The 72089-nt window shown below is 34.8% G+C and overlaps 1 protein-coding gene and 2 long non-coding RNA genes across 3 annotated transcripts in view; 1 reads left to right on the top strand and 2 right to left on the bottom strand.

The window, feature by feature from the left end:
- The window catches only part of LOC145271219 (uncharacterized), a 6036-nt gene extending 970 nt beyond the window's left edge, over positions 1–5066 (bottom strand). The window contains exon 1 of the long non-coding RNA XR_013865758.1: positions 1928–5066. This is a non-coding gene — a long non-coding RNA (uncharacterized LOC145271219). The remainder of the gene's footprint in view (positions 1–1927) is intronic.
- Positions 5067–34285: 29219 nt separating this feature from the next.
- On the top strand, positions 34286–50346 carry LOC145271080 (uncharacterized). The gene is made up of 2 exons (XM_080126624.1): positions 34286–35040; positions 49306–50346. The coding sequence occupies exon 2, from the start codon at positions 49488–49490 to the stop codon at positions 50289–50291; it is 804 nt and encodes a 267-aa protein (XP_079982750.1). The 5' UTR covers positions 34286–35040; positions 49306–49487; the 3' UTR covers positions 50292–50346.
- A 6043-nt stretch (positions 50347–56389) lies between these two features.
- Positions 56390–62425, bottom strand: LOC145271221 (uncharacterized). The gene is made up of 2 exons (XR_013865760.1): positions 59287–62425; positions 56390–56658 (listed from the first exon to the last, which is right to left on the bottom strand). It is a non-coding gene; the product is annotated as an uncharacterized LOC145271221 (long non-coding RNA).
- Positions 62426–72089: the final 9664 nt, after the last annotated feature.

Here is a 72089-nt window from a genome sequence, read left to right as displayed (position 1 = left end):
AGTTTATTTTTAGAACAGCTTATCACTTATTCTCTGGTATATTTTTGGTTTTAAAGTATTATTTTAGTATTAGTGTTTAATCTTTCAGTATTTATACAATTTAACATTTTGATATTTACATTTATGTCGAGGTTTAGTGTTTATTATTTGATCGGTTATAACTTAATTTAGCGCTAATTTATAAGTTATGTTTTAGTATCTAATCATGATTTTTTTGTTTTTAATTATTAGTTTTAGTTTTTATAGTTATTTAATATATTATAATTTATTAGAATATATTAACAGTAGTAAAATTATATTACTGATCCATAATGAAAATGATAATTATAGCTGGAACAATTACATCGAGAGCATTGCCAGGGCTGCTGCGAGGAAGGTGGGCTCTCTCTACCGTGCTAGAAAACTTCTAACACCCCAAAGTATCCTGTACCTCTCTAACAAGGCCACTATTCGCCCATGTATGGAGTATTGCTGTCATATTTGGGCTGGTGCATCGGCTACTAGTCTCTCGCTCCTTGACAGGGTTCAAAAAGAAAGTCGCAAATCTGATAGGCCCTAAACTGGCATCTAAGCTTCAGCCTCTGTCCCATCGTCGAAACGTTGCATCCCTCTGCCTGTTCTACAACTATTATAATGGTGAATGCTCTGATGAACTGCAAGCATTTGTGCCCCCACAACGTAAACACCCTCGACAGACCCGACAAGCTGCAAAATCCCACCCCCCACACTGTAGAGATCCCTACATTTAAAAGATCTTTCTACTCCAGTAGTTTCTTCCCCAGAACTGCTAGAATTTGGAATTCCATTCCAGGTCACTGCTTCCCCAACTGTACTGACATGCATAAGTTCAAGTGCAACGTGAACCAACACCTCCCTGCCCAAATCCCTACATAGTACCCCAGTACCCCAGTAGATGTTTCCCCCTGATAGTGGCAAAGTGCCTTGTTTGAGGTAAAAATGTAATAAAAAAAACAAACAATAGTAATGTAAATATTTGTATATAATTACAAAGCATATTGTTCATGCATTTACATACTTTACTTTAGGCAAATCCACATGAACAAGGAAACCTATCTCTCTCGGCAAAAATGAGTTCAAACTGAAGAAATGTTATATATAATTGTTTTCGGCTAACTTTACCAAATCTGTGCGTATGCTAAACATAAGTAAAAAAAACAAGTAATGTTCAACGCTGCAAGAGAACTAGAAAGAGAATAAAAGTTAATAGACAGGATAAAGTCTGGAACAAAAAGAGAAAAAATTAATTAGCAAAATTTATCAGGTGCGAAAAAAGTGAGTAATGTTCAACGGTACTGGAGAACAAGAACAGAAAGGGCCAATTAGAAGCTGGAATCATCAAAAGTCATTAGACAAAAAAGAAATCAAGTAAATAGGATGCCATTTATCAGGTGCTGTAAAGAAATGCTCTTTTAGAATCTTCAAGTCTCAACACTCACTAGTAAAAATAAGTCAAAAACAAGTAATGTTCAACGCTGCAAGAGAACTAGAAAGAGAATAAAAGTTAATAGACAGGATAAAGTCTGGAACAAAAAGAGAAAAAATTAATTAGCAAAATTTATCAGGTGCGAAAAAAAGCGAGTAATGTTCAACGGTACTGGAGAACAAGAAAAGAAAGGGCCAATTAGAAGCTGGAATCATCAAAAGTCATTAGACAAAAAAGAAATCAAGTAAATTAAGAAATTAACTGAAACCCATCTAAAACAAAGCAAATTCAGCAGCTGGTACAAAACAAGTGCTGAAAAGGTGGTTTAGAGTCCTGAAGTCTCAACAATCACTAGAAAATTAGAAATAAATCAAGGTAGTTGTTGCAGCACCACCAAGACACATTGATACAATAAATGAAACCTTTATGAATTCGATGGGAAGTTGGAGTTGCTTATAAAAAAAAAAATATATTATTACTTACTTTAGGAATTTCTGGAACTGCTTCCAAGATGGGGATGAGAGGGGTCATGGGTGTTGCTGCTGCTGGTGCTGAAAACTTGAATAACTTTTTCTTTTTTTTTTAATTGTTTTTTTCTTTTTTTGGTTTGTTTGTTTTATTTATTTTCCTTTATTTCATAGCATTTTATTTTTATGAAATTATTTTTTTGGAAATTATAATTAGGAAATAACAATACTTACTTTATGACTTTCTGGAACTGCATCCAAGATCGGGATGAGAGCGTAACGGCTACTGCTGAAACCTGTAATAACTAGTTGTATTTCACATTATTAGTTTTACATTTTTTTTTTTTTTCAGTATATTTTCCTTTAGATCACAGTATTTTAATTTTTGTGAAATTTTCTTTTTTTAAAAAAATATAATTAGAAGAAGATATCAATACTTACTTTATGACTTTCTGGAACTGCATCCAATATTGGGATGACAGGGTCATGGCTGTTGCTGTTGAAACCTGTAATAACTAGTTGTATTTTGCATTATTATTTTTACATTTTTTTTTTTTCGGTTTATTTTCCTTTAGATCACAGTATTTTATTTTTTGTGAAATTTTCTTTTTTTAAAAAATTATAATTAGAAGAAGATATCAATACTTACTTTATGAGTTTCTGGAACTGCATCCAATATTGGGATGACAGGGTCATGGCTGTTGCTGTTGAAACCTGTAATAACTACTTGTATTTTGCATTATTATTTTTACATTTTGTTTTTGTTTTATTTATGTTACTTTAGTACATTGCATTTTACTGAGTGTATGTTAATTATTTTGTTAATTTTTATTAAAATAAAATACCTGTAACAGAAAAATAATTTTGGTTATGATCATGCATGGGTGAATATTTTCGGTTAGACTTGCTAAAGTTGGTTAAAGGAAATATAAGCAGAAAGGAATTCGTTTTAATCACTAGCAACACAACGAAAGAAATACTTACCTGAGGATTGTGCTGATTCTAACTAGAAGCTGCAGTAATGGAAAAGAGGAAAATTAAACTTGTCAATTACAAAAACTGAAATCGAAAAGAAGAAACGCTTGATGCTTTACTCACCTCTGGCTAGTCGTGGTCGCCATCAAACTGAAAAAGGAGGGAAAGGGTGGAATCCACTCGTTACCAGGTACCGTACAGGAAAGGACAGTCTGGGCAGGTAGGTGATGATCTCCCCAAAGTGGAGCGCTACATAAAACATGCATTGCTACGAACATCCTCCGAAAAAGGCGGTTTCTACTCGGAATAAAAGGCGGAGCAGAAAACGGAAGTGTTCTCTCTACTCAACACGATTCCTAGAGAGATACCACAAGATTGTGCGTGAATGTGGAAGAGCCTATGAAAACTCACAAAACTGCCATTCCTACTATCGTATCGGATATTATTAATCGGAGGTCCATCATTGCATTACCGCCCCAGCTCGTAGTTGATAGATAGTAGGAATAATATTACCAGCGCCCTTCAGGCAGCTTGTGAGAACACACAAACTAATGGTAGTATTACTCTAGTCGTTCCTGGTCGAATGGAGCCATGCATGCATTATGTAGTAACACGAGCACGTGTCGCCTGATAAGAAAGAGCGTAGGCTCACCCACTTGGGGAGATTTCCTATCCAGACTTGCACCTATTTGTACACCTGGAACTGGACTCAGAACCTCGACAATGAGAAGAGTCAAGGAGAGCAAGGTGTTGAACTACCTAAAGAGGTCACCATATAAAACAAGCGTTGCTGTGAACAACCTTCCAAAACGAGGGAAGGGACTTTTTGTTCTCTCTACCCAACAGGATTCCTAGAGAGATACCACTAGATTGTGCGTGAATGTGGAAGAGCCTATGAAAGCTCACAAAACTGCCATTCCTACTATCGTATCGGATATTATTAATCGGAGGTCCATCATTGCATTACCGCCCCAGCTCGTAGTTGATAGATAGTAGGAATAATATTACCAGCGCCCTTCAAGCAGCTTGTGAGCACACGCAAACTAATAGCAGTATTACTCTAGTCGTCCGTAGTCGAGTGGAGGCACGCGTGCATTACATAGTAGAAACACGAGCACGTGTCGCTCCCTCTTCGGGGGAATTCGGAAAAGTGCACCTTGCGCTGCAGGTATTTGTTGAGCTGGGAGTTGACTCAACACCTCGACACTGAGAAAAGAGCTTTAGAAAAGCTCCAGATTAGTTACCTGCAAAGTCGAAGAAAGTTGGAGGACCAGGCCTGCGAAGGAGAACACACACAATTTGGGCCTTGATGGAAGCACACGGGAGAGAGGGAGGCCCATTTTTCTCTTTCGGGGGAGTGTTCTCCTTCCAGCCTGCTCGAGCACGTATTTTCTGCTTGCCACATGCAAGCATATAAAAAGACGACCAGATGATGGACGCAACAAACTCATGCGGTCATTAACTGGATTTTGATCGGGTTCCGTACAACAAGGTGTTGAACTCCCTAAAGAGGGCACCATATAAAACAAGCGTTGCTGCGAACAACCTTCCAAAACGAGGGAAGGGACTTTTTGTTCTCTCTACCCAACAGGATTCCTAGAGAGATACCACAAGATTGTGCGTGAATGTGGAAGAGCCTATGAAAGCTCACAAAACTGCCATTCCTACTATCGTATCGGATATTACTAATCGGAGGTCCATCATTGCATTACCGCCCCAGCTCGTAGTTGATAGATAGTAGGAATAATATTACCAGCGCCCTTCAAGCAGCTTGTGAGCACACGCACACTAATTGTAGTATTACTCTAGTCGTTCCTGGTCGAATGGAGCCATGCATGCATTATGTAGTAATAAAATAAAATACCTGTAACAGAAAAATAATTCTGGCTATGATCAAGCATGGGTGATTATTTTTGGTTAGACTTGCAAAAGTTGGTTAAAGGAAATATAAGCAGAAAGGAATTCGTTTTAATCACTAGCAACACAACGAAAGAAATACTTACCTGAGGACTTGTGCTGATTCTAACTAGAAGCTGCAGTAATGGAAAAGAGGAAAATTAAACTTGTCAATTACAAAAACTGAAATCGAAAAGAAGAAACGCTTGATGCTTTACTCACCTCTGGCTAGTCGTGGTCGCCATCAAACTGAAAAAGGAGGGAAAGGGTGGAATCCACTCGTTACCAGGTTTCGTACAGGAAAGGACAGTCTGGCCAGGTAGGTGATGATCTCCCCAAAGTGGAGCGCTACATAAAACATGCATTGCTACGAACATCCTCCGAAAAAGGCGGTTTCTACTCGGAATAAAAGGCGGAGCAGAAAACGGAAGTGTTCTCTCTACTCAACACGATTCCTAGAGAGATACCACAAGATTGTGCGTGAATGTGGAAGAGCCTATGAAAACTCACAAAACTGCCATTCCTACTATCGTATCGGATATTATTAATCGGAGGTCCATCATTGCATTACCGCCCCAGCTCGTAGTTGATAGATAGTAGGAATAATATTACCAGCGCCCTTCAAGCAGCTTGTGAGCACACGCAAACTAATGGTAGTATTACTCTAGTCGTTCCTGGTCGAATGGAGCCATGCATGCATTATGTAGTAATAAAATAAAATACCTGTAACAGAAAAATAATTCTGGTTATGATCAAGCATGGGTGAATATTTTTGGTTAGACTTGCAAAAGTTGGTTAAAGGAAATATAAGCAGAAAGGCATTCGTTTTAATCACTAGCAACACAACGAAAGAAATACTTAACTGAGGACTTATGCTGATTCTAACTAGAAGCTGCAGTAATACAAAAGAGGAAAATTAAACTTGTCAATTACAAAAACTGAAACCGAAAAGAAGAAACGCTTGATGCTTTACTCACCTCTGGCTGGTCGTGGTCGCCATCAAACTGAAAAAGGAGGGAAAGGGTGGAATCCACTAGTTACCAGGTACCGTACAGGAAAGGACAGTCTGGCCAGGTAGGTGATGATCTCCCCAAAGTGGAGCGCTACATAAAACATGCATTGCTACGAACATCCTCCGAAAAAGGCGGTTTCTACTCGGAATAAAAGGCGGAGCAGAAAACGGAAGTGTTCTCTCTACTCAACACGATTCCTAGAGAGATACCACAAGATTGTGCGTGAATGTGGAAGAGCCTATGAAAACTCACAAAACTGCCATTCCTACTATCGTATCGGATATTATTAATCGGAGGTCCATCATTGCATTACCGCCCCAGCTCGTAGTTGATAGATAGTAGGAATAATATTACCAGCGCCCTTCAAGCAGCTTGTGAGCACACGCAAACTAATGGTAGTATTACTCTAGTCGTTCCTGGTCGAATGGAGCCATGCATGCATTATGTAGTAATAAAATAAAATACCTGTAACAGAAAAATAATTCTGGTTATGATCAAGCATGGGTGAATATTTTTGGTTAGACTTGCAAAAGTTGGTTAAAGGAAATATAAGCAGAAAGGCATTCGTTTTAATCACTAGCAACACAACGAAAGAAATACTTAACTGAGGACTTATGCTGATTCTAACTAGAAGCTGCAGTAATACAAAAGAGGAAAATTAAACTTGTCAATTACAAAAACTGAAACCGAAAAGAAGAAACGCTTGATGCTTTACTCACCTCTGGCTGGTCGTGGTCGCCATCAAACTGAAAAAGGAGGGAAAGGGTGGAATCCACTAGTTACCAGGTACCGTACAGGAAAGGACAGTCTGGCCAGGTAGGTGATGATCTCCCCAAAGTGGAGCGCTACATAAAACATGCATTGCTACGAACATCCTCCGAAAAAGGCGGTTTCTACTCGGAATAAAAGGCGGAGCAGAAAACGGAAGTGTTCTCTCTACTCAACACGATTCCTAGAGAGATACCACAAGATTGTGCGTGAATGTGGAAGAGCCTATGAAAACTCACAAAACTGCCATTCCTACTATCGTATCGGATATTATTAATCGGAGGTCCATCATTGCATTACCGCCCCAGCTCGTAGTTGATAGATAGTAGGAATAATATTACCAGCGCCCTTCAGGCAGCTTGTGAGAACACACAAACTAATGGTAGTATTACTCTAGTCGTTCCTGGTCGAATGGAGCCATGCATGCATTATGTAGTAACACGAGCACGTGTCGCCTGATAAGAAAGAGCGTAGGCTCACCCACTTGGGGAGATTCCCTATCCAGACTTGCACCTATTTGTACACCTGGAACCGGACTCAGAACCTCGACAATGAGAAGAGTCAAGGAGAGCAAGGTGTTGAACTACCTAAAGAGGTCACCATATAAAACAAGCGTTGCTGTGAACAACCTTCCAAAACGAGGGAAGGGACTTTTTGTTCTCTCTACCCAACAGGATTCCTAGAGAGATACCACTAGATTGTGCGTGAATGTGGAAGAGCCTATGAAAGCTCACAAAACTGCCATTCCTACTATCGTATCGGATATTATTAATCGGAGGTCCATCATTGCATTACCGCCCCAGCTCGTAGTTGATAGATAGTAGGAATAATATTACCAGCGCCCTTCAAGCAGCTTGTGAGCACACGCAAACTAATAGCAGTATTACTCTAGTCGTCCGTAGTCGAGTGGAGGCACGCGTGAATTACATAGTAGAAACACGAGCACGTGTCGCTCCCTCTTCGGGGGAATTCGGAAAAGCGCACCTTGCGCTGCAGGTATTTGTTGAGCTGGGAGTTGACTCAACACCTCGACACTGAGAAAAGAGCTTTAGAAAAGCTCCAGATTAGTTACCTGCAAAGTCGAGGAAAGTTGGAGGACCAGGCCTGCGAAGGAGAACACACACAATTTGGGCCTTGATGGAAGCACACGGGAGAGAGGGAGGCCCATTTTTCTCTTTCGGGGGAGTGTTCTCCTTCCAGCCTGCTCGAGCACGTCTTTTCTGCTCGCCACATGCAAGCGTATAAAAAGACGACCAGATGACGGACGCAACAAACTCATGCCATCATTAACTGGATTTTGATCGGGTTCCGTACAACAAGGTGTTGAACTCCCTAAAGAGGGCACCATATAAAACAAGCGTTGCTGCGAACAACCTTCCAAAACAAGGGAAGGGACTTCTTGTTCTCTCTACCCAACAGGATTCCTAGAGAGATACCACAAGATTGTGCGTGAATGTGGAAGAGCCTATGAAAGCTCACAAAACTGCCATTCCTACTATCGTATCGGATATTATTAATCGGAGGTCCATCATTGCATTACCGCCCCAGCTCGTAGTTGATAGATAGTAGGAATAATATTACCAGCGCCCTTCAAGCAGCTTGTGAGCACACACAAACTATTTTAGTATTACTCTAGTCATCCGTAGTCAAGTGGAGGCACGCATGCATTACACAGTAGAAACACGAGCACGTGTCGCTCCCTCTTCGGGGAAATTCGGAGAAGCGCACCTTGCACTGCAGGTATTTGTTGAGCTGGAAGTGTGGACTCAACACCCCGACACTGATAAAAGAGCTTTAGAAAGCCTCCAAACCAGTTACCTGCAAAGTCGGGGAAATTTGGAGAAGCAGGCCTGCGGAGGAGAACACGCTTAAATGGGGCCTTGGAAGCAAACGGGAGGGGTTAGGGTTAGGATAAGGGAAAGGGATAGGGTAAGGCCCATTTTTCTTTTTTTGTTCGGGGAATGTTCTCCTTTCAGCCTGCTCCTTCCTTAACACGTCTTCTTTGCTCGCCACATGCAAGCGTATAAAAAGACGACCAGATGACGGACGTCATTTCCTGGATTTTGTTTTGCCAGAGCCCATTTAGCCGTGTAGTTGTTGTTCAACTACAACGTTACACCCCCCTACCACGGTGAGGATAGGGTTGGACTTTAGGGGGGAAAATACACATCCACATTTACTAATCTTACTCTTGCAATGTTGTTGTAATAAACAAAAAATTAGGAAATTCTTTAATGATTGCATTTTCGTAATTTTGGGATATGTTACGATTGTCGACTACAACTCAGTAGCTAGGATTCTTTTTTTTTTTTTTTTTTTTTAAATATCAATTCGAAATGGCGACCGATTCTCTCTTTAACACGGTAAGTTCGGGAAAAGGTGTTATAAATAATAAACTAGACCAAATACTATTAAAAAACCACCGAATATATGTCAAGTTATGTCACGGTAACATATATTGAGCGAATTTATAAAAGTATTTTGTCTAGTTTATTATTTATTACATCTTTTTCCGAACTTACCGTGTTAAAGATAGAGTCGGTCGCCATTTTGAATTTTCCAATATATCGGTAAACACTGTTTTTTCGAGCTGAATAAACATGTTTAATTTAATAAAAACACGAAAATTATATACAGTTTGGTAAAAAAGTAATTTATCTTGCCTTTGATAACATTTATTTGTTATATATTTGTTTTTTGACAACTGTTTCGAATCTATGTGTCCAGTACTAATACACACCCGGTTATTCTATATTAAATAAATACTGAAATCAAATTATGAATAAAAAAAAATATAAAAAAACTGAACTAATTTGGTGGGCTGAAATAAGGAACCAAGCAGAGAGCCGATGCGAGGTTAAAGAGACAGACAGACAGAGGATGTAGTTGGAGAGATACAGTACAGCTAGATAGATAGATAGACAGACAGACAGAGAAATATTTTTAATTTAAATCTAAATTAACGTCTTCTTATTTAATTTGTTAGGTGAAAGTCTACATATAATATTATTTAAACAAATAAAATGAGTAAACGGTCGGTAATTTCCGTAACGCCGACCACAACACTCGTGAAATTCCGTGGAGACAAGTTCTTCAAGGGAGACAATCAAGATTTCCGATTATCTGCCCTTGATTTATTAGTCTGGCTTTTGCTTATACGCCATATCAACCCTTTTCCAGGTTATTTAATGGCGATTTCAGTATTTTGGAATGAAAATGCTTTTTATAGAATAATTTTTTTTTTTTTTTTTTTATTTATGATTAAATAAGCGACGTGGTTATTCTATATTAAATAAATGCTGAAATAAAATTATAAATAAATAAAAAAATACAATATAAAACCATCGATAATTTAACACATTCTCAAACAGAAGATTAATACTCGATTTAAAGTTTGCAGCAAACTATTAAAAATACAACAAATTATAAATAAATATACATTTTATTTGACAATGATATCTGTAAAAAAAGGAAACGTGTAGTATCTGTTCTTTTTTTTTTTTTCGTTTAATGACATGAAATAATTATAGGGTTTGTATTACTGTACACATAGATTCGAAAAAGTTGTCAATAAACAAATATATAACAAATAAATGTTATCAAAGGCAAGATAAATTACTTTTCTACCAAACTGGATATAATTTTCGTGTTTTTATTCAATTTAACATGTTTATTCAGCTCGAAAAGCATACAGTGTTTACCGATGTATTGGAAAATTCTAAATGGCGACCGACTGTCTCTTTAACACGGTAAGTTCGGGAAAAGGTGTTATAAATAATAAACTAGACAAAATACTATTAAAAAACCACCCAATATATGTCAAGTTATGTCACGTTAACATATATTGAGCGAATTTCTAACAGTATTTTGTCTGGTTTATTATTTATTACATCTTTTTCCGAACTTACCGTGTTAAAGATAGAGTCGGTCGCCATTTTGAATTTTCCAATATATCGGTAAACACTGTTTTTTCGAGCTGAATAAACATGTTTAATTTAATAAAAACACGAAAATTATATACAGTTTGGTAAAAAAGTAATTTATCTTGCCTTTGATAACATTTATTTGTTATATATTTGTTTTTTGACAACTGTTTCGAATCTATGTGTCCAGTACTAATACACACCCGGTTATTCTATATTAAATAAATACTGAAATCAAATTATGAATAAAAAAAAATATAAAAAAACTGAACTAATTTGGTGGGCTGAAATAAGGAACCAAGCAGAGAGCCGATGCGAGGTTAAAGAGACAGACAGACAGAGGATGTAGTTGGAGAGATACAGTACAGCTAGATAGATAGATAGATAGATAGACAGACAGACAGAGAAATATTTTTAATTTAAATCTAAATTAACGTCTTCTTATTTAATTTGTTAGGTGAAAGTCTACATATAATATTATTTAAACAAATAAAATGAGTAAACGGTCGGTAATTTCCGTAACGCCGACCACAACACTCGTGAAATTCCGTGGAGACAAGTTCTTCAAGGGAGACAATCAAGATTTCCGATTATCTGCCCTTGATTTCTTAGTCTGGCTTTTGCTTATACGCCATATCAACCCTTTTCCAGGTTATTTAATGGCGATTTCAGTATTTTGGAATGAAAATGCTTTTTATAGAATAATTTTTTTTTTTTTTTTATTTATGATTAAATAAGCGACGTGGTTATTCTATATTAAATAAATGCTGAAATAAAATTATAAATAAATAAAAAAATACAATATAAAACCATCGATAATTTAACACATATTCTCAAACAGAAGATTAATACTCGATTTAAAGTTTGCAGCAAACTATTAAAAATACAACAAATTATAAATAAATATACATTTTATTTGACAATGATATCTGTAAAAAAAGGAAACGTGTAGTATCTGTTCTTTTTTTTTTTTTCGTTTAATGACATGAAATAATTATAGGGTTTGTATTACTGTACACATAGATTCGAAAAAGTTGTCAATAAACAAATATATAACAAATAAATGTTATCAAAGGCAAGATAAATTACTTTTCTACCAAACTGGATATAATTTTCGTGTTTTTATTCAATTTAACATGTTTATTCAGCTCGAAAAGCATACAGTGTTTACCGATGTATTGGAAAATTCTAAATGGCGACCGACTGTCTCTTTAACACGGTAAGTTCGGGAAAAGGTGTTATAAATAATAAACTAGACAAAATACTATTAAAAAACCACCCAATATATGTCAAGTTATGTCACGTTAACATATATTGAGCGAATTTCTAACAGTATTTTGTCTGGTTTATTATTTATTACATCTTTTTCCGAACTTACCGTGTTAAAGATAGAGTCGGTCGCCATTTTGAATTTTCCAATATATCGGTAAACACTGTTTTTTCGAGCTGAATAAACATGTTTAATTTAATAAAAACACGGAAATTATATCCAGTTTGGTGGGCTGAAATAAGGAACCAAGCAGAGAGCCGATGCGAGGTTAAAGAGACAGACAGACAGAGGATGTAGTTGGAGAGATACAGTACAGCTAGATAGATAGACAGACAGACAGACAAATATTTTTAATTTAAATCTAAATTAACGTCTTCTAATTTTTTAATTTGTTAGGTGAAAGTCTACATATAATATTATTTAAACAAATAAAATGAGTAAACGTTTTTCGTAATTTTTGGATATCTTACTATTGGCGACTTTACAAGTGAGTGTGTAAATCAATTTTAACGTCATTCGACTGTTAGGTGGAAAGCACACATAAATACGACGTTAATATTTCACACCGGTGGTCAATAAACTGCACGAGTACTCAAACATCTCTCAACCAAACAAAGGTGAAAAAAAACTAAACAAATAAAATCAGTAAACGGTCGGTAATTTCCGTAACGCCGACCACAACACTCGTGAAATTCCGTGGAGACAAGTTCGTCAAGGGAGACAATCAAGATTTCCGATTATCTGCCCTTGATTTCTTAGTCTGGCTTTTGCTTATACGCCATATCAACCCTTTTCCAGGTTATTTAATGGCGATTTCAGTATTTTGGAATGAAAATGCTTTTTATAGAATAATTTTTTTTTTTTTTTTTTTTATTTATGATTAAATAAGCGACGTGGTTATTCTATATTAAATAAATGCTGAAATAAAATTATAAATAAATAAAAAAATACAATATAAAACCATCGATAATTTAACACATTCTCAAACAGAAGATTAATACTCGATTTAAAGTTTGCAGCAAACTATTAAAAATACAACAAATTATAAATAAATATACATTTTATTTGACAATGATATCTGTAAAAAAAGGAAACGTGTAGTATCTGTTCTTTTTTTTTTTTTCGTTTAATGACATGAAATAATTATAGGGTTTGTATTACTGTACACATAGATTCGAAAAAGTTGTCAATAAACAAATATATAACAAATAAATGTTATCAAAGGCAAGATAAATTACTTTTCTACCAAACTGGATATAATTTTCGTGTTTTTATTCAGTTTAACATGTTTATTCAGCTCGAAAAGAATACAGTGTTTACCGATGTATTGGAAAATTCTAAATGGCGACCGACTGTCTCTTTAACACGGTAAGTTCGGGAAAAGGTGTTATAAATAATAAACTAGACAAAATACTATTAAAAAACCACCGAATATATGTCAAGTTATGTCACGTTAACATATATTGAGCGAATTTCTCAAAGTATTTTGTCTAGTTTATTATTTATTAATAAATCTTGCGCATTTGGGGTAACGTACCCCTCCTGCCTGGCATCGTGGCGGTTGCACTGGCCGCTGACGCAGACCAAAGTGTAGTGGGGGAAAAGAAAACCCAGGGGAATGGAGGGGGAGGAGCGGACTTTGAAGAAATTAGAGTTTTTGACTTCCCCTCACGGGGATGTCGGGTTAGCAGCTCAGATCCCCCCGCGAGGGGGGGAGAGCAGAGAAGAAAGACGCAGTGGGTGCTAGCGGGCCAGAGTGCCGCGTCGCAATTAAGAGAGAGAGGGGATAGGAATCCCTGCCCACAGAGGGGAGCAGAAACGAAGCACCCGCCCTACCCCACGTCACCCTACCCACTAACTTACCCCAACGGAAGCGAGAAAGAGAGCCCTGTCTGCTCGATCCACTGGGAGAGCAGCGAAGATAGATAAAGTTTGGGCCTGGCAGGTCAGTGCTGCTCAGGCAATTAAGTGTGGAGAAATTAGACCATCCCCTGTCTCTAGAGGGAAGAGACCGGAACGAAGAAAAAACGCATGCAAAAAACCAGCAAAAGCAGGTCTCAATTACCAGCTAGTGGTGTTGGTCCCGAGATTCCAGTCTCCCAAAAAAGGGGATCGGTTTCGGGTCCAAGCTCCCAACTACCCACTAACTTACCCCAACGGAAGCGAGAAAGAGAGCCCTGTCTGCTCGATCCACTGGGAGAGCAGCGAAGATAGACAAAGTTTGGGCCTGGCAGGTCAGTGCTGCTCAGGCAATTAAGTGTGGAGAAATTAGACCATCCCCTGTCTCTAGAGGGAAGAGACCGGAACGAAGAAAAAACGCATGCAAAAAAACAACAAAAGCAGGTCTCAACTACCAGCTAGTGGTGTTGGTCCCGAGATTCCAGTCTCCCAAAAAAGGGGATCGGTTTCGGGTCCAAGCTCCCAACTACCCACTAACTTACCCCAACGGAAGCGAGAAAGAGAGCCCTGTCTGCTCGATCCACTGGGAGAGCAGCGAAGATAGACAAAGTTTGGGCCTGGCAGGTCAGTGCTGCTCAGGCAATTAAGTGTGGAGAAATTAGACCATCCCCTGTCTCTAGAGGGAAGAGACCGGAACGAAGAAAAAACGCATGCAAAAAAACAACAAAAGCAGGTCTCAACTACCAGCTAGTGGTGTTGGTCCCGAGATTCCAGTCTCCCAAAAAAGGGGATCGGTTTCCGGGTCCAAGCTCCCACAAATGTGGAGTCGGTCCTTGCTAACGAAGATTAGTATGAAAACACCTTAACCTATCCAGAAAGCCCGGTGGCGGACAGTTTCGTAACTGAGAGAACAGATACTACACTTTGATCTTGTCACGAGGGCCGAGAAAGTCGTGTAAAATTCAATACATAAAATCAACAGCTTTAATTTCTATGAATCGTCATTCGCGTATCGGTGCGAAGTCAAGTGTCGGCGTTAGAAAGCCGTTCTTAACATGGAGAGATTGGGATACGGCCATTCCGAAAGTCGTTCTTAAAATGGAGAGAGGAGGAGGGCGTTTTGTAACCATTCCGTACAAGCATCTAACAATTTAATAACAACCATCAAATGTTAAATAAAAATAAGATCAATAAAAAAATAAATAAAAATAAAAAAACATCAAATCAAATAAAAACAACGATCAATGTGTCATATCTGTTAACGAAAATATTTTTTTTAATTATTAGCAAATAATTCAAAGTGTAGTATCTGTTTTATTATTATTAATGACAGTTTAAAGGCTCCAAAATCACTTTCGAATTCAACATCAACTGTCGCATTAACTCGCATCCCTACAATTCTGAAATCTCGTCCCAATAGTGTAGAAGCGCCCATTTCAACCTAATAACATGGATTTCAATATCTAATAAAAAACATGTACTAATTTTTATACAAATACAGAAAAAAGAAACGGTTACTACGTTTAGCCAGAAAGACATAATTAGTAATTATGCATTTATGTTACCGTGTTTTTGTATTTCCTTTTTTGTTTTGTTTTTTTCGTTTTTTCATTTGAAATTCAAGTTTCACGACAACTTGATTACAATGTTAGAATACAAAGAATAGATTTCTAAATAATACCGTTTTTATTTCGGCACGGTAGCATAACTGCATATACTTTTGCAGGTTTTTGTTTTTTTCCTATCATAATCATACGTATATTTTGTGTCTATGACGTAACTGTTCCTTAGTTCGTCTTTATCAATGTTACAGCATATTCCAAATATCACATCCATCTGTAGAGTGGTTTATTTAAGTGATATTCATTAACAAATATAGGGTTTGTATTACTGTACACATAGATATAAATTATACTGAAAATTATATATAAAGAACGAAATGTGTAGTGTCTGTTCATTTTTTTTTTCGTTTAATAACACGAGGTAATTATAATAACTTAAATAAAATATCATTTTTTTTTTATTATTCACTTTAAACATTAAAAAAAAAACAAGATTATTATTTTACATAAAAGAAATGCTGAAATAAAATCACAAATTATACCAAAAATTACTTACTTTTCTTCTAGTGAAAACTCCCAGTAAAAATACATGTGTCTCTAACCACGACGTTTCGTGAAATGGCAAATTCCACCCAAACATATTTCTTCCCGCGTTTATTTCATGTGAGCACGAGAGAGAGAGAGAGAGAGAGAGAGAGAGAGGGGGAGAGAGAGAGAGACAGAAAGAGAGAGAGGGGGGAGAGAAAGACGGAAAATAATGAAATTATGAAAGTAATAAAACAATAAAACTTCCATCCACACACCCACACACTCCGCACGTGCACTCTTGCCCGGGGTCAAACGGAAGTCAAATGAAATAGATTACATCTCGTCAAAGTTTTGTTTCTGTCATGACGTGGCGAAGGGTGGGGGTATCAAGCGAATTTGAAATTCAACGAATTTTATTTCAACGCGCCAATTCCTCCCCCTCCCACCGCCTCCCTCTTTCGAATCGTAAAAATAACTGGTTTTTTTTTGTTATTAAATTGTATTTTTTTAAGAAATCGTTACCTTAAAAGTTCAGAAAGCCATTCTTAATGTAGAGAGGATCATGTTAACTATTCTGTCCAATAATTTAATAAGCAGAAGATCTGATAAAAATTCAATTTAACTTGTATTAACACTTTCAATCTCTCCATGATAAGAACGGCTTTCTGAAAAAAAAACACCTCACAATCTGGAAAGCCGTTCTTACCATGGAGAGATTGGGCTCCCCCCAATTCCGAAAGTCGTTCTTAAAATGGGGAGAGGAAGGCGTTTTGTAACTATTCCGTACAGTCACCTAACTATTTAATAAAAAAAAACATCGGGTTTGTATTACTGTACACATAGATTCGAAAAAGTTGTCAAAAAACAAATATATAACAAATAAATGTTATCAAAAGGCAAGATAAGTTACTTTTCTACCAAACTGGATATAATTTTTGTGTTTTTATTCAAGGTAACATGTTTATTCAGCTCGAAAAACATAGTGTTTACCGATGTATTGGAACATTCAAAATGGCGTCTGATTCTCTCTTTAACACGGTAAGTTTGGGAAAAGGTGTTATAAATAAAAAACTATACACAATACTACTAAAAACCCGCCGAATATATGTCCACCTATGTCACGGTAACATATATTGATCGAGTTTGTACAGTATTTTATCTGGGTTTTTATTTATAACACCTTTTCCCAAACTTACGGCTGAATAAACATGTTATATTGAATAAAAACACGAAAAATATATCCAGTTGGGTAGAAAAGTAACTTATCTTGCCTTTGATAACATTTATTTGTTATATATTTGTTTTTATTACAACTTTTTCGAATCTATGTGTACAGTAATACAACACCAAAACATTAAATGTTAAATGAAAATAAGATCAATAAAAAATAAATAAATATAAAATACATCAAATCAAATAAAATAAACGATCAATGTGTAGTATCTGTTAACGAAAATATTTTTTTATATACACGTTGACTTGCCTTGGTCTATAGAATCTAACTCTCATTCAGGTATGCTGAAAACGAATATCGCAAGGAAAAGTAGCTAAGACAAATAGTTTTAGAGCAAGTTTTATTAATGCGTGTATTGTGAAATGTAAATCACTGGCGACCATGTTTGAACAGTTTGAACAGGCGGCGTATGAAAGGGGCCAACTCTCAGTTTGTTCAGGTATGCTGAAAACGAATATCGCAGCAGAACTTAAAACACTTGTTCAAGTACGTAGAAGAGTAACTTATCTTGCCTTTGGTAACATTTATATATTATATATTTGTTTTGTATATCAACTTTTACGCTTGGTTGTCTTAACTCCGAAGGATTAACCTTAGAATTTCCACAGGTCTCATTAGTTAAAACGAATTATTTCGCGGTCCAAATTGGCGTGAAATAAACAAATCTGACTGACACAGGGTTTGCCATTTCCGGTTGTCGCCGCCGACAACGCTCTTATATTTACAATCGAAAGCGTCGCCAAGTCCGTTCGTCGCTGTGTCTGTGTGTGTACCTATTTACTATGCCTCCCCACGGGACAGAGTTAGACACCAGGGTCGTTTTTTTAACGTGGAGAAAAGGTACAAAAATAAAAACTGTCTCAGTCGTGAAGGATTTATCCTCCACCGAAAGAGAACAAGAAATAGAAGTGCAGCATCTGAAGAACAGATGGTATTTATTTGCTCCCCCACCACCGAGCAAATTAGGCACAAGGCCGATTTTTAATGTGAGGACTGAGGGGGAAATGGGGAACAACTCCCCGGGGAGTAGGGGAGCGGGATGGTGACAATTGGTATGAAGGGTTACCCCTACATTGACCAAGGTCTTATATGTGGGGTCAGCCCCATATACGGTCTTTGCTGGCAGTATCTGCCGGAACAGATGGTATTTATTTGCTCCCCCACCAAGCAAATTAGGCACAAGGCCGATTTTTAATGTGAGGAGTGAAGGGAGGGGGAAGGGAAAAAGGGGACCAGCTCCCGAGAGGTGGGAAATGGGAGCTGGTTAATGGTCAGGCATGTGGGGTTGCCCCCACATCTGGTCTTTGCTAGTCATAGCTAGTCATAGCCTGCAGTATCTGCCGGAACATCTTGTCACGAGGGCCGGCAAAGTCGTAAAATTCAATACATAAAATCAACAGCTTTCATTTCTATGTATCGTCATTCGCGTATCGGTGCGAAGTCGAGTGTCGGCGTTCTTGTCTCATTGAAGGGGAAGTAAGTTTTTTAACACAGTTGCGTTGGAAATGCATTTCTGCACGTGCATGGCTGGACGATAAGAATAACATTACAAATAAAAACAATAATTATTATCTTCAAGTCTCTTCTTAAAGGGGCTTTTCGGCTGGCTACGAAGTTACAACTAGCTAATCGACACTCGACACTGTCAATGAGTTATGCGAAACAGACGGACTGTTCCGCTGTATCACAGTTATTAAGTGTGGTTAGACTGAAACTCATTAAAGCCAGTAATCTAAGTTTCAACTAGCTAATAGACATTCGGCACTTTCAATGAGTTATGCGATCACCGCCACTTGTCCAAAAACGGACTGTTCCGCTGTATCACAGTTATTAAGGGTGGTTAGAGTGTAACTCATCAGAGCCAGTAACCTAACTTACAACTAGCTAGTTGACATTCGACACTGTCATTGAGTTATGCGATACACTGCTAATTGTCCAGAGACGGACTGTTCTACTGTATCACAGTTGTAAAGGGTGGTTAGACTAAAACTCATAAGAGCCAGTAATCTAATTTACAACTAGCTTATCGACAGTAGAGATTTTCACTGAGTTTACGTGTGTGTGTGTGTGTGTGTGTGTGTGTGCTTCGTTAACATTCGGACTGTCATTTTAAAATCGTTCGGGTATGCTGAAAACGAATATCGCAAGGAAAATTAGCACAGACACGTAGTTTTCGATTTATTAATGCGTGTATTTTGAAATGTAAATCACTGGCGACCATGTTTGAACAGGCGGCATATGAAAGGGGCCAACCGTCAGTTTGTTCAGGTATGCTGAAAACGAATATCGCAAGGAAAATTAGCAGAGACAAATAGTTTTGGAGCTAGTTTTATTAATGCGTGTATTTTGAAATGTAAATCACGGCGACCATGTTTGAACAGGCAGCATATGAAAGGGGCCAACCCTCAGTTTGTTCAGGTATGCTGAAAACGAATATCGCAAGGAAAATTAGCACAGACAGACGAATAGTTTTCGAGATAGTAATGCGTGTATTTTGAAATGTAAATCACTGGCGACCATGTTTGAACAGGCGGCATATGAAAGCGGCCAACCATCAAGTTGTTCAGGTATGCTGAAAACGAATATCGCAAGGAAAATTAGCAGAGAATGACCGACTACTAGTTTTGGAGCTTGTTTTATTAATGCGTGTATTTTGAAATGTAAATCGCTGGCGACCATGTGTGAACAGTTTTAACAGGCGGCATATGAAAGGGGCCAACCCTCAGTTTGTTCAGGTATGCTGAAAACGAATATCGCAAGGAAAACCAGCACAGACTGACTATAGACTCACCATCAAAGTATTGAAATATTTTTTATTTTATAAAGGAATCATTACTTATCAAGCCCCAGAGGCCACTCGAGGATAAGGGTTAAAGTGTGTACATACAGTAGTCAATGGACAATATCATAGTAATCGTTAGAAGTGTAAATTTGGTAAATTGGATTATTTAAGAGGAACGGCTCATCAAGAACTTGTTTACATTGGACTTGAAGACGACGAAATAAAAATATAAAGTTGAAAGAACTAGCAAAAAATATCATTTTAACGATGCATTTCAAATCGTAAACTGCCTGTTTACATTCTTTTTTACATTTTTCGAAGATAATAAAAAGTGTAAAAAAAAGCAAACCTTTAGAATCCTAAAAAGATCTCCCGGGAGCATTTTTGCAAGATGAAAAATATACAAACCAAAATAAAGAGAGGAGGCAACCCTGCTCAAAAATATGGCTTATTACATCGCCTAAAAAAAGAAGAAGAATCGGTGGCTCCGTGGGGAAGTAAATTGTATTCTTTTTTCTAACTTGGTTTACCAAAAGTTTTTATTGCTAACATTTATTTTCATGAACTCTATCTAACCACACCTCACAACCCTAATCTGGCCGGTCGGGGAAAAACGTTTTTATTTTTTTAAATTTTCGTGAATACGACAACACACATACGCACGCATGTACACACATACACACACACACACGCACGCACACATAAGCATATCGCTTGTCACCAAGCTAAAGAAGAGAGAGAGAGAGTGGGGGAAGGAGAGAAAGGGTCGTACGTGCCGGGGTCAAACAGAAGTTAAATGAAATCGATTATAAATCGCTCGACAAAGTTGTGTCAGAACTTTTTATTCTATGAAACTTTGAACAAATAAATATATAAGAAAATGAATGTTACCAAAGGCAAGGTAAGTTACTCTTCTACCTAGATCACATTTTTGTTGTTTTAACTTATTTTAAAACGTTTATTTAACACAAACAAAAGTAGCGCACGGTTTTAAGTTAGAACAATAAAGAAGTGTCTGACATTTTACAGACATCTTGTGAGACTCGATAATCGCTCCAAACTCGAAAATTAAGCAAAATACTGGTAGGAACACATCCAATAAATGTCAGCAAACGTTCGAACATGTTTTCTTTTTCACATTAGCGAAACACTTATCAGAGAAAAAGCGAAAATGAGAAGCAAACACAAATGAAGAAGTCGGTTTTTATCGTTGAGCACAAAAACAACAAAAAAAAGAGTATCTAATCTAATAGGCCCCGTGCGTGCTATAGGTCAATCTCCAACGTCTGTCCCATCGCCTCCTCGGTGTTGCATCCCTGTTTACAAGTACTTTAATGGGATGTGCTCTGATGAACCCATAGCACTTATACCAGTGCCCGGAAAACTTGTCCAGAGAAAACTCGTCTCCGGAAAAACCGTACCCGGAAAACTCGAACCGTCAGTTTTTTCAGGTATGCTGAAAACGAATATCGCAAGGAAAATTAGCAGAGAAAAATAGTCTTGGAGCTAGTTTTATTAATGCGTGTATTTTGAAATGTAAATCACTGGCGACCATATATATATATATATATATATATATATTATATTTTTAACTTTTTATAACTTTTTAAATTACCGGGTGCTAACCTCTCTCTCTCTCTCTCTCTCTCTCTCTCTCTCTCTCTCTCTCTCTCTCTCTCTCTCAACGACGCACACACCCACATACACACACACTTGCATAAACACACACACACACGCCCACGTTCACTCTTCAAACTAAACAAATTTAACTCAGCACACACACACACACATACACACACTCGCATAAAGACACCAACACACACAAACACAAAGTATTACTCTGTGTGTGCGTGCGTGCGTGCGTGCGCGCATATCACGCCACATTCACTCTTCAACTAAACAAGTTTAAATCAACCAATGAAAAAGCAGCTAGGTAACACAAACTCCATAAAAGGTAAAAAGGTTGCGACATCGACTGCGAACTGTTCGGTTTTTCCCGGAAAAAGTTAACGGTTTTCACGGCGATGGTGAAATATAAAAAGAGGCCTAAAACGGGCTGTAAATTCAGTTTGGACCCTGGCAGCGAGATGAGTTCCGGAAGAATAGATGACCAGCCAGTCGACCCAGCTAAGCCGCCGCCCTGCCGCTCCTCTGTCTACTTCTCTGATGTCAAAAAAAAAAGGTATTTCTTGTCGTTTCAAAGTAGATGACGCATTTATTTCAGTTGTGTAAACTGCACAAGTGTTCAAATGAACGTTGTTAGTATGAGCACAGTTCATAAACACGTCGAATTTCTTTTCAAATTTCGACACTTGTGTAGTTTACACGATTTTAACGTTTAACGTCTTTTTATATTTTATTATACTGTTAGAAAGCCAGCCAACAAATATTACCGTGACAATTGTGCAGTTTATAGACCATGCTGTTCTTGGTTAAAATATTTAAATTTAAATCTAAATTAACGTCTTTTTTTTTTAATTTGTTAGATGAAAGCATACATATAATATTATTTAAGGGTGGTCAATAAACTATAGAATTACCGTGACAATTGTGCAATTTATAAACCGTGCTGTTCTGGGAAAAAAATATTAAAATTTAATCTTAATTAACGTCTTTTTTTTTTAATTTGTTAGATGAAAGCATACATATAATATTATTTAAGGGTGGTCAATAAACTATAGAATTACCGTGACAATTGTGCAATTTATAAACCGTGCTGTTCTGGGAAAAAATATTAAAATTTAAATCTAAATTAACGTCTTTTTTTTTAAATTTGTTAGGTGAAAGCATACATATAATATTATTTAAGGGTGGTCGATAAACTATAGAATTACCGTGACAATTGTGCAGTTTATAATCCGTGCTGTTCTGGGGAAAAAATATTAAAATTTAAATCTAAATTAACGCCTTTTTTTTAAATTTGTTAGATGAAAGCATGTATATAATATTATTTAAGGGCGGTCCATAAACTGTAGAATTACCGTGACAATTGTGCAGTTTATAAACCGTTCTTTTATTGGATAAAATACTGGATGTGTATTTTCCCCCCTAAAGTCCAACCCTATCCTCACCGTGGTAGGGGGGTGTAACGTTGTAGTTTAATAGCTACACGGCTAAATGGGCTCTGGCAAAAAAAAAAAAAAATCCAGAAAATGTCGGCATTAGTTTGTTGCGTCCGTCATCTGGTCGTCTTTTTATACGCTTGCATGTGGCGAGCAAAAAGGCGTGATGGGGGCAGGCTGAAAGGAGAACAATACCCGAAAGATGTAAACCGAACGAAAGAGAAAAATGGGCCTCCCTGCAAGGCCCCGTGTTCTCCCCAGCCTGCTCCCAGTTTCCCCGACTTTGCATGCAACTGGTTTTGAGCTTTTGGAAAGCTCTTTTCTCAGTGTCGGGGTGTTGACTCCACTTCCAAGTTAACAAATAGCTGCAAGTCTGGGTACGGTCCGATTGGTTCCGAAGCTCTTCCGCTGTGAGGTGCGCTTTCGAATCTCCCGAAGGGGGCTACCCTCTAAGCAGGCGACACGTGCTCGTGTTACTATATAATGCAGGCTTGCCTCGACTCGACTAAGGACGACTAGAGTTCGACTAGATTGTGTGCTCACAAGCCGCTTTAAGGCCGCTTTTATTATTCCTACTGTCTAGGAACTCCGAAACGGTATGGTAGTGCAATTATATATGACCGTCCTCCAATACGAAATGGTAGTGCAATTATATATGACGGTCCTCCGACATGACAGTAGGAATGCCAGTTTTGTGAGCGATCACCGCCGTCTTATGAACACAAACTATTGGTATCTTTACGAATCCTGTTGGGTAGAGAGAACACCTCTGTTTTCTGCTCCGCCTGTTATTCTGAGTAGAAACCGCTTTTTAGGAGATGTTCGCAGCAAAGCTTGTTTTTATATAGTGCCCCTCCTTTCGGGAGTTCATCACCTCGCTGCCCAGACACGAGCTTTCCCCGGTGGAACCTCTCTTTTTTTCTTTTTTTATTTATTTTACTTTCCAGTTTCATGGCGAACGAACAGTCACGAGCAAGTGGTCTGCACCAACAGGAAGATGAGTATAGTATCACCCTTTCTTCTTTCTATTTCGATTTCAGTCTTTGTGATTTGATAATTTAATTTAACTGTTTCCATTGTTCCAGCTTTCACACAGCAGTAGATTATAAACACTATAAACATCATCTCTTTTTTATAGATTGGAACAAGCAATGAAACCTAGCAGCATCACCGTTCCTGTCTGCCACATGTCTTGTGCAGTTTGAATCAAGTATTTCTTTCTTTGCGTTCAAGCACATCTGGGTACACTTAAACTGCGTATGATGTATGTCTATCTGTTTCTTCCTACATTAGCATCTTGAAGTCTTCGCAGCAATCATTGTCATAGAAGTAGAGTAAGTATTCTTTTTCTTTCCTTCTGTGTGTATATTTCTGTAATTTCAGGTACTCCCCTTGATCATGGTGGAATTCTACTATAAGCTATTGTGAGAATTATGTGGATTGGAAAAAACAACTGAATCCAGCAGCATCACCTATCCTATCTGCCACATGTTTCCTGTAGTTACAGAAGTCCTCAAGTAAGTGTTTCTTTCTTTGTGTACATGCACATCTGGGTAAAATCAAATTCTAAACTATTAGCTTTATTTAAATGAATGCAGTTCTGCTTGTATTTCTTCTCATCAGCTAACTTATGCAACTACAAAAAAAAAAAAAAAAATAAATAAAGTAGTACATTTGATCATAACCAGAAAGTTGAATATATCATTTAAAAAAAATCCATTAGTTATGTTGTCTCTCTTTATTATATAAATCAAAAAAAAGTTTTTAAATTATTAAAAGAAAAAAAATCCTCACATTAAAAAATATATATATGTAACAAAGAACACAAACAAACATGAAATTGCCATGAGTTTCAGCAAGAAGCAGAACAGAGAAAAAGTGGAGATAACACCTGGGAAGTAACAGGTAAGAATTTTCCTTATTTCTTATCTCAACTAGCACATAGATTTTTTTCAAATATACATTACAAAAAATTACCCAAGTAAAACAATTGATGGAAAAACTAAGCATTAAAATTCAATTAAGCATAAAAAAGATAACTTCTAATAATTATGTCATCTATATACAAATTGTCTCCCTTTAATATGTGTATGTATATATATATATACATATATATATATATATAATCAAGGGAGACAATTTGTATATAGACGACAATTATTAGAAGTTATTTTTTTATTGAAATATATGTATATATATATATATTTATATATATAATATATATATTCAAGGGAGACAATTTTTATATAGATCATAATTATTTGAAGTTATTTAATTCAAATATATATATATATATATATATATATATATTTATTTCAATTAAAAAAATAACTTCTAATAACTGTCTTCTATATTCAAATTGTCTCCCTTGAATATATATATATATATATATATATATATATATATATTCGAGGGAGACAATTTGTATAAAGATCACATAATCATTAGAACTTATTCTTTTTAATTCACATAAATATATATATATATATATATATAATATATATATATATATATATATATATATATATATATATATATTCAAGGCAGACAATTTGTATAAAGATCAGATAATTATTAGGAGTTATGTTTTAATTGATATAAATATGCATATATATATATATATATGAAAATAATGGAAATAGAAGTTATGTTTTAATTGATATATATATGAATATATATATATATATATATGAATATATATATATTAATATATATATATATATATATATATATATATGAATATATATATATATATATATATATGAAAATATATATATATATATATATATATATATATATATATATATTATACTAGCATGAGTTCCTGCCGTAGCCCCGGTGTTTAGCGGTGTATGCTGCCCCCCTCCCCAACCAAAAAAAAAAAGCAGAAAAACGGTTAATTTTAAAAAATTTGACCCCTATTATGAACCTTTACAATTTATTGTTTTGGGCTCCAATGGAGATATTAAGTTAGATCCATGTCCAAGGAAACTATATGTAAAATTTCAAGTGTTTAGACCCATAATTGTCGGAGGAAATTAGTAGGGTTCTCAAAGGCCAAATCATTGAACTTTGACCCCTTAATTGCAAAATTTCTGTTCAAATACAAATCACATAGATTTTCTAAAATCTCAGTACCCTTTGTATCAAAATTTGGAATATGTAGACTAAAATTGACAGAGAAATGTACACACAGACAGACATATTCAATTCTATAGATAGATAGATAGATAAATAATGAGAGACAGAAAGATAAATATATACAATGATTAATGAATTAGTAGAGATAGTTGTTAAATTTTTGGAAATATGTATGGCAATTTGATGATAAGACTTAGAGCTAACTGTTAATATTTAAAATATATACACAGAAATTCAAATGATAGGACTTATATGTAGAGTGCTCAATACATCAGTAGAGCAAGGTAATAACTTAAAAAAAATGTAAACGTCAATTTAGATAACCACAATTTTTTTGGTATTCTTGTGTGAATATGACATAATGTAATATAAATTTTAATAATTTTATTCTAACTGTTATGATTCTCAATGATAAATCTAAAATGTCAATATATATATATATAAATATTTATATATATATATTTCAATAAAAAAACACTTCTAATAATTATGTGATCTATAAAACAATTGTCTCCCTTGTACATATATATATAGATTATATATATATATAATATATATATTATATATATTTATATATATATATATACATATATTTACTTAAAAAAAATAACTTCTAATAATTATGTGATCTATATATAAATTGTCTCCCTTGAATATATATATATATATATATATATATATATATATATATATATATTTCAATTAAAAAAATCACTTCTAACAATTATGTGATCTATATACAAATTGTCTCCCATTTTATTAGCACTATTTAAAGTGTAATTAATAAGTAGAAATCTAAATAAAATATCTTTATTGCTCTATGTCTAATTGAGCACTCTTATATAACTCTAGTTAAATCTTAATGTTTATTTTTCCTGTAATAAAATAAACGTTTTATAATATCAGCTCTGTCTAGTTTTGAACACTATTTGAAGTGTATTAATTAAGTTCAAATCTAAATAAAATGTCTTTATTGCTCTATGTCTAATTGAGCACTCTTATATGACTAGTTGAATCTTAATGTTTATTTATCCTGTAATAAAATAACATACATATAAAAATTGAATATATATAAATATATATATATATATATATCAATTAAAAAAATAACTCCTAATAATTATGTTACATATATACAAATTGTCTCCCTTGAATATATATATATATATATATATATATATATATATATTATATATATATTTATTTCAATAAAAAAAACTTTTAATAATTAGGTAATCTATGTATTACTTGTCTCCCTTGAATATATATATATATTATATATATATATATATATATATATATATATAAATATATATTTTATATATATATATATGTATTTATATATATATATATTTCAATAAAACAATAACTTCTAATAATTATGTGATCTATATAACAATTGTCTCCCTTGAACATATATATACAGATTATATATATTAAATATACATATATTATATATATATATATATATATTTATATATATACATATATATATATATATATTCATTTAGAAAAAAAATAACTTCTAATAATTATGTGATCTATATATAAATTGTCTCCTTTGAATATATATATATATATATATATATTTATGTATTTATTTCAATAAAAAAGTAAGTTCTAATAATTATGTGATCTATATAAAAATTGGCTCCCTTGAATATACATATATATTTCAATTAAAAAAATAACTTCTAATAATTATATATAAAAATTGAATAAATATATATATATATATATATATATATATGTATATATATATTTCAATTAAAAAAATAACTTCTATACATTATGTGATATATATACAAATTGTCTCCCTTGAATATATATATATATATATATATATATATATATATATATATATATATATATATATATATATATTTATTTCAATAAAAAAATAAGTTCTAATAATTATGTGATCTATATACTAATTGTCTCATTGAATATATATATATATATATATATATATATATATATATATATTTATATAGATTTCGATAAAAAATTACTTCTAATAATTATGTGATGTATATACAAATTGTCTCCCTTTTTTAGCACTACTTTAAGTGTAATAATAAAGTACAAATCTAAATAAAATGTCTTCATTTCTCTATGACTAATTGAGCACTCTTATATTACTCTAGTTAAATCTTAATGTTTATTTATCCTGGGATAAAATAAACGTTTTATAATATCAGCTCTGTCTAGTTTTTAGCACTATTTAAAGGGTATTTATTAAGTACAAACCTAAATAAAATGTCTTTATTGCTCTATGTCTAATTGAGCACTCTTATATAACTCTAGTTAAATCTTAATGTTTATTTATCCTGAAATAAAATAAAATACATATAAAAATTGAATGACTACATATATATATATTCCAATTAAAAAAAAACTTCTAATAATTATGTGATATATATACAAATTGTCTCCCTTGAATATATATATATATATTATATATATATATATATATATATATATATTTTTATTTCAATAAAAAAAAAATTCTAATAATTAGGTTATCTATGTATTAATTGTCTCCCTTGTATATATAAATATATATATTATATATATAAATATATATTTATATATATATATATATATATATATATATATATATATATATATATATATATATATATATATACATATATATATATTTCAATAAAAAAAACTTATAATTATTTGATCTATATAACAATTGTCCCCCTTGAACATATATATATTATATATATAAAATATATATATATATGTATTTATTTAAAAAAAATAACTTCTAATAATTATGTGATCTATCTATAAGTTGTCTCCCTTTTTTAGCACTAAAGTGTAATTATTAAGTACAAATCTAAATAAAATGTCTTTATTGCTCTATGTCTAATTGAGCACTCTTATATAACTCTAGTTAAATCTTAATGTTTACTTATCCTGTAATAACATAAACGGTTTATAATATCATCTCTGTCTAGTTTTGAACACTATTTAAAGTGGTATTATTAAGTACAAATCTAAATAAAATGTCTTTATTGCTCTATGTCTCAGTGAGCACTCTTATATGACTCTATTTATATCTTAATGATTATTTATCCTGGAATGAAATATACGTTTTATAATATCAGCTCTCTCTAGTTTTTAGCACTATTTAAAGGGTATTTATTAAGTACAAACCTAAAGAAAATGTCTTTATTGCTCTATGTCTCATTGAGCACACTTATGTAACTAGTTGAATCTTAATGTTTATTTATCCTGTAATAAAATAAAATACATATAAATATTGAATGAATATATATATATATTTCAATTAAAAAAATAACTTCTAATAATTATGTGATATATATACAAACGACCCCCTTGAATATATATATATTTAATTCAATAAAAACAACTTCTAATAATTAGGTGATCTATGTATTAATTGTCTCCATTGATTATATATATATTATATCTATATATACATATATATTATATATATATATTTAGTTATATATATATTTCAATAAAAAAATAACTTCTAATAATTATGTGATCTATATAACAATTGTCTCCCTTGAACATATATATATAGACTATATATATATATAAAATATATATAGATTATATATATATATAAAATATATATATATTATATATATATATATAAATATATTTATATATATATATTTATTAAAAAAAATTCCATCTAATAATTATGTGATCTATATATAAATTGTCTCCCTTGAATATATATATATATATATATATATATATATATATATATATATATATATATATATATATATATATATATATATTTATTTCAATAAAAAAAATAAGTTATAATAATTATGTGATCTATATATCAATTGTCTCCCTTGAATATATATATACATATATGTATTTCAACAGAAAATTACATCCAATAATTATGTGATCTCTATACAAATTGTCTCCCTTTTTTAGCACTATTTAAAGTGTAATTATAAATTAGAAATCTAAATAAAGTGTCTTCATTGCTCTATGTCTAATTGAGCACTCTTATATAACTCTAGTTAAATCTTAATGTTTACTTATCCTGTAATAAAATAAACGTTTTATAATATCAGCTCTGTCTAGGTTTGATTACTATTTTAAAGTGGATTTATTAAGTACAAATCTAAATAAAATGTCTTTATTGCTCTATGTCTAATCGAGCACTCTTATATAACTCTAGTTACATCTTAATGTTTATTTTTTCTGTAATAAAATAAACATTTTATAATATCAGCTCTGTCTAGTTTTGAACACTATTTAAAGGGTATTTATTAGTACAAACCTAAATAAAATGTCTTTATTGGTCTATGTCTCATTGAGCACTCTTATATAACTAGTTTAATCTTTATGTTTATTAATCCTGTAATCAAATAAAATACATATAAAAATTGAATGAATATATATATATATATATATATATATATATATATATTTCAATACAAAAAAATAACTTCTAATAATTATGTTATATATATACAAATTGTCTCCCTTGAATATATATATATATATATATATATATATATTTATATTTCAATAAAAAAAACTTCTAAGAATTAGGTGATCTATGTACTAATTATGTCCCTTGAATATATATATATTGTATATATATATATATGTATATATATATATTTTATATATATATATTTCAATAACTAAAATAACTTCTAATAATTATGTGATCTATATATAAATTGTCTCCCTTGAATATATATATATATATATATATATATTTCAATTAAGAAAATAACTTCTAATATTTATTTGATCTATATACAAATTGTCTCCTTGAATATATATATATATATATATATATATATTTCAATTAAAAAAATTACTTCTAATAATTATGTGATCTATATAAAAATTGTCTCCCTTTCTTTAGCACTATTTAAAGTGTAATTATTAAGTACAACTATAAATAAAATGTCTTTATTGCTCTATGTCAAATTGAGCACTCTTATATAACTCTAGTTAAATCTTAATGTTTACTTACCCTGTAATAACATAAACGTTTTATAATATCAGCTCTGTCTAGTTTTGCACACTATTTAAAGTGTATTTATTAAGTACAAATCTAAATAAAATGTCTTTATTGCTCTATGTCCCATTGAGAACTCTTATATAACTAGTTGATTCTTAATGTTTATTTATCCTGTAATAAAATAAAATACGTATAAAAATTGAATGACTTATATATTTCAATAAAAAAAGTCACTTCTAATAATTATGTGATATATATACAAATTGTCTCCATTAAACATATATATATATATATTATATATTATATATATATATATATTTATTTCAATAAAAAACTTCTAATAATTAGGTGATCTATATATTAATTGTCTCCCTTGAATATATAAATACATCTTTTATATATATAAATATATATTTATATATATATATATATATATACATATATATATATATTTCAATAAAAAATAACTTATAATTATGTGATCTATATAACAATTGTCTCCCTTGAACATATAAATTAAATTTATAGATTATATATATATATATATTGATATATATATATATATATATATATGTGTATTTATTTAAAAAAAAATAACTTCTAATAATTATGTGATCTATCTATAAATTGTCTCCCTTTTTTTACCACTAAAGTGTAATTATTAAGTACAAATCTAAATAAAATGTCTTTATTGCTCTATGTCTAATTGAGCACTCTTATATAACTCTAGTTAAATCTTAATGTTTACTTATCCTGTAATAACGTAAACGGTTTATAAACTCAGCTCTGTCTAGTTTTGAACACTATTTAAAGTGTATTTATTAAGTACCAATCTAAATAAAATGTCTTTATTGCTCTATGTCTCAGTGAGCACTCTTACATGACTCTATTTAAATCTTAATGTTTATTTATCCTGGAATGAAATGAACGTTTTATAATATCAGCTCTGTCTTGTTTTTAGCACTATTTAAAGGGTATTTATTAAGTACAAACCTAAATAAAATGTCTTCATTGCTCTATGTCTCATTGAGCACACTTATATAACTAGTTGAATCTTTATGTTTATTTATCCTGTAATAAAATAAAATACATATAAAAATTTATATTTATATTAAAAAAATAAGTTCTAATAATTATGTGATATATATACAAACGACCCCCTTGAATATATATATATATTTAATTCAATGAAAAAAACTTCTAATAATTAGGTGATCTATGTATTAATTGTCTCCTTTGATTATATATATATATTATATCTATATATATAAATATATATTTTATATATATATATTTAGTTATATATATATATATATATATATATTTCAATAAAACAATAACTTCTAATAATTATGTGATCTATATAACTATTGTCTCCCTTGAACATATATATATAGACTATATATATATATATAAAATATATATAGATTATATATATATATATATAAATGTCTTCATTGCTCTATGTCTAATTGACCACTCTTATATAACTCTAGTTAAATCTTTATGTTTACTTATCCTGTCATAAAATAAACGTTTTATAATATCAGCTCTGTCTAGTTTTGAATACTATTTAAAGGGTATTTATTAAGTACAAACCTAAATAAAATGTCTTTATTGCTCTATGTCTCATTGAGCACTCTTATATAACTAGTTGAATCTTAATGTTTATTTATCCTGTAATAAAAAAAATACATATAAAAATTGAATATATATATATATATAAATATATATAAAAATATATCAATTAAAAAAATAACTTCTAACAATTATGTGATATATGTACAAATTGTCTCCCTTGAACATATATATATATATTATATATATATATTTATTTCAATAAAAAAATAACTTCTAATAATTATGTGATCTATATATAAATTGTCTCCCTTAAATATATATTTATATATATATATATACATATATATATATTTCAATAAAAAAAATATGTTCTAATAATTATGTGATCTGTATACTAATTGTCTCATTGAATATATACATATATATATATATATATTTTCAATAAAAAATTACTTCTAATAATTATGTGATGTATATACAAATTGTCTCCCTTTGTTTAGCACTATTTAAAGTGTAATTATTAAATAAAAATCTAAATAAAATGTCCTTATTGCTCTATGTCTTATTGAGCACTCTTATATAAATCTAGTTAAATCTTAATGTTTATTTATCCTGTAATAAAATAAACGTTTTATAATATCAGCTCTGTCTAGTTTTGAGCACTATTTTAAAGGGTTATTATTAAGTCAAAATGTAAATAACATGACTTTATTGCTCTATGTCTCATTGATGGAATTGAAATAAAATATATATATATATATATATATATATATATATATATATATATATATATATATATATATTTACTTCAATTAAAACAGACTTCCATTAATTATGTGATCTATATATAAATTGTCTCCCTTGTATATATATATATATATATATATATATATATATATATATTTCCTTAAAAAAATCACTTCTGATTATTATGTCATCTATATACAAATTGTCTCCCGTGAATATATATACAAAATAACTTCTAATCATTATGTGATGTATATATAAATTGTCTCCCTTGAATATATATAGATATAGATTAAATATATATATATATATGCATTTCAATTAAAAAAATAACTTCTAATTATGTCATCTATATACAAATTGTCTCCCTTGAATATATATATATATATGTATTTCAAGTAAAAAAATAACTTCTAATAATTATGTGATCTATATATATACCAATGATGCTTGCATGTGCTCCATAGTTTTATATAGCTGTGTAGTAAGTTTAAAAATTGCTTTGTTTAATTATACAAGACGATTTTACTTTAAGAGTGCTCAATGCATTTAAAGAGCTTTGTAGTAAGAGTTGGAAACATTTTTGCAATTATTTTAGACAAATCTACTTCCAGAGTGCTCAATATATTAGTAGAGCTAAATAAAACATTTGAGAAACAGATATGGCATTTCAACTGCATAAATTTATTTTGACAGAGTACAATACATTAGTAGAGCTAAATATACACTTTCAAAAACATGTATGGCAATTCAGCTACACAAATATACTTAAGAGTGCTCAATAGATTAGTAGACGAAAGCATAAAATTCAGAAAACATGAGGAGCTCTGCAGTATGTTTTGAAAACCTAAATGTCAATATGTAAGTATAGATATACTGTAAGTTTTTAATATATATATATATATATATATATATATATATATATATATATATATATATATATATGACAAGTATTTGAAACAAATTTCCTATTTGAGTGCCTAATATATTTGAGAGCTCTATGGTAACTTTATAAAACATATTTCAAAATTATGTTAGATAAATTGTCTTTGAGAGTGCTCATTTAATTAAGTAGAGTTCTGCATTAGTTTTGGGGTATGGTTCTCACTTTATTAGGGCAATAACTTGGACACATTATACTATGGACAAATCCATTGAGGACAATCAAAGGTAACCTGTTTTTTTCGACTCTGCTGAATAAGACTCATCCGTCTTGGTTCACTCTTGGGACATTAAAACAAAAAAGGTGAAGAATTAAAAAAAGAATGCAAAAATGTAAATGTCTTTGCAACTCATTCATTTTCACTTTCATAACACAAAAACATCTGTAAAAACTTGATAAAAGAATGCACAAACAATAAAATACAAATTTGCTGTCTTGGAATCTGAAATCAGTAGAAACATCCCCTACTGAAATTCCTGCACACCTCAAAAAAAAAAAAAAAAAAAAAAAAAGATTCCTTCCCAATGCAATACTTTTCAAGCAATTACAGTGTCAGACTTGGTACTGGAATGACTCTGTAAACTGAAAAAATATACATAATAAAAAATGTTAAGCAAAATTGATTCATGTTAACACCTCTCCCAACACCACAGATTAACTACAAAAATACTTGATAAAACAAGACACAATTACAAATGTGTATGAAAAAAATAAAAATAAAAAAAATAAAAAAAATCAACCAAGCAATTGCTCATGATTTTCTGGTGTTTGATGGAATGTGAGTAGGCATACAGCCTGGATAATTTTCCAAGGTAAGTGATGATATTCATCATTATTGTCTTTTTGGATTAGTTCAGATATATCTCATAACTGTAATTGTTTTATGTATATATTTATATGTCTAGATGTTATGTGTGCTATTTGCATGTTCCCTATAGAAAAAAAGCTACATAAAATCTACAAGTGTATTCTGATGTAAAATTAACTAGTAAATACAATGCTTGTGTTCCTGATATACCAACTATTTCTTATTAGCATATAAGTTGAATCATGAAATGTATCTCCCTTGCCTGTATCTCTTTATACCTCTGTATTTATCTAGATCTGTCTATCTCTCTTTTCTTATTCTATATCCCTATTCCTCGCCTTGCTATCCACTATGTGTGAACTTATAAATTTCAACATGTCTAGATTGATAAGCTTCTCATTTACCGGTACCTAACTCCCGTTTTGAAGTTAGAAGTTTTAACTTGATTACACGTTTATATGCCAAGGCATCGATGAGGCACATCCAGACGCCAACCTACACGGTGCAGAGAAAGGACAGAAAATAAACTAAGTCCCGATGTGCCTAGCAGATTAGAAGGCATTTTGCTACGCCTACATGCACCCAACATGGCAGTAGGCGTCGATCGGCCACTTCCAGACACTTATTTACACTGTTTTGAACTTAGAAATTTAAATTGAATACTCGTGGACATGTGTTGGTCTAGTAGCTCCTCATCTACCTATACCAACGTCCGCCCCTGTAAGGACTTAGAAATTTTCATTTGAATACACGTTGACTTGCCTTGGTCTATAAGATTGTCACCTATCTATACCTACATCCCCTTTGTTTCGACTTAGAAATTTTTCACTTGAATACACGCTGAGATGCCTTGGTCTATAAGATTGTAACCTATCAATACCTACATCCCCTTTGTTTGGACTTAGAAATTTTTCACTTGAATACACGCTGAGATGCCTTGGTCTATAAGATTGTGACCTATCTATACCTACATCCCCTCTTGTTTGGACTTAGAAATTTTTCACTTGAATACACTCTGAGATGCTTTGGTCTATAAGATATTCACCTATCTATACCTACATCCCCTCTTGTTTGGACTTAGAACTTTTTCAATTGAATACACTCTGAGATGCTTTGGTCTATAAGATTGTCACCTATCTATACCTACATCCCCTCTTGTTTGGACTTAGAAATTTTTCACTTGAATACACTCTGAGATGCTTTGGTCTATAAGATTGTCACCTATCTATACCTACATCCCCTCTTGTTTGGACTTAGAAATTTTTCAATTGAATACACTCTGAGATGCTTTGGTCTATAAGATTGTCACCTATCTATACCTACATCCCCTCTTGTTTGGACTTAGAAATTTTTCACTTGAATACACGCTGAGATGCCTTGGTCTATAAGATTGTCACCTATCTATACCTACATCCCCTCTTGTTTGGAGTTAGAAATTTTTCAATTGAATACACGCTGAGATGCCTTGGTCTATAAGATTGCCATCTATCAATACCTACATCCCCTCTTGTTTGGACTTAGAAATTTTTCACTTGAATACACGCTGAGATGCCTTGGTCTATAAGATTGTAACCTATCAATACCTACATCCCCTTTGTTTGGACTTAGAAATTTTTCACTTGAATACACGCTGAGATGCTTTGGTCTATAAGATTGTGACCTATCTATACCTACATCCCCTCTTGTTTGGACTTAGAAATTTTTCACTTGAATACACTCTGAGATGCTTTGGTCTATAAGATATTCACCTATCTATACCTACATCCCCTCTTGTTTGGACTTAGAACTTTTTCAATTGAATACACTCTGAGATGCTTTGGTCTATAAGATTGTCACCTATCTATACCTACATCCCCTCTTGTTTGGACTTAGAAATTTTTCACTTGAATACACTCTGAGATGCTTTGGTCTATAAGATTGTCACCTATCTATACCTACATCCCCTCTTGTTTGGACTTAGAAATTTTTCAATTGAATACACTCTGAGATGCTTTGGTCTATAAGATTGTCACCTATCTATACCTACATCCCCTCTTGTTTGGACTTAGAAATTTTTCAATTGAATACACGCTGAGATGCCTTGGTCTATAAGATTGTCACCTATCTATACCTACATCCCCTCTTGTTTGGAGTTAGAAATTTTTCAATTGAATACACGCTGAGATGCCTTGGTCTATAAGATTGCCATCTATCAATACCTACATCCCCTCTTGTTTGGACTTAGAAATTTTTCACTTGAATACACGCTGAGATGCCTTGGTCTATAAGATTGTAACCTATCAATACCTACATCCCCTTTCTTTGGACTTAGAAATTTTTCACTTGAATACACGCTGAGATGCTTTGGTCTATAAGATTGTGACCTATCTATACCTACATCCCCTCTTGTTTGGACTTAGAAATTTTTCACTTGAATACACTCTGAGATGCTTTGGTCTATAAGATATTCACCTATCTATACCTACATCCCCTCTTGTTTGGACTTAGAACTTTTTCAATTGAATACACTCTGAGATGCTTTGGTCTATAAGATTGTCACCTATCTATACCTACATCCCCTCTTGTTTGGACTTAGAAATTTTTCACTTGAATACACTCTGAGATGCTTTGGTCTATAAGATTGTCACCTATCTATACCTACATCCCCTCTTGTTTGGACTTAGAAATTTTTCAATTGAATACACTCTGAGATGCTTTGGTCTATAAGATTGTCACCTATCTATACCTACATCCCCTCTTGTTTGGACTTAGAAATTTTTCAATTGAATACACGCTGAGATGCCTTGGTCTATAAGATTGTCACCTATCTATACCTACATCCCCTCTTGTTTGGAGTTAGAAATTTTTCAATTGAATACACGCTGAGATGCCTTGGTCTATAAGATTGCCATCTATCAATACCTACATCCCCTCTTGTTTGGACTTAGAAATTTTTCACTTGAATACACGCTGAGATGCCTTGGTCTATAACATTGCCATCTATCAATGCCTACATCCCCTCTTGTTTGGAGTTAGAAATTTTTCACTTGAATACACGCTGAGATGCTTTGGTCTATAAGATTGTCACCTATCTATACCTACATCCCCTCTTGTTTGGACTTAGAAATTTTTCAATTGAATACACTCTGAGATGCTTTGGTCTATAAGATTGTCACCTATCTATACCTACATCCCCTCTTGTTTGGACTTAGAAATTTTTCAATTGAATACACTCTGAGATGCCTTGGTCTATAAGATTGTCACCTATCTATACCTACATCCCCTCTTGTTTGGAGTTAGAAATTTTTCACTTGAATACACGCTGAGATGCTTTGGTCTATAAGATTGTCACCTATCTATACCTACATCCCCTCTTGTTTGGACTTAGAAATTTTTCACTTGAATACACTCTGAGATGCTTTGGTCTATAAGATATTCACCTATCTATACCTACATCCCCTCTTGTTTGGACTTAGAAATTTTTCAATTGAATACACTCTGAGATGCTTTGGTCTATAAGATTGTCACCTATCTATACCTACATCCCCTCTTGTTTGGACTTAGAAATTTTTCACTTGAATACACTCTGAGATGCTTTGGTCTATAAGATTGTCACCTATCTATACCTACATCCCCTCTTGTTTGGACTTAGAAATTTTTCACTTGAATACACTCTGAGATGCCTTGGTCTATAAGATTGTCACCTATCTATACCTACATCCCCTCTTGTTTGGACTTTGAATTTTTTCAATTGAATACACTCTGAGATGCTTTGGTCTATAAGATTGTCACCTATCTATACCTACATCCCCTCTTGTTTGGACTTAGAAATTTTGCAATTGAATACACGCTGAGATGCCTTGGTCTATAAGATTGTCACCTATCAATACCTACATCCCCTCTTGTTTGGAGTTAGAAATTTTTCAATTGAATACACGCTGAGATGCCTTGGTCTATAAGATTGCCATCTATCAATACCTACATCCCCTCTTGTTTGGACTTAGAAATTTTTCACTTGAATACACGCTGAGATGCCTTGGTCTATAAGATTGTCACCTATCTATACCTACATCCCCTGTTGTTTCGACTTGGAAAATTTTCACTTGAATACACGCTGAGATGCCTTGGTCTATAAGATTGCCATCTATCAATGCCTACATCCCCTCTTGTTTGGACTTAGAAATTTTTCACTTGAATACACTCTGAGATGCCTTGGTCTATAAGATTGTCACCTATCTATACCTACATCCCCTCTTGTTTGGACTTAGAAATTTTTCAATTGAATACACTCTGAGATGCTTTGGTCTATAAGATTGTCACCTATCTATACCTACATCCCCTCTTGTTTGGACTTAGAAATTTTTCACTTGAATACACTCTGAGATGCTTTGGTCTATAAGATATTCACCTATCTATACCTACATCCCCTCTTGTTTGGACTTAGAAATTTTTCAATTGAATACACTCTGAGATGCTTTGGTCTATAAGATTGTCACCTATCTATACCTACATCCCCTCTTGTTTGGACTTAGAAATTTTTCAATTGAATACACGCTGAGATGCCTTGGTCTATAAGATTGTCACCTATCTATACCTACATCCCCTCTTGTTTGGAGTTAGAAATTTTTCACTTGAATACACGCTGAGATGCTTTGGTCTATAAGATTGTCACCTATCTATACCTACATCCCCTCTTGTTTGGACTTAGAAATTTTTCACTTGAATACACTCTGAGATGCTTTGGTCTATAAGATATTCACCTATCTATACCTACATCCCCTCTTGTTTGGACTTAGAAATTTTTCAATTGAATACACTCTGAGATGCTTTGGTCTATAAGATTGTCACCTATCTATACCTACATCCCCTCTTGTTTGGACTTAGAAATTTTTCACTTGAATACACTCTGAGATGCTTTGGTCTATAAGATTGTCACCTATCTATACCTACATCCCCTCTTGTTTGGACTTAGAAATTTTTCACTTGAATACACTCTGAGATGCCTTGGTCTATAAGATTGTCACCTATCTATACCTACATCCCCTCTTGTTTGGACTTAGAAATTTTTCAATTGAATACACTCTGAGATGCTTTGGTCTATAAGATTGTCACCTATCTATACCTACATCCCCTCTTGTTTGGACTTAGAAATTTTTCAATTGAATACACGCTGAGATGCCTTGGTCTATAAGATTGTCACCTATCAATACCTACATCCCCTCTTGTTTGGAGTTAGAAATTTTTCAATTGAATACACGCTGAGATGCCTTGGTCTATAAGATTGCCATCTATCAATACCTACATCCCCTCTTGTTTGGACTTAGAAATTTTTCAATTGAATACACTCTGAGATGCTTTGGTCTATAAGATTGTCACCTATCTATACCTACATCCCCTCTTGTTTGGACTTAGAAATTTTTCACTTGAATACACTCTGAGATGCTTTGGTCTATAAGATATTCACCTATCTATACCTACATCCCCTCTTGTTTGGACTTAGAAATTTTTCAATTGAATACACTCTGAGATGCTTTGGTCTATAAGATTGTCACCTATCTATACCTACATCCCCTCTTGTTTGGACTTAGAAATTTTTCAATTGAATACACGCTGAGATGCCTTGGTCTATAAGATTGTCACCTATCTATACCTACATCCCCTCTTGTTTGGAGTTAGAAATTTTTCACTTGAATACACGCTGAGATGCTTTGGTCTATAAGATTGTCACCTATCTATACCTACATCCCCTCTTGTTTGGACTTAGAAATTTTTCACTTGAATACACTCTGAGATGCTTTGGTCTATAAGATATTCACCTATCTATACCTACATCCCCTCTTGTTTGGACTTAGAAATTTTTCAATTGAATACACTCTGAGATGCTTTGGTCTATAAGATTGTCACCTATCTATACCTACATCCCCTCTTGTTTGGACTTAGAAATTTTTCACTTGAATACACTCTGAGATGCTTTGGTCTATAAGATTGTCACCTATCTATACCTACATCCCCTCTTGTTTGGACTTAGAAATTTTTCACTTGAATACACTCTGAGATGCCTTGGTCTATAAGATTGTCACCTATCTATACCTACATCCCCTCTTGTTTGGACTTAGAAATTTTTCAATTGAATACACTCTGAGATGCTTTGGTCTATAAGATTGTCACCTATCTATACCTACATCCCCTCTTGTTTGGACTTAGAAATTTTTCAATTGAATACACGCTGAGATGCCTTGGTCTATAAGATTGTCACCTATCAATACCTACATCCCCTCTTGTTTGGAGTTAGAAATTTTTCAATTGAATACACGCTGAGATGCCTTGGTCTATAAGATTGCCATCTATCAATACCTACATCCCCTCTTGTTTGGACTTAGAAATTTTTCAATTGAATACACTCTGAGATGCTTTGGTCTATAAGATTGTCACCTATCTATACCTACATCCCCTCTTGTTTTTTTAGTGATGCAATGTTGTCAACTGAGATTTTAAAAAAAAACGCGAGATCAGGAGAAAGAAATGTCCAGAAAATCGCTAGATTTTTAACTTTTATCGTCTGAAATTTTCAAAAATAACTACCCCCCCCCAAACTCCATATTTTAACTTTTTAACCATAAAAAAATTATAAATATAGTATACTCAATATATAAAATGTTCCGTTTTTTCTCACTATATGTTTCTGGAATTATATTGAAGCGGTTAGCTCCCCAGAAGGCTTACATATTTTATCAGCTAGTGTTGCCTGTTTTTTTTGGGTATTTTTTTTTTGCAGGAAACAAATCATAAACTCAAACTTTTTATAATAAAAGTTAAATTGAAATATACTGCAAATTAAACATCACAATAATGGTGCAACATATTTTGAAATTAGAAAAATAAAAAAACAAAAAAACTTTGTTTTAGCATGTTAAAAGTATTTAGGTTGGTAGATAATTAAATTCTACTGTATTGGTATAAGTTTCTTTTTTTTTTTTTTTGCTGTTGTTTCTTGCTTTTTACTTTGGAGGTTGGAATGCCCCCACCCCCTAAAATGTACTTGGAAAAATCGATTTTATAGCAAGATTTAAGAATGGTTAGTGGAAAAAAGGTGAAAAACAAAACAAATAATCAATAAATAATTGTTACCAAAGGCAATAAATGCTACTTTTTTTTACTTACATGAATGAGTTTATTTTATGTTTTAAAGTATTTTTAATAAAATTGCGGGTGTGTGGGTGCTAAATATCTCCAAATTTTCTAGAATTCCCCGCTAGATTGCAACCGAAATCTCCAGATCTAGCAGGAAAACCGCTAAATTATAACACTGGTCACGTGACAGGAAGCGGTAATAAATAATTGTCCCTAAATAAAAAAAATGGCCTCTCGATACAAAGAAAAACACCTATTTATCATAGAAAAATTAAGTATAATGTTATAATTAAAAAGAAATATATAAAAACACACATTGATATAGTAAACATATTATACCAAAACGTGGAAGCCATCCGTCCAGTGGTTTTTTAGACTATTAATTGCGAACTAACCGAGAGTTACATTTTTATATATATAGATTAAGAAATAAATATATATATATATATATATATATATATATATATATATACTGTGTGTGCAAAATCAAGACTTCAAGACAAGGTGTTGATGGCAACAAAAAGTGTATTTCATTTTACGTTACAATTGTTTCCATGTCAATATTAATGCTCAGTTATGAAATGTGATAATTTTGTAGTTTACTCCTTAAGTCAACCATTTTTGGCTTAAAACCTATTGGTATATGAAAATGTACTGAATTACACGAACTCAGTATATTACATATAAGTCTATATATATATATATATATATATATATACTCGGGTTTTTTTTTTATTCAAAAGTAATGGACTAATGAATTCAACGAGGTTGTTAGATAGTGCTCAATAAAAAGAGCTGATAATACTTGTTTATTGTTATATAAACATGGTCACATCCTGCTGCTACAAATAGCCACTTGTTTCAATCAAACAACAGATATCATCAAGTGGCTATTTGTAGCAGCAGGATGTGACCATGTTTATATAACAATAAACAAGTGTATATATATATATATATATATATATACAATGTATATATTATGTGTGTGTATATATATATATATATATATATAATATTATGTATATAGTGAAATCAAAGGAGATGCAATGTTTACCTATTTTACCTAATACCTGATCTAATATAAAAAAACAAGTATTTATACATAAATATTTTAATCCCAACCAAATAAAAAAAGCTCAATACACAAATAATAGAGAGTAGAGCTTATTATAAGAGAAAAGAAATAAAAACTAAAAAAGTTGAAATTTACAATCAAATCTATTGCTCGACAGGATACTCCAAAAAACAATTGTCAAAGTGCTTATTCTGCGGACTTTCAATAAGAGCAACATCAAAATTGCAGATAACAGACACCTCTATGTTTCAAAACACGTACACACATGCAGTGGAAACAGCTTCAAAATAATGCCAATCTTCCAAACAGACAATTATTTTTATTTACTTACACAGGAAAAAAACTTCATCACCAAATTCACTCCTGAACTGAACAGAACCTAATACCATCACACAAAAACATGAAATGCAAGGTACACTCGCATGCACACCCATACACATACACACACCCACACATAAATCAGACCCGACGCATTAAAACACACACACGTGCGCGCATACAACCACACACAGACATAACACCCCTATCTCTAATACAACACTTTCTTTGAATTGAAAGTCCGCAGAATAAGCACTTTGTAAATTGTTTTTTGGAGTATCCTGTTGAGCAATAAATTTGATTGTAAATTTCAACTTAAAGTTTTCATTTCTTATATATATATATATATATATCAGAGGAAACATAATTTAATTTAAATACCAAAGAAAACGAAAAAACGGGCAGGTGAAATTATTAAAATTTCCTTAACGCCTTATCGTCTGACCTTCTAAGAGGAAACGTCAGAATGATAAATTAAAAACTAAGAATCGAATGAGGAAAGAAGGGAATTTGGTTTTAGTTAGAAGCACAGTGAGAAAAAAAAATCTCATTGTTCAGGTGGTTTTAAATCAATAAATATATCCAACTGATGTTTCAAAATCTTTTGTCTACACAGGCTAGGTCGAGAGTTGTTAATGACTAACGCCTCAATGATATTGAGATGATAGTTCGACCTCGCACTGTATAAAACATAAAACCACCCATCGGAATATTGATCAGAACACCTATTTATACTCATCAGGTGATTGCCGATGGCGGACTCATGAGCTTGGGAGTGCCCGGATGTTCTCGAAACCTGGTGTAGTCGAATATCCCGAGGGATGTGTTGGGATATTCTCATTTCCAATCTTTGGGATGTTTTGCCAACGTAGTCAGCTCCACACTGACAAACAAATTTATAAACAACAGAATTCTTTTGAATGGTTGGCAAAACATCTTTACGAAAAGAAGAGAAAAAGGTTCGAGTTGTGTAAACTACTCTAAGCATAGTAGCTGGAAAACAACGTTGAGTAGCAGAAGAAATCCTTTTAACAATATGAAGGCCAACAGGACCTAACCATGGTAATTTTAAATAAATGAGACAACGTGATGGACCGATATGTTTAACAGTATTAAATGTAGCAATTTTACGTTCAATAGTAGTTTTTATTATATTTATAATAAGGCCTTAAGGAAATTTTAATAATTTCACCTGCCCGTTTTTTTTGTTTTCTTTGGTATTTAAATTAAATTATGTTTCCTCTGAAATTTCTCCTTCCATTTTGCTGTACCAAGAATTTACTTATATGTATATATATATATATATATATATATATATATATATGAACTATCAACTAAACTCCAACCTCTCTCCCATCACAGAAACGAACTCCGAGCACTAGTACCCCTTCAATGACAATACCCATTACAAACTTGACAGGCAGCAAAATCCCACCCCTTCACTGTAGAAATGTTGTAAAGATTGTAGTGGAATGCGGCCGCAAATGGATGGTTACATTCAAAGCTAGTAAAACAAAGCTGCTCTCCTTTAACAATTACAAGACACCTCCCCTGCGGATAATATGAACTGGAACAAATACATTGAGGACATTGCAAAGGCTGCTGCAAAGAATGTCGGTTCCCTCTATCGAGCTAGAAGACTACTCACACCTGAGAGTATCCAGTATCTGTACAAAGCCGTCATTCGCCCATGCATGGAGTATTGTTGCCGCTTCTAGGCTGATGCATCTACCACTAGTCTCTCCCTCTTGTATAGGGTCCAAAAAAGAGTACTGGATAAGGCGGACGAAGCCAGGATTGTAGCCCTTGATATATGCAAGGCCTTTGAAAAAGTCTGGCATAAAGGGCTGCCAATGAAAATTAAATTGTATGATATAACTGGACGTATACTAAATAAAATTAGATCCTTCTTAAACAATAAAAGCATACAGGTTGTCAGACGTACATCCAAGCAGCATAACATTAATGCGGAAGTATCTCAAGGGTTGATCCTTGGAGCATTATTATTCATGATATTCATAAACGACCTCCCTGATAATATTGTATCTGAGATGGGTATATTTGCTGATGATACAATGCCCTATAATAAGCATGAGGAACGAACAGATGTACATAAATCTAAGACAATGTCCGAATCGTTAGAAAATGACCTCCAGACTATAGTAGAATGGGGCCGCAAATGGATGGCAACATTTAATATATAGTATAATGCAGCTAGTACAACTAAGCTGCTCTCATTTAACAATTACAAGACGCCTCTCCAACCCCTATATTTATGACAAATAGTACCCTACCTGATAATTCTACATTCAAACTCCTCAGCCTAACATTTGTGGGCAATATGAACTGGAACAAATACATAGAAGACATTGCAAAGGCTGCTGCAAAAAAGGTGGGTTCCCTTTATCGAGCTAGAAAACTACTCGCACCTGAGAGTATCCTGCACCTTTAAAAGGCCATCATCCACCCATGCATGGAGTATTGTTGCCACATCTGGGCTGGTGCATCTACCATTAGCATCTCCCTCTTGTATAGGGTCCAAAAAAGAGTTTTCGATATAATCGGTCCCACTTTGTCAACTAAGCTCCAACCCCTGTCCCATCGCCACAATGTTGCATCACTGTGCCTGTTTTACAAATATTTTAATGGAATGTGTTCTAATGAACTCGTTTCACTTGTATCCCCTCGACGTACATATCCACGAAAACCCGCTTAGCAATAAGATCTCACCCCTTCACTGTTGTTATCCCTAAATGCCAGAAAAGCTTTCTATTCTAATAATTTCTTCCCTCGAACAGTTAGACTTTGGAATTCCCTTCCTGCTGCCTGCTGTCCTGGCTGTACTGATATGCAGAAGTTTAACTGTAACAAACAAATATCTTGTTAATCTTTCCTAGACATGGCCCCAAATAGTAGCCCCTTACGTCAAAGTGGCGATATGCTTTGTAAGGGGTGAACATGAGTAAAAAAAACAAAAAAAAAAAACATTCTACTCAAATAGCTTTTTCCCTCGGACTGCTGCACTTTGGAATTTCCTTCCAGGCCCCTGCTTTCCTGATTGTACTGACATGCAGAAATTCAAGTGTAATATGATCAGACATGTTGCTGCCCAACTCAATCCATAGTATCTTTGAAAATCTGGTTGCGAATAGTTTTTTTGGGGACTATTTTACCATGTTTGTCCAAAATTTTCTGTCTATGTCAAAATTTTCTGTGTATGTTTAGTAAATAGTTTATTTAGCAGTTTTGCATGGTGCGGAACCCAAATTTAAATATGTTAAGACCTTGGCGACTTTTGGGGCTGAACAGGGGGAAGGGGGGGAAGGCAAATGATGGACTTAGTCATTTCTTTTTTCGCAGGGTGCAGAACTCAAATTTAAATATGTTAAGGCCTAAAACTGCACCGTTTGTACATTTTCACCAGGATTTGACGTTCCCCGGGGGACTTTTAGGGCTCAGTGGGGGGGGGGATGCTGAACTTAGTAATTTTTTTTTATGCCTCGTCTACTGTGCACTCATGTGGAACCATGCTTCATTTGTTTAAACTATTGTTTAATTAATTAATAAATGTTTATAAAAAGTATTTAATTTGTATCAATTGGTTTTCAATTTCTTGTAAACGAATTCCATCCAGTAAATGCAATAATAAAGTAAATAAATGTTAATATAAAGTATTTAATTTATTATTTAATTAATAACCAAATTTTTAAAGAACGTATATAATTAATATCATTCTATTCAATTTCTTGTAGACAAATGCCACTATGTAATATATAGTATATATAATACTAGCATGGGTGCCCGGCGTTGCCCGGGTGTTTGGAGGTGTGTGTTGAGCAAAAAAAAAAAAAAGTTTGTAGTAGGAAGGCAGGCTCGAACCTGTACCGCGATGGAGGAAAAGAACAGCAAAAAAACGTGATGTCTTTGCTGTTATGACCACCGGCAAACCAGAAGTGGCATAGGTTTAAATTAAGGCTAGATAATCGAAAAGAGGGGATGACTTTCAAAAAAAGGCGACACCTCCCTGCTGAAAAGCACCCAGTTGAGGGTGAAGAAATTAATGTTTTAACCAATTTTTCGGTATTTGTCGTCTGAAGGGTCAAGCTTCAAAACAATATAGATCTTGTGAAAATCCGTTGCCTCTGTCAAAAGTTTCAGGCAGACACGCAAACATACATACATATATTTATAGCTCAAATTTTCGACCCAAACCGATTAAAAAGCTTGCCCTATCTCTGAATACCCTTTTATGTAAAATTTCAAATGTTTAGACCAGAAATTGTCTGAATAATTTGGTAGAGACCGCAGAGGTCAAATTTTTTAAAACTTTGACCCCTATTATGACCCCTTAACATTTACTACTTTGGGATCAAATCAAGTTATTAAGTTAGATCCATGTCCAAAGAACCTATATCTAAAATTTGAAGTGTTTAGACCCAAAATTGCCGGAAGAGTTTGGTAGAGTTCTCAAAGGTCAAATCGTTGAACTTTTACCTCTTAACAGCCAAATTTCTGGCCAAAAACGAATTATAAAGATTTTCCCAAATCTCAGTGCGTTGTATATCAAATTTCGAGTCTGTAGACTGAAAATTGACAGAGTTATTGCGTAGGAAAATATACACAAACTGACACACAGACACTTTCGCTTTTATAGATATATAATATAAAGTTAATAAATCTTAATATTAATTAATTGTAAGTATCTTGCATACTATAGCATTGTACCCATTTTTTGGTCACTGTTCACCGTTATGCCAACTGAAGACGCCTCAATAATTTCTTAAAAAAATGACGACTTGGTATGCTGAAAACAAATACCATAGGGAAAATTAGCGCAGTCAAATAGTTTGAGATATAAATATTCTGTATTTTGTTACATAATTTCTAGTAGTTTTATTTGGCCGCCATCTTTGTTGTTTCCATGAAATGGTATATTGAGCATGCGTGCGCACGCTGCAGTGAGCGGATGATCTGTGTAGTTGACTCAACGCAATTCTGAAAGCCGTTCTTAACATGAGGAGGTGGGGAGATGTTTATTGCAAAAGCCGTTCTTAACATGGGGAAGTGGGTGGGGGGGTGTCATACCGAAAGCCGTTCTTAACATGGGGAAGTGTATGTTTATTCTGAAAGCCGTTCTTAGCATGGAGAAGTGTATGTTTATTCTGAGAGCCGTTCTTAGCATGTGGAGGTGTATGTTTATTCCGAAAGCCATTCTTAACATGGGGAGATGTATGTTTATTCCGAAAGCCATTCTTAACATGGGGAAGTGGGAGATGTTTATTCCGAAAGCCATTCTTAACATGGAGAAGGGGGGGGGCGTTTATTCCAAAAGCCGTTATTAACATCAGGAGGTGTGGGGGATGTTTATTCCGAAAGCCGTTATTAACATGGGGAGGGGGGTTATTCTAAAAGCCGTTCTTAACATTGGGAGGTGGGGGGATGTTTATCCCGAAAGAAATAGCGTTGAATAACCGTTAAACATAACAACACATATCGCATGCTCACTATCCCATTTCATTGAAACAACAAAGATGGCGGCCAATTCAAACTACTAGAAATTACATTGCACGATTCAGATATTTATATCTCGAAAACTATTTGTCTGCGCTAATTTTCCCGGTGATATCTGTGTTCAGCATACTCGAAAACCTTTAAAAGTTGTTGATTTATTGCAAAATGTTGAGACGTCTCCAGTTGGCGTAATGGTGAACTTTGACCCATTTATGTTTTCAATTTTAATATCAATTTGTTTTCAATTTCTTGTAGACGAACGCCATTATAAATGTTCTTTCTGTTCCGCTGCGTTCTTCCACGCGCATCACCTGCAACGCCATGAAAAGCAGTTACACACGTCTGGGAAGGAAGTGAAAACGAATCAGTGCAAAGACTGCTTCAAGACATTCGCTACGCAATTGACGCTCAAGTTTCATCAGGATTTCGCATGCCGAATGGTGCAACGTCCGCACAGATGTCCTAGCTGCCAGCTTGGTTTTAAGAATGCAGTGGAAATCGAAAGCCACAAGTGCAGCGGGAACCCTGCAAAGCCGTTATGCTGTATGAACTGCGACTTCCGCACTGGTTCACCACGAGACTTAGAACACCATAATCGGATCCACACGGGGGAACGATGCTACAAGTGTGAATTGTGTGATTTTCGGACAGCGTGGAAAAAAAACCTGAAGGTGCACATTTTGAAACATTCCGGATTAAAACCGTTCACTTGCAATGTTTGTGACTTTGCGACAAACGATCGCAGTAATTTGAGAACTCATTTGAGGAAACATTTGAAAAAGAATAGCGCGAGTCTTTGTCACACGTGCGGCACAAATTTCAGTGACCCGCAGGCTCTGGCGTCACATATGCTGTTGCACAATTATGACACGCCTTACAAGTGCACATATTGCAACTATTCGACCAAGTATAAGTTCACGCTCAAGTCACACATGCGTGCCCACAATGTTGAGATCGAGACGGCGAAAACCTCTCAGATCGTGTCGACTGATGCTGATCTTGGCTCGATTCAAGACGTTAGAGAAATATCAATCCAAACAGCAGACGCCGACTACGAAGAACTTGTTGAGAAACAGTTTTTTATGTGCCAGGAATGCGGTTTTGTTATTGACAATCGGAAACTTTTTGACATACATCAGTGTAAGGTGAACGACCCGACCGCGCCGTCTGTTTTGGATGGCGAAATGATTATTCAAATTATCGAAAGTCCAGCGGAACTCCAGGAAGTTGTTGAACCGTGACAAATTTGACAATATCTTGTAACTTTGTCTTGTTATCAATAATGTTGAAATATTATTTATTTTGTTTCGATTAATCGAACAATCATTCTCACATCTTATCTGCACAACGTTTCGGCCGATGTAACCTTCGACCTTCTTCAGGTATAAAAGTCGCCATGATTTGGTAGCAAAAAGAAGTGAGGGTAGTTCTGTACTCTAAGGTTTCACATTTTTTATCTAGTTTGAAGTAAAAGGTACTTGTACAGTTTAATCAACACATTAAAAAATGAAAATATCGAAAAATAATTAAATTGTACGTATCCGTTATGGAACGAAATTCTCTGAATAAAAAATTTCACTTAATTTCATCAAGTAGGTTTTTTTTTTTTTACAGCGAAAAAACAATTTGTTATGATACCGAGCAAAATGTTCGATTTTTATGAAGAAAAGCTAGAATTAAAGATGGGGAGGGGATGTCCGCGCTTTACATGGATTTATCTTCCTGTGGCGTTTCTAAAATCCAAACAAAAATTAAGAAAAAATCCAAGATGTCTGCCTTCAAAGTGCTGTCATAAAAACATGTTTTCCGCTGTAAAAAACACAAAAAAACTACTCTATCAAATTAAGTGAAATGTTTTTTTGTTTTTTTTCGGAGATCTTCAGTTCAAAACGGATACGTACAATATAAACTTTTTTTGATATTTTCATTTTTATATGTTGATTAAACTGTACAAGTACCAAAGTTTACGCAAATTATAAAAGTAATTTAATTATCAGCGAACGTTGTCTCCTACGAGACCTTGCAGGGGGTTAAAATAGTGACAGCCACCTTAAACCTTGTGTTGCTTTGCGAAGCACCTCCCCTCTCTCTTATCCGATCAAGAGTCTCCCTTATCCCGAAGTCGCCGGATGCCAGCGAGCCACCCTCCTTCGCCCAATTGCAAGGGATGGCTGCCTGGAGGTCACCACCTGTTTAAATGCAATTCTCAAGAGTGCCCATCGGGAGACACGGGATCTCTGTGACGGTGATGATCGACGTTTCCAAAGCGTTTGACACCGTTAATCACGACTCGATCTGCCGGGCAGCGCGCAGGTTTGGCGCACCAGATCCTCTGGTGCGCTACATCCGGGCCGGCTATGATGCTACGACCAGCGTGCTGGGAGACCGGGTTTTTCACCCTTCCCGTGGTGTTCGCCAGGGCGACCCTTTGTTGCCTCTGCTTTTTAACATGGTCATGGATGAGGTTCTTTCCTTGTCCCTTGCCCGAGATCGCTTATCCAATGGGGTCAACTGAGGTAGGGGCGTTAGCTTACGCCGATGACCTTACTCTCTTCGCTCGGACTCCAGAGGGTATGCGAGTAAAGCTTGAGGCGGTGGAACTAGCTTTGGCGCGATCGGGTATGGTGATTAACCCCGCTAAATCACTGTCTCTTGCCATCTTGTCTAACAAGAAGGCGAAAAACGTACACCTGGCCGCAGCGGAGCTTGTCTGTGGTGCTCAACCCGTTCGAACCCTAGGGGTCTTGGATTCGTTTGTGCTGCTCGGGGTCAGTTTCGACTGGAAGGGGATACTTCCCTTTCCACACCACAAGGTGGTCCATGACTGGCTCGGGGAGTTGCATTCTGCTCCGTTAAAGCCGCAGCAGCGCATTGAGCTCTGGCGGGGATATGCGATGCCCCGGCTATTGCATTCATTTGTCTTGGGCAACGTGCGCCACAATACTCTCAGGGCTATCGATGTTAACGTGCGAAACAGCATCCGCAAGTGGCTCAGGCTCCCAAAGGACTGTCCGGTCGGCTTTTTTCATGCCGCTGTTTCTGATGGGGGATTGGGGTTGCCTTCATTGGTGACTTTGATTCTACTGATGAGGCAAAAAAACATTAATTATAATGTATAAAAAAATCAAAAAAAATCTGGTTAAAACAAATTGAATAACACATGATTAATCATACTGAAACCAGCAAACTTACAATTGGTTGATGGATTTTATTAAAAAATTCGAAACCTTAGAGCGCAGAGCTAACCTTTTTTTTTTCCTGACATTTTTTTAATTGCCATTGCTCCCAGGTCCACTCTGACTTGGAGTGGTAGTACCTGTTAGGGTCCCAACTATGGGTTAAATAGAAACTGACTTGAAAAAAACAAATATATTCTAATAAAAAATTTTTTTCAAAATCACTTGATTCAGCATTAAATAACCTGAAAAGGGTTGATATGCCGTAAAACAAAAACAACCACCCAACCAACTAAAAACTTACAATTGGTTGATGGATTTTAATAAAAATTTAATCATAAGTTAAAAATGATACCTCTAAGATTCCCTGATAATTAAAGCATTTTTATAATTAACTAGCGAGGGGTACCCGGCGTTGCCCGGGTGTTTGGAGGTGTGTGTGGAAACTCGGGGGGGGGGGGGGTTAAAAAAATCGTTTTTGTAGGTAAGTATAAGGATCGAACCCGAACCCTTGAGGCAAAGTTGTAAATTAAAGTGTGAAAAAAAAAAAAGTGCAACGTTAACCATTGCCCCACCGCGAGATGCTAACGGAAACACGTTTGAATTTATTTAATTACTTGGATTTGGCAGGTGCCCGTTTTAATGAGTTAATGAGGTCAAGTTTGACTGCGGGATAGTAATTTTTATTTTCCCAAGATGTTATAGGAAAAAGACTAACCCACATGCGGCGAGCGACAAATGTTGAATATTTATCTTCCCGAAGTGATTTTGTGGCGGGTATGAATCTACAATAATACCAAAAGTTATTACTGAAACATTGTTTTACGTGAAGTAAAATAATGAGTTGATTGGCCAAATAAAGAATTTCACGGATAAAGACCGTTGTGTGTGTCTATAGAGACAATAAGTGCACAGTTTGATGTCAGTGTGGGAACTGTACACACAATTATTTGTGAGGAACTGATGATGCGGAAGATTTGCGCTAAGTTTGTCCCCACAGTGTTCAGTGAAGATTGGAAACAAGAACGTTTTCATGACATCAGAGAGATGGTTGAGCTGATCGTTTAAGATCCACAGTTCTTTGATGATTTGATGATCTGCGATAAAACCAGATCTATTGCTAGATCATAAGACAGAGTTCCCAGTTGAAACATGCTGGCACTCTTTTTTTTTTTTTTTTATACATAGGCGTCACCACTTATCAAGGCCGATCGGCCACTCAAGGATAAGGGTTAAAGAGTGTAGAGTAGTCAAAAGGACAATATAGTAATCGATAGTAATGGAAGTTCGGTAAATTTGTTAACTTAAGTGGAACGGCTCATCAGAAACTTGTTCATGTTGGACTTGAAGACAACCATATTACAGACAGCTGGAAAGCAGGAAAACGGAAGACAATTCCACAGGCGTGCAGTTCTAAGAAAGAAGCTTTGATCATGGAATCTACATTTAGGTTTAGGCACAGATAAAGAGTGGGGGGAATTATTGATAGTGCTTTCAGCTAGACGAGTGTTTCTTGTGAAAGTTTGGCAAAGGGGGACCATAGACTGAAGCTCAATCGAACACTTTCCATGAAAATAACGATAAAGCAGAGACAAACTCGCAACATCTCTTCTGTGAGATAGAGGTTGCAAGGTGAATGCTCTGATGAACTGCAAGCACTTGTGCCCCCTCAACGTAAATAACCCCGACAAGCAACTAAATCCCACCCCTTCACAGTAGAGATCCCTAGATGTAAGAGGGCCTTCTACTCCAGTAATTTCTTCCCCAGGACAGCAAGACTTTGGAATTCCTTTCTCGGTCCCTGCTTCCCCAACTGTACTGACATGCAGAAGTTCAAGTGTAATGTGAATCAACATCTTGCTGCCCAATTCCCCACATAGTACCCCTGTAGCTTATGTCCCTGATAGTAGCCTCCTACATCAAAGTGGCAATGTGCCTTGTTTGGGGTGGAATGGTAATAAAAAAAAAAAAAAAACCAGTACAGTCTGGAAAACAGGTAGCAGGAAGAGAATTCCAAAAGTCTATCGGTTTGAGGGGAAAAAAAAAACTATTAGGATAGAAAGCTTTCTGGTATTTAGGGATCTCAAAAGTGAAGGGGTGTGATTACATTTAAACTTCGGCATATAGAGAGCGTTCTACTTGTTGAGTACAGGATGGTCTGCTGTGTGATAGACGACCCCGTCCCCATGTGTGTAATGGTGGATGTATTTAATAGCATAGGAATTGAAAAGACAAAAGGTTGCATAATGAAGACGAAAACATACCGTTATATATCAGTGAAAGAAATGCAATTGATTTGCATAAAAATATACATGAAGAAATGATAGAAAGAATAAGAGTTTGTTAGAATAAGTGTTTGTTAGAATAAGAGTTTGTTACTTGCGGTTGACTGGCTAGTCAGGAACGTGGTGGTGGCCCATGGCCCCACCAGAGCGGTGTTTGTCACATCTTGAAAGTCCAGCGCGAAAGAGGAAGAAATATGGGGAACAGGAAGTGACGTAGCTAGGTCGCTCTGAGTTAAAGGGCGACAATCGAGCTAGGCTGGGAGTTTTCAACTCCCACATGCTCCAGTAGTTTCTTCCCCAGAACGGCTGGACTTTGGAATTCCCTTCTGAGTTCCTGCTTTCCCAGCTGTACTGACATGCAGAAGTTCAAGTGTAACGTGAACCAACATCTTGCTGCCCAACTCCCTACATAGTACCCCTGTAGCTTATGTCCCTGATTGTAGCCCCCTACATCAAAGTGGCAGTGTGTCTTGTTTGGGGTGGAATTGTAAAAAAAATTTTTTTTAAAAATCAGTACAGTCTGGAAAACAGGTAGCAGGATTGGTTGTTGGTTGTTTTTATTTTACGGCATATCAACCCTTTTCGGGTTATTTAATGCCGAATCCAAAGATTTTGAAGAAAAAATTTTTTAATAGAATATATTTGTTGTTTTCACGTCGGTTTCTATTCAACCCATCGCAAGGAAAATTAACTGAGACAAATAGCTAGTTTTATTAATGCGTGTACTTTTGTAATGAAAATCACTGGTGACCATGTTTGTACAGGCGGCATATGAAAGGGGTCAACCCTCAATTTGGTCAGGAATGCTGAAAACGAATATTCGTATATTAATTTTAGGTGAGTAAATTAAGAAGTTGTGTATATATATATATATATATATATAACTACTTCATTTACTCACATAAAATTAATATACGAAAGTATAGATTTATGCATAAACTTTAAGTATTTACTTCAAAACTGCTCAATACGTTGGTAGAGCTCGTTAGTAATTTATGAAATATATATGGCGATTAAGCTACACTGAATATTCGGCGTTTCATCCACTATAGGATTCGTTAGCCTGACGAATCCTATAGTGGATGAAACGCCGAATATTCAGTGTAGCTTAATTGCCATATATATTTCATAAATTAACGAATCCTATAGTGGATGAAACGCCGAATATTCAGTGTAGCTTAATCGCCATATATATTTCATAAATTACTATATATATATATATATATATATTTGTTAGTACATTTTCATGTTTTTTAAAGGTAGATAACTCTTATTTTTATTATCTCCCTTGAGAAAGCACACACACATATATATGTATATATATATACATATATTTGTGAGTATATTTTCATATGGTTTCCTAAAGGAAACTCTGACTTGATTTATCTGCCTTGATTAATATCTGAGAAGTTCTTTTTGTTTTAACTTATTTTAAAGCGTTTATTTACTTTGGAACATAACAAGTGTTCAGGCTCAAATTAGAACAAGACCGAGGTGACTGTCATGAGACCGTCGTCTCCCTGCATATTAAAACAAAGCCAACCTCCATACGTAGTTAATTGTCATGTCGAAAATAGTAATATATCCAAAAATTACGAAAACTCTACAAGTGCAGAGTTCTTTATAGTTCAAACCAATATTAAGTAATTTTTTTTTTTTTTTTTTTTGGCATACATTATTGCTGATATTCATGCTGCTCCTCTTTGATCAAATTGTCTCTAGGATGGATTAGGGTTGGGGGTCAGGGTTAGCCTTTTTTTTTTTATATTTGATATGTAATTCTATGTCGATTTTTTAAATCTTTTTGAATATGCTGAAAACGAATATCACAATTTAATTCGGGGCACATGATGTATAACAAATAGATAACACAGAAAATAGACTTATAGTTTTTAAAGGTTTATTAGAAGAAAAATATGTAACCCACAGTGAGGACCCTAACAGGTACTACCACTCCGGGTCAGAGTGGACCTGGGAGCAATGGTAATTAAAGGGTGGCTCCACACTCCCCAAGCCCGCTTATGGAGCTTTACCATCGGATACAGTTTAAGGTCATATCCAGGACCCTGAAGTGGCGGCGGCTATCCTGTTCTTGTAGAAATTTTGGATGGGAGTGGTCTTCTTCTGGGAGAAGTTTCGGCTGGTTGCTAAATAAAAAGAAAAAAGAGACAAGTTTTAATCCAACGGAAATGGAATCATGTCGTTACAAGTCCGAGTAATTTTGAAATGGATATATCTATAAAAGTGAAAGTGTACAACTTATAGTATAAACCACTGAAATGTTAGATATAGTTTCCTTGGCCATGGATCTAACGTAATAAATTCATATGACCCTTAATCAATAATGGTTAATGTGTCAAAGTTAAAAATAAAGGAAAACATATATATAAGTGTAATTATTACTTCACGCGACAAATAGCTAGGGGGTTGCTTTAATCCACGATGTATTTGTAAGTCATGCCGTGCTTTCTTTTCTCTAGCTTTAATTTAAACCTACGTCACTGCCAGTGGTCATACACGCAAACACGTAACGGGTTCTAGCCTTCCTCCCTGCTACCACGCGTTTTTTCGTTGTTTGGCTCAACACAAAACCCCCAAACTCCCAGGGCTAAAATGCTAGTTTTGTACAAAGTACTGAGATGCCAGACAATTATGCTAGTTTAGAACTTTCAGGTCCAAGTAATCAGCCACATTTTTCAGTTTTGGGGCATAAATATTACTGCAAAGGCGTGTAAAGGGCAAACTCGAATTTGAGCGCAATCGTTATTCTAATAATTGCTCATTTTTAATATGCCATTATTATTATCATTTTCTTATATGGATCAGCAAGATATTTTTACTAGTAATAAGTTTATTTTTAGAACAGCTTATCACTTATTCTCTGGTATATTTTTGGTTTTAAAGTATTATTTTAGTATTAGTGTTTAATCTTTCAGTATTTATACAATTTAACATTTTGATATTTACATTTATGTCGAGGTTTAGTGTTTATTATTTGATCGGTTATAACTTAATTTAGCGCTAATTTATAAGTTATGTTTTAGTATCTAATCATGATTTTTTTGTTTTTAATTATTAGTTTTAGTTTTTATAGTTATTTAATATATTATAATTTATTAGAATATATTAACAGTAGTAAAATTATATTACTGATCCATAATGAAAATGATAATTATAGCTGGAACAATTACATCGAGAGCATTGCCAGGGCTGCTGCGAGGAAGGTGGGCTCTCTCTACCGTGCTAGAAAACTTCTAACACCCCAAAGTATCCTGTACCTCTCTAACAAGGCCACTATTCGCCCATGTATGGAGTATTGCTGTCATATTTGGGCTGGTGCATCGGCTACTAGTCTCTCGCTCCTTGACAGGGTTCAAAAAGAAAGTCGCAAATCTGATAGGCCCTAAACTGGCATCTAAGCTTCAGCCTCTGTCCCATCGTCGAAACGTTGCATCCCTCTGCCTGTTCTACAACTATTATAATGGTGAATGCTCTGATGAACTGCAAGCATTTGTGCCCCCACAACGTAAACACCCTCGACAGACCCGACAAGCTGCAAAATCCCACCCCCCACACTGTAGAGATCCCTACATTTAAAAGATCTTTCTACTCCAGTAGTTTCTTCCCCAGAACTGCTAGAATTTGGAATTCCATTCCAGGTCACTGCTTCCCCAACTGTACTGACATGCATAAGTTCAAGTGCAACGTGAACCAACACCTCCCTGCCCAAATCCCTACATAGTACCCCAGTACCCCAGTAGATGTTTCCCCCTGATAGTGGCAAAGTGCCTTGTTTGAGGTAAAAATGTAATAAAAAAAACAAACAATAGTAATGTAAATATTTGTATATAATTACAAAGCATATTGTTCATGCATTTACATACTTTACTTTAGGCAAATCCACATGAACAAGGAAACCTATCTCTCTCGGCAAAAATGAGTTCAAACTGAAGAAATGTTATATATAATTGTTTTCGGCTAACTTTACCAAATCTGTGCGTATGCTAAACATAAGTAAAAAAAACAAGTAATGTTCAACGCTGCAAGAGAACTAGAAAGAGAATAAAAGTTAATAGACAGGATAAAGTCTGGAACAAAAAGAGAAAAAATTAATTAGCAAAATTTATCAGGTGCGAAAAAAGTGAGTAATGTTCAACGGTACTGGAGAACAAGAACAGAAAGGGCCAATTAGAAGCTGGAATCATCAAAAGTCATTAGACAAAAAAGAAATCAAGTAAATAGGATGCCATTTATCAGGTGCTGTAAAGAAATGCTCTTTTAGAATCTTCAAGTCTCAACACTCACTAGTAAAAATAAGTCAAAAACAAGTAATGTTCAACGCTGCAAGAGAACTAGAAAGAGAATAAAAGTTAATAGACAGGATAAAGTCTGGAACAAAAAGAGAAAAAATTAATTAGCAAAATTTATCAGGTGCGAAAAAAAGCGAGTAATGTTCAACGGTACTGGAGAACAAGAAAAGAAAGGGCCAATTAGAAGCTGGAATCATCAAAAGTCATTAGACAAAAAAGAAATCAAGTAAATTAAGAAATTAACTGAAACCCATCTAAAACAAAGCAAATTCAGCAGCTGGTACAAAACAAGTGCTGAAAAGGTGGTTTAGAGTCCTGAAGTCTCAACAATCACTAGAAAATTAGAAATAAATCAAGGTAGTTGTTGCAGCACCACCAAGACACATTGATACAATAAATGAAACCTTTATGAATTCGATGGGAAGTTGGAGTTGCTTATAAAAAAAAAAATATATTATTACTTACTTTAGGAATTTCTGGAACTGCTTCCAAGATGGGGATGAGAGGGGTCATGGGTGTTGCTGCTGCTGGTGCTGAAAACTTGAATAACTTTTTCTTTTTTTTTTAATTGTTTTTTTCTTTTTTTGGTTTGTTTGTTTTATTTATTTTCCTTTATTTCATAGCATTTTATTTTTATGAAATTATTTTTTTGGAAATTATAATTAGGAAATAACAATACTTACTTTATGACTTTCTGGAACTGCATCCAAGATCGGGATGAGAGCGTAACGGCTACTGCTGAAACCTGTAATAACTAGTTGTATTTCACATTATTAGTTTTACATTTTTTTTTTTTTTCAGTATATTTTCCTTTAGATCACAGTATTTTAATTTTTGTGAAATTTTCTTTTTTTAAAAAAATATAATTAGAAGAAGATATCAATACTTACTTTATGACTTTCTGGAACTGCATCCAATATTGGGATGACAGGGTCATGGCTGTTGCTGTTGAAACCTGTAATAACTAGTTGTATTTTGCATTATTATTTTTACATTTTTTTTTTTTCGGTTTATTTTCCTTTAGATCACAGTATTTTATTTTTTGTGAAATTTTCTTTTTTTAAAAAATTATAATTAGAAGAAGATATCAATACTTACTTTATGAGTTTCTGGAACTGCATCCAATATTGGGATGACAGGGTCATGGCTGTTGCTGTTGAAACCTGTAATAACTACTTGTATTTTGCATTATTATTTTTACATTTTGTTTTTGTTTTATTTATGTTACTTTAGTACATTGCATTTTACTGAGTGTATGTTAATTATTTTGTTAATTTTTATTAAAATAAAATACCTGTAACAGAAAAATAATTTTGGTTATGATCATGCATGGGTGAATATTTTCGGTTAGACTTGCTAAAGTTGGTTAAAGGAAATATAAGCAGAAAGGAATTCGTTTTAATCACTAGCAACACAACGAAAGAAATACTTACCTGAGGATTGTGCTGATTCTAACTAGAAGCTGCAGTAATGGAAAAGAGGAAAATTAAACTTGTCAATTACAAAAACTGAAATCGAAAAGAAGAAACGCTTGATGCTTTACTCACCTCTGGCTAGTCGTGGTCGCCATCAAACTGAAAAAGGAGGGAAAGGGTGGAATCCACTCGTTACCAGGTACCGTACAGGAAAGGACAGTCTGGGCAGGTAGGTGATGATCTCCCCAAAGTGGAGCGCTACATAAAACATGCATTGCTACGAACATCCTCCGAAAAAGGCGGTTTCTACTCGGAATAAAAGGCGGAGCAGAAAACGGAAGTGTTCTCTCTACTCAACACGATTCCTAGAGAGATACCACAAGATTGTGCGTGAATGTGGAAGAGCCTATGAAAACTCACAAAACTGCCATTCCTACTATCGTATCGGATATTATTAATCGGAGGTCCATCATTGCATTACCGCCCCAGCTCGTAGTTGATAGATAGTAGGAATAATATTACCAGCGCCCTTCAGGCAGCTTGTGAGAACACACAAACTAATGGTAGTATTACTCTAGTCGTTCCTGGTCGAATGGAGCCATGCATGCATTATGTAGTAACACGAGCACGTGTCGCCTGATAAGAAAGAGCGTAGGCTCACCCACTTGGGGAGATTTCCTATCCAGACTTGCACCTATTTGTACACCTGGAACTGGACTCAGAACCTCGACAATGAGAAGAGTCAAGGAGAGCAAGGTGTTGAACTACCTAAAGAGGTCACCATATAAAACAAGCGTTGCTGTGAACAACCTTCCAAAACGAGGGAAGGGACTTTTTGTTCTCTCTACCCAACAGGATTCCTAGAGAGATACCACTAGATTGTGCGTGAATGTGGAAGAGCCTATGAAAGCTCACAAAACTGCCATTCCTACTATCGTATCGGATATTATTAATCGGAGGTCCATCATTGCATTACCGCCCCAGCTCGTAGTTGATAGATAGTAGGAATAATATTACCAGCGCCCTTCAAGCAGCTTGTGAGCACACGCAAACTAATAGCAGTATTACTCTAGTCGTCCGTAGTCGAGTGGAGGCACGCGTGCATTACATAGTAGAAACACGAGCACGTGTCGCTCCCTCTTCGGGGGAATTCGGAAAAGTGCACCTTGCGCTGCAGGTATTTGTTGAGCTGGGAGTTGACTCAACACCTCGACACTGAGAAAAGAGCTTTAGAAAAGCTCCAGATTAGTTACCTGCAAAGTCGAAGAAAGTTGGAGGACCAGGCCTGCGAAGGAGAACACACACAATTTGGGCCTTGATGGAAGCACACGGGAGAGAGGGAGGCCCATTTTTCTCTTTCGGGGGAGTGTTCTCCTTCCAGCCTGCTCGAGCACGTATTTTCTGCTTGCCACATGCAAGCATATAAAAAGACGACCAGATGATGGACGCAACAAACTCATGCGGTCATTAACTGGATTTTGATCGGGTTCCGTACAACAAGGTGTTGAACTCCCTAAAGAGGGCACCATATAAAACAAGCGTTGCTGCGAACAACCTTCCAAAACGAGGGAAGGGACTTTTTGTTCTCTCTACCCAACAGGATTCCTAGAGAGATACCACAAGATTGTGCGTGAATGTGGAAGAGCCTATGAAAGCTCACAAAACTGCCATTCCTACTATCGTATCGGATATTACTAATCGGAGGTCCATCATTGCATTACCGCCCCAGCTCGTAGTTGATAGATAGTAGGAATAATATTACCAGCGCCCTTCAAGCAGCTTGTGAGCACACGCACACTAATTGTAGTATTACTCTAGTCGTTCCTGGTCGAATGGAGCCATGCATGCATTATGTAGTAATAAAATAAAATACCTGTAACAGAAAAATAATTCTGGCTATGATCAAGCATGGGTGATTATTTTTGGTTAGACTTGCAAAAGTTGGTTAAAGGAAATATAAGCAGAAAGGAATTCGTTTTAATCACTAGCAACACAACGAAAGAAATACTTACCTGAGGACTTGTGCTGATTCTAACTAGAAGCTGCAGTAATGGAAAAGAGGAAAATTAAACTTGTCAATTACAAAAACTGAAATCGAAAAGAAGAAACGCTTGATGCTTTACTCACCTCTGGCTAGTCGTGGTCGCCATCAAACTGAAAAAGGAGGGAAAGGGTGGAATCCACTCGTTACCAGGTTTCGTACAGGAAAGGACAGTCTGGCCAGGTAGGTGATGATCTCCCCAAAGTGGAGCGCTACATAAAACATGCATTGCTACGAACATCCTCCGAAAAAGGCGGTTTCTACTCGGAATAAAAGGCGGAGCAGAAAACGGAAGTGTTCTCTCTACTCAACACGATTCCTAGAGAGATACCACAAGATTGTGCGTGAATGTGGAAGAGCCTATGAAAACTCACAAAACTGCCATTCCTACTATCGTATCGGATATTATTAATCGGAGGTCCATCATTGCATTACCGCCCCAGCTCGTAGTTGATAGATAGTAGGAATAATATTACCAGCGCCCTTCAAGCAGCTTGTGAGCACACGCAAACTAATGGTAGTATTACTCTAGTCGTTCCTGGTCGAATGGAGCCATGCATGCATTATGTAGTAATAAAATAAAATACCTGTAACAGAAAAATAATTCTGGTTATGATCAAGCATGGGTGAATATTTTTGGTTAGACTTGCAAAAGTTGGTTAAAGGAAATATAAGCAGAAAGGCATTCGTTTTAATCACTAGCAACACAACGAAAGAAATACTTAACTGAGGACTTATGCTGATTCTAACTAGAAGCTGCAGTAATACAAAAGAGGAAAATTAAACTTGTCAATTACAAAAACTGAAACCGAAAAGAAGAAACGCTTGATGCTTTACTCACCTCTGGCTGGTCGTGGTCGCCATCAAACTGAAAAAGGAGGGAAAGGGTGGAATCCACTAGTTACCAGGTACCGTACAGGAAAGGACAGTCTGGCCAGGTAGGTGATGATCTCCCCAAAGTGGAGCGCTACATAAAACATGCATTGCTACGAACATCCTCCGAAAAAGGCGGTTTCTACTCGGAATAAAAGGCGGAGCAGAAAACGGAAGTGTTCTCTCTACTCAACACGATTCCTAGAGAGATACCACAAGATTGTGCGTGAATGTGGAAGAGCCTATGAAAACTCACAAAACTGCCATTCCTACTATCGTATCGGATATTATTAATCGGAGGTCCATCATTGCATTACCGCCCCAGCTCGTAGTTGATAGATAGTAGGAATAATATTACCAGCGCCCTTCAAGCAGCTTGTGAGCACACGCAAACTAATGGTAGTATTACTCTAGTCGTTCCTGGTCGAATGGAGCCATGCATGCATTATGTAGTAATAAAATAAAATACCTGTAACAGAAAAATAATTCTGGTTATGATCAAGCATGGGTGAATATTTTTGGTTAGACTTGCAAAAGTTGGTTAAAGGAAATATAAGCAGAAAGGCATTCGTTTTAATCACTAGCAACACAACGAAAGAAATACTTAACTGAGGACTTATGCTGATTCTAACTAGAAGCTGCAGTAATACAAAAGAGGAAAATTAAACTTGTCAATTACAAAAACTGAAACCGAAAAGAAGAAACGCTTGATGCTTTACTCACCTCTGGCTGGTCGTGGTCGCCATCAAACTGAAAAAGGAGGGAAAGGGTGGAATCCACTAGTTACCAGGTACCGTACAGGAAAGGACAGTCTGGCCAGGTAGGTGATGATCTCCCCAAAGTGGAGCGCTACATAAAACATGCATTGCTACGAACATCCTCCGAAAAAGGCGGTTTCTACTCGGAATAAAAGGCGGAGCAGAAAACGGAAGTGTTCTCTCTACTCAACACGATTCCTAGAGAGATACCACAAGATTGTGCGTGAATGTGGAAGAGCCTATGAAAACTCACAAAACTGCCATTCCTACTATCGTATCGGATATTATTAATCGGAGGTCCATCATTGCATTACCGCCCCAGCTCGTAGTTGATAGATAGTAGGAATAATATTACCAGCGCCCTTCAGGCAGCTTGTGAGAACACACAAACTAATGGTAGTATTACTCTAGTCGTTCCTGGTCGAATGGAGCCATGCATGCATTATGTAGTAACACGAGCACGTGTCGCCTGATAAGAAAGAGCGTAGGCTCACCCACTTGGGGAGATTCCCTATCCAGACTTGCACCTATTTGTACACCTGGAACCGGACTCAGAACCTCGACAATGAGAAGAGTCAAGGAGAGCAAGGTGTTGAACTACCTAAAGAGGTCACCATATAAAACAAGCGTTGCTGTGAACAACCTTCCAAAACGAGGGAAGGGACTTTTTGTTCTCTCTACCCAACAGGATTCCTAGAGAGATACCACTAGATTGTGCGTGAATGTGGAAGAGCCTATGAAAGCTCACAAAACTGCCATTCCTACTATCGTATCGGATATTATTAATCGGAGGTCCATCATTGCATTACCGCCCCAGCTCGTAGTTGATAGATAGTAGGAATAATATTACCAGCGCCCTTCAAGCAGCTTGTGAGCACACGCAAACTAATAGCAGTATTACTCTAGTCGTCCGTAGTCGAGTGGAGGCACGCGTGAATTACATAGTAGAAACACGAGCACGTGTCGCTCCCTCTTCGGGGGAATTCGGAAAAGCGCACCTTGCGCTGCAGGTATTTGTTGAGCTGGGAGTTGACTCAACACCTCGACACTGAGAAAAGAGCTTTAGAAAAGCTCCAGATTAGTTACCTGCAAAGTCGAGGAAAGTTGGAGGACCAGGCCTGCGAAGGAGAACACACACAATTTGGGCCTTGATGGAAGCACACGGGAGAGAGGGAGGCCCATTTTTCTCTTTCGGGGGAGTGTTCTCCTTCCAGCCTGCTCGAGCACGTCTTTTCTGCTCGCCACATGCAAGCGTATAAAAAGACGACCAGATGACGGACGCAACAAACTCATGCCATCATTAACTGGATTTTGATCGGGTTCCGTACAACAAGGTGTTGAACTCCCTAAAGAGGGCACCATATAAAACAAGCGTTGCTGCGAACAACCTTCCAAAACAAGGGAAGGGACTTCTTGTTCTCTCTACCCAACAGGATTCCTAGAGAGATACCACAAGATTGTGCGTGAATGTGGAAGAGCCTATGAAAGCTCACAAAACTGCCATTCCTACTATCGTATCGGATATTATTAATCGGAGGTCCATCATTGCATTACCGCCCCAGCTCGTAGTTGATAGATAGTAGGAATAATATTACCAGCGCCCTTCAAGCAGCTTGTGAGCACACACAAACTATTTTAGTATTACTCTAGTCATCCGTAGTCAAGTGGAGGCACGCATGCATTACACAGTAGAAACACGAGCACGTGTCGCTCCCTCTTCGGGGAAATTCGGAGAAGCGCACCTTGCACTGCAGGTATTTGTTGAGCTGGAAGTGTGGACTCAACACCCCGACACTGATAAAAGAGCTTTAGAAAGCCTCCAAACCAGTTACCTGCAAAGTCGGGGAAATTTGGAGAAGCAGGCCTGCGGAGGAGAACACGCTTAAATGGGGCCTTGGAAGCAAACGGGAGGGGTTAGGGTTAGGATAAGGGAAAGGGATAGGGTAAGGCCCATTTTTCTTTTTTTGTTCGGGGAATGTTCTCCTTTCAGCCTGCTCCTTCCTTAACACGTCTTCTTTGCTCGCCACATGCAAGCGTATAAAAAGACGACCAGATGACGGACGTCATTTCCTGGATTTTGTTTTGCCAGAGCCCATTTAGCCGTGTAGTTGTTGTTCAACTACAACGTTACACCCCCCTACCACGGTGAGGATAGGGTTGGACTTTAGGGGGGAAAATACACATCCACATTTACTAATCTTACTCTTGCAATGTTGTTGTAATAAACAAAAAATTAGGAAATTCTTTAATGATTGCATTTTCGTAATTTTGGGATATGTTACGATTGTCGACTACAACTCAGTAGCTAGGATTCTTTTTTTTTTTTTTTTTTTTTAAATATCAATTCGAAATGGCGACCGATTCTCTCTTTAACACGGTAAGTTCGGGAAAAGGTGTTATAAATAATAAACTAGACCAAATACTATTAAAAAACCACCGAATATATGTCAAGTTATGTCACGGTAACATATATTGAGCGAATTTATAAAAGTATTTTGTCTAGTTTATTATTTATTACATCTTTTTCCGAACTTACCGTGTTAAAGATAGAGTCGGTCGCCATTTTGAATTTTCCAATATATCGGTAAACACTGTTTTTTCGAGCTGAATAAACATGTTTAATTTAATAAAAACACGAAAATTATATACAGTTTGGTAAAAAAGTAATTTATCTTGCCTTTGATAACATTTATTTGTTATATATTTGTTTTTTGACAACTGTTTCGAATCTATGTGTCCAGTACTAATACACACCCGGTTATTCTATATTAAATAAATACTGAAATCAAATTATGAATAAAAAAAAATATAAAAAAACTGAACTAATTTGGTGGGCTGAAATAAGGAACCAAGCAGAGAGCCGATGCGAGGTTAAAGAGACAGACAGACAGAGGATGTAGTTGGAGAGATACAGTACAGCTAGATAGATAGATAGACAGACAGACAGAGAAATATTTTTAATTTAAATCTAAATTAACGTCTTCTTATTTAATTTGTTAGGTGAAAGTCTACATATAATATTATTTAAACAAATAAAATGAGTAAACGGTCGGTAATTTCCGTAACGCCGACCACAACACTCGTGAAATTCCGTGGAGACAAGTTCTTCAAGGGAGACAATCAAGATTTCCGATTATCTGCCCTTGATTTATTAGTCTGGCTTTTGCTTATACGCCATATCAACCCTTTTCCAGGTTATTTAATGGCGATTTCAGTATTTTGGAATGAAAATGCTTTTTATAGAATAATTTTTTTTTTTTTTTTTTTATTTATGATTAAATAAGCGACGTGGTTATTCTATATTAAATAAATGCTGAAATAAAATTATAAATAAATAAAAAAATACAATATAAAACCATCGATAATTTAACACATTCTCAAACAGAAGATTAATACTCGATTTAAAGTTTGCAGCAAACTATTAAAAATACAACAAATTATAAATAAATATACATTTTATTTGACAATGATATCTGTAAAAAAAGGAAACGTGTAGTATCTGTTCTTTTTTTTTTTTTCGTTTAATGACATGAAATAATTATAGGGTTTGTATTACTGTACACATAGATTCGAAAAAGTTGTCAATAAACAAATATATAACAAATAAATGTTATCAAAGGCAAGATAAATTACTTTTCTACCAAACTGGATATAATTTTCGTGTTTTTATTCAATTTAACATGTTTATTCAGCTCGAAAAGCATACAGTGTTTACCGATGTATTGGAAAATTCTAAATGGCGACCGACTGTCTCTTTAACACGGTAAGTTCGGGAAAAGGTGTTATAAATAATAAACTAGACAAAATACTATTAAAAAACCACCCAATATATGTCAAGTTATGTCACGTTAACATATATTGAGCGAATTTCTAACAGTATTTTGTCTGGTTTATTATTTATTACATCTTTTTCCGAACTTACCGTGTTAAAGATAGAGTCGGTCGCCATTTTGAATTTTCCAATATATCGGTAAACACTGTTTTTTCGAGCTGAATAAACATGTTTAATTTAATAAAAACACGAAAATTATATACAGTTTGGTAAAAAAGTAATTTATCTTGCCTTTGATAACATTTATTTGTTATATATTTGTTTTTTGACAACTGTTTCGAATCTATGTGTCCAGTACTAATACACACCCGGTTATTCTATATTAAATAAATACTGAAATCAAATTATGAATAAAAAAAAATATAAAAAAACTGAACTAATTTGGTGGGCTGAAATAAGGAACCAAGCAGAGAGCCGATGCGAGGTTAAAGAGACAGACAGACAGAGGATGTAGTTGGAGAGATACAGTACAGCTAGATAGATAGATAGATAGATAGACAGACAGACAGAGAAATATTTTTAATTTAAATCTAAATTAACGTCTTCTTATTTAATTTGTTAGGTGAAAGTCTACATATAATATTATTTAAACAAATAAAATGAGTAAACGGTCGGTAATTTCCGTAACGCCGACCACAACACTCGTGAAATTCCGTGGAGACAAGTTCTTCAAGGGAGACAATCAAGATTTCCGATTATCTGCCCTTGATTTCTTAGTCTGGCTTTTGCTTATACGCCATATCAACCCTTTTCCAGGTTATTTAATGGCGATTTCAGTATTTTGGAATGAAAATGCTTTTTATAGAATAATTTTTTTTTTTTTTTTATTTATGATTAAATAAGCGACGTGGTTATTCTATATTAAATAAATGCTGAAATAAAATTATAAATAAATAAAAAAATACAATATAAAACCATCGATAATTTAACACATATTCTCAAACAGAAGATTAATACTCGATTTAAAGTTTGCAGCAAACTATTAAAAATACAACAAATTATAAATAAATATACATTTTATTTGACAATGATATCTGTAAAAAAAGGAAACGTGTAGTATCTGTTCTTTTTTTTTTTTTCGTTTAATGACATGAAATAATTATAGGGTTTGTATTACTGTACACATAGATTCGAAAAAGTTGTCAATAAACAAATATATAACAAATAAATGTTATCAAAGGCAAGATAAATTACTTTTCTACCAAACTGGATATAATTTTCGTGTTTTTATTCAATTTAACATGTTTATTCAGCTCGAAAAGCATACAGTGTTTACCGATGTATTGGAAAATTCTAAATGGCGACCGACTGTCTCTTTAACACGGTAAGTTCGGGAAAAGGTGTTATAAATAATAAACTAGACAAAATACTATTAAAAAACCACCCAATATATGTCAAGTTATGTCACGTTAACATATATTGAGCGAATTTCTAACAGTATTTTGTCTGGTTTATTATTTATTACATCTTTTTCCGAACTTACCGTGTTAAAGATAGAGTCGGTCGCCATTTTGAATTTTCCAATATATCGGTAAACACTGTTTTTTCGAGCTGAATAAACATGTTTAATTTAATAAAAACACGGAAATTATATCCAGTTTGGTGGGCTGAAATAAGGAACCAAGCAGAGAGCCGATGCGAGGTTAAAGAGACAGACAGACAGAGGATGTAGTTGGAGAGATACAGTACAGCTAGATAGATAGACAGACAGACAGACAAATATTTTTAATTTAAATCTAAATTAACGTCTTCTAATTTTTTAATTTGTTAGGTGAAAGTCTACATATAATATTATTTAAACAAATAAAATGAGTAAACGTTTTTCGTAATTTTTGGATATCTTACTATTGGCGACTTTACAAGTGAGTGTGTAAATCAATTTTAACGTCATTCGACTGTTAGGTGGAAAGCACACATAAATACGACGTTAATATTTCACACCGGTGGTCAATAAACTGCACGAGTACTCAAACATCTCTCAACCAAACAAAGGTGAAAAAAAACTAAACAAATAAAATCAGTAAACGGTCGGTAATTTCCGTAACGCCGACCACAACACTCGTGAAATTCCGTGGAGACAAGTTCGTCAAGGGAGACAATCAAGATTTCCGATTATCTGCCCTTGATTTCTTAGTCTGGCTTTTGCTTATACGCCATATCAACCCTTTTCCAGGTTATTTAATGGCGATTTCAGTATTTTGGAATGAAAATGCTTTTTATAGAATAATTTTTTTTTTTTTTTTTTTTATTTATGATTAAATAAGCGACGTGGTTATTCTATATTAAATAAATGCTGAAATAAAATTATAAATAAATAAAAAAATACAATATAAAACCATCGATAATTTAACACATTCTCAAACAGAAGATTAATACTCGATTTAAAGTTTGCAGCAAACTATTAAAAATACAACAAATTATAAATAAATATACATTTTATTTGACAATGATATCTGTAAAAAAAGGAAACGTGTAGTATCTGTTCTTTTTTTTTTTTTCGTTTAATGACATGAAATAATTATAGGGTTTGTATTACTGTACACATAGATTCGAAAAAGTTGTCAATAAACAAATATATAACAAATAAATGTTATCAAAGGCAAGATAAATTACTTTTCTACCAAACTGGATATAATTTTCGTGTTTTTATTCAGTTTAACATGTTTATTCAGCTCGAAAAGAATACAGTGTTTACCGATGTATTGGAAAATTCTAAATGGCGACCGACTGTCTCTTTAACACGGTAAGTTCGGGAAAAGGTGTTATAAATAATAAACTAGACAAAATACTATTAAAAAACCACCGAATATATGTCAAGTTATGTCACGTTAACATATATTGAGCGAATTTCTCAAAGTATTTTGTCTAGTTTATTATTTATTAATAAATCTTGCGCATTTGGGGTAACGTACCCCTCCTGCCTGGCATCGTGGCGGTTGCACTGGCCGCTGACGCAGACCAAAGTGTAGTGGGGGAAAAGAAAACCCAGGGGAATGGAGGGGGAGGAGCGGACTTTGAAGAAATTAGAGTTTTTGACTTCCCCTCACGGGGATGTCGGGTTAGCAGCTCAGATCCCCCCGCGAGGGGGGGAGAGCAGAGAAGAAAGACGCAGTGGGTGCTAGCGGGCCAGAGTGCCGCGTCGCAATTAAGAGAGAGAGGGGATAGGAATCCCTGCCCACAGAGGGGAGCAGAAACGAAGCACCCGCCCTACCCCACGTCACCCTACCCACTAACTTACCCCAACGGAAGCGAGAAAGAGAGCCCTGTCTGCTCGATCCACTGGGAGAGCAGCGAAGATAGATAAAGTTTGGGCCTGGCAGGTCAGTGCTGCTCAGGCAATTAAGTGTGGAGAAATTAGACCATCCCCTGTCTCTAGAGGGAAGAGACCGGAACGAAGAAAAAACGCATGCAAAAAACCAGCAAAAGCAGGTCTCAATTACCAGCTAGTGGTGTTGGTCCCGAGATTCCAGTCTCCCAAAAAAGGGGATCGGTTTCGGGTCCAAGCTCCCAACTACCCACTAACTTACCCCAACGGAAGCGAGAAAGAGAGCCCTGTCTGCTCGATCCACTGGGAGAGCAGCGAAGATAGACAAAGTTTGGGCCTGGCAGGTCAGTGCTGCTCAGGCAATTAAGTGTGGAGAAATTAGACCATCCCCTGTCTCTAGAGGGAAGAGACCGGAACGAAGAAAAAACGCATGCAAAAAAACAACAAAAGCAGGTCTCAACTACCAGCTAGTGGTGTTGGTCCCGAGATTCCAGTCTCCCAAAAAAGGGGATCGGTTTCGGGTCCAAGCTCCCAACTACCCACTAACTTACCCCAACGGAAGCGAGAAAGAGAGCCCTGTCTGCTCGATCCACTGGGAGAGCAGCGAAGATAGACAAAGTTTGGGCCTGGCAGGTCAGTGCTGCTCAGGCAATTAAGTGTGGAGAAATTAGACCATCCCCTGTCTCTAGAGGGAAGAGACCGGAACGAAGAAAAAACGCATGCAAAAAAACAACAAAAGCAGGTCTCAACTACCAGCTAGTGGTGTTGGTCCCGAGATTCCAGTCTCCCAAAAAAGGGGATCGGTTTCCGGGTCCAAGCTCCCACAAATGTGGAGTCGGTCCTTGCTAACGAAGATTAGTATGAAAACACCTTAACCTATCCAGAAAGCCCGGTGGCGGACAGTTTCGTAACTGAGAGAACAGATACTACACTTTGATCTTGTCACGAGGGCCGAGAAAGTCGTGTAAAATTCAATACATAAAATCAACAGCTTTAATTTCTATGAATCGTCATTCGCGTATCGGTGCGAAGTCAAGTGTCGGCGTTAGAAAGCCGTTCTTAACATGGAGAGATTGGGATACGG

Source organism: Euprymna scolopes, chromosome 46, assembly GCF_053919585.1.
Source record: "Euprymna scolopes isolate OS-2025 chromosome 46, ASM5391958v1, whole genome shotgun sequence".
NCBI lineage: Eukaryota > Metazoa > Mollusca > Cephalopoda > Sepiida > Sepiolidae > Euprymna > Euprymna scolopes.
Note: the sequence above shows the minus strand (reverse complement) of the source record. Positions and strands in the feature narration are given on the sequence as shown.

Excerpts from the sequence above, each read along its gene's own strand:
- LOC145271080 (XM_080126624.1), top strand. The coding sequence starts at position 49,488 with ATGGTGCAACGTCCGCACAGATGTCCTAGCTGCCAGCTTGGTTTTAAG.